Source organism: Meriones unguiculatus, chromosome 1 (genome assembly GCF_030254825.1).
Source record: "Meriones unguiculatus strain TT.TT164.6M chromosome 1, Bangor_MerUng_6.1, whole genome shotgun sequence".
Taxonomy (NCBI): Eukaryota; Metazoa; Chordata; class Mammalia; order Rodentia; family Muridae; genus Meriones; species Meriones unguiculatus.
The window spans coordinates 175,567,319-175,639,407 of NC_083349.1; the positions used below are offsets into that span (position 1 = coordinate 175,567,319).

At 38.4% G+C, this 72,089-nt stretch overlaps 4 protein-coding genes across 4 annotated transcripts; 3 read left to right on the top strand and 1 right to left on the bottom strand.

The window, feature by feature from the left end:
- The first annotated feature begins 15,882 nt into the window (after window positions 1-15,882).
- On the top strand, window positions 15,883-16,815 carry LOC110562671 (olfactory receptor 10N1). Its single transcript, XM_021659502.2, has one exon. The coding sequence runs from the start codon at window positions 15,883-15,885 to the stop codon at window positions 16,813-16,815; it is 933 nt and encodes a 310-aa protein (XP_021515177.1).
- A 7,441-nt stretch (window positions 16,816-24,256) lies between these two features.
- On the top strand, window positions 24,257-25,196 carry LOC110562670 (putative olfactory receptor 10D4). Its single transcript, XM_060377401.1, has one exon. The coding sequence runs from the start codon at window positions 24,257-24,259 to the stop codon at window positions 25,190-25,192; it is 936 nt and encodes a 311-aa protein (XP_060233384.1). The 3' UTR covers window positions 25,193-25,196.
- Window positions 25,197-44,073: 18,877 nt separating this feature from the next.
- On the top strand, window positions 44,074-45,009 carry LOC110562672 (putative olfactory receptor 10D4). The gene has a single exon (XM_060377415.1). The coding sequence runs from the start codon at window positions 44,074-44,076 to the stop codon at window positions 45,007-45,009; it is 936 nt and encodes a 311-aa protein (XP_060233398.1).
- A 17,895-nt stretch (window positions 45,010-62,904) lies between these two features.
- LOC110562677 (olfactory receptor 10N1-like) lies at window positions 62,905-63,822 on the bottom strand. Its single transcript, XM_021659508.1, has one exon. It carries the CDS (start codon window positions 63,820-63,822, stop codon window positions 62,905-62,907), a length of 918 nt encoding a protein of 305 aa, XP_021515183.1.
- Between the last annotated feature and the right edge of the window lie 8,267 nt (window positions 63,823-72,089).

Sequence of the window (72,089 nt, forward strand, 5' to 3'; positions counted from 1 at the left end):
GACTAAAGCATCTGCAGAGAAGAGGATCCCTGTTGAATTTCAAAGCTTGCTATTTACCTCTGCCTGATTTCTGCAGAGGAATGGTCAGAAGGCAGGCAAAGGCTAGCAATATGCTTTGTCAAGTGAAAATGTAAAATTACAACAACAACCAAACAGGTAGGAGAATGGAATGCTTCTGGGACAGACTTAATTCCCAATGGTTTTACTCCAGCGCTTCGAAGTTGAGGCTTCCATCTCCAGGTCCCTGGCACACACTCTCCCGCAAAGGAGGCCAGCTTCCAGTGCGTAGACACCACATCTGGTGTTACTCACTGTTGGATTATCTAACAGCAAAAGTCAGGAGCTGGCAAAGCGAGCAGAGCGCTCCCTCCAGCCTGCTGGAATGAAAGCCGAGGACTTGTCTTCCACAGAGCAGACATGGAAAACACGATTGTTAGAATCGTGGAACATTTATGGCGCAATACATACAAATACATAGGACTTTAACCATAAATCCAAACCTGATTTTAAAACAATGCATAATTTCATCTTTTCCTATTAAATGTTTAATGAATCAGTGATCAAGCCTTTAAAAACAAACTCGTCATCTTACATACATAAGTATTACACATATATATTTATGTATATATAGAAGGCACTGTTCTACGAATTTGCATTTCGGCAATAATAGAAGAGAGAAATATTACCTAATAGTACTGGCTAGTTTTTATATCAGCTTGACATAAGCTAGAGTCAGTTGGGAAGAAATCTTGATTGATAAAATAACCTCACAAAATTGGCCCTTAAACAGGCCTCTGGGACATTCCTTCTCTTTTGAAAAGAACACTCTGTTTCTATATTATATTAGACATTTGCATGCATACTTATCTTTTTCACTTTTCTTACATATGTTCATTCTCGTTTTTACCTTCTTTCTACTGTTTTTCCTGGGAGGGAAAAATAAGATGTATGTGACTGGGGTTGGAAGTGGGGGTAGGATGCAGAAGAATCAGGTGGAAAGATAGTGTTGAAGGCTGGAATGTGGGGAAAGAGAATTCTTATTGATGCACATTTGAAAAGTAATATGGAAACCTAGTGCACTTCATACACCCTAAAATATATGAAGGTGAGCCTAATGAGGTTTCCTAGTAATAGGAAAGACAGAGTCCCAACCTGCCATATCTTGGCACCAAACGAGGCTTCCAGTTCTGCGACTTGGTTGCATTCAGTTGAATCCTTTGCCAAAGTGGTCCTACAAAAAAATTCCCAAACAACCTAACACGTATTTTTAGACAATGGGTTGTTCTTTGCAGTGTGTATTTTTGGAATCTTTATCAAAAAACAGGTGTAGATAGGTCAGGGTCTTCAGTTTGATTCCATTGATCAATGTACCAATTTTTATGCCAGTGTCATGTGGATTTTGTTTGTATAGCTATGTAGTACAGCGTGAAATGAGAGATGCTGATGCCTCCAGCAGTTCTTTCATTGTTCAGGATTGGTTTAGCTTACCATTGTTTTGTTTTGTTTTGTTTTGTTTTGTTTTGTTTTGTTTTTCACATAAATTTGAGAACTGTCCTCTCATGGTCTGTAACAAAAATTGTGTTAGAATATTTATGGGGTTTTCATTGAATCTGTGGATTGATTTTTGATAGGACAGTCTTTTTACTATAGTAATCTACTGAGCCATAGGCCCGGGCGATCTTTCCATTTTCTGATATCTTCTTCAATTTCTTTCTTCAAAAATTTAAAATTTTTATTATACAAGTCCTTCACTTGATTGGTTATAGTTACCCCAAGATGTTTTATACTATTTGAGGCTATTGTGAAGGGTGTTGTTTCCTTTATTTCTTCCACAATTCATTTGTATATAGAAAGGCTACTTTCTTTTAAGTTAATATTGTATCTACCTGCTTTGCTGAAAGTATTTATCAGCTGTAGGAATTCCCTAGTAGAATTTTTAGGTTCACTTATGTATTCTATCATATAACCTGAAAATAACAATACATTGACTTCTTTTTTATTGTTCTATTTATAACTTCAAGTACTGTACTGAATAGATATGGAGTGGACAACCTTGTCATATTCCTGATTTTAGTGAAATTGCTTTGAGCTTATTTCCATTTAATTTGATGCTTTCTATAGGCTTGCTGTAAATTGTCTTTGTTATGTTGAGGTATGTTCCTTGTTTCCCTAATCTTGCCATCACTTTTGTCATGTCAGGGTGCTGGATTTTGTCAAAGGTTATTTCAGCATCCAATGAGATCATGTTTTGTTTTATTTTTTTCTTTCAGTTTATTTATATGGTGGATTACATTACTAATTTTGATATGTTAGACCATCCTTGCATCTCTGGAATGAAGCTCAATTGATAATGGTGGATAATCCTTTTGATGTGTTCTGGGTTTCAGTTTGCAAGTACTTTATTGAGTATTTTTGCATCTATGTTCATACTGGAAATTGGTCTGTAATTCCCTTTCTCTGTTGAGATTGTATGTGGTTTGAGTATCAGGGTAACTGTGGTATCATAAAATGAGTTGGACATTGATCCTTTCGTTTTTATTTTGTGAAATAATTAGAAGAATGTAAGCATAAATCTATCTTGAAAGCGTGACAGAATTCTGCACTAAAGGCATATGGCCCTGTGCTGGTTAGGTTGGTAGACTTTTTATGATGCTTCTATTTCACTAGGGGTTATACATCTATTTAAATTGATTATCTGATCTTGATTTAACTGTGGTAAGTGGTACCTATTGAGAATATTATTTATTTCCTTTAGTTTTCCAATTTGGTGGAGTATATATTATTTAAAGTATGTCCTTATGATTCTCTGTTTTCCTCAGTGTCTGTTGTTATGTCACCCTTTTCATTTCTGATTTTGTTAATTTGAATATTCTCTCTGTGCCTTTTAGTTAGTTTGGGTGTTTGTCCATCTTTTTGATTTTCTCAAGGAACCAACTCTTTGTTTTAATTTTTGTTCTTTCCATTTCTGTTTTATTGATTTCAGCCCTTAGTGTGATTATTTCTTTCAGTCTACTCCTATTGGACATCAATACCTCATTTTGTTCTATAACTTTCAGGTGTGATGTTAAATTGCTAGTATGAGATTCTCCATTTTTTATGTGGCACTTAATGCTCTAAACTTGCCTCTTATAACCACTTTCATTGTGTCCCATAAGTTTGGGTATGCTGTGTAGTCATTTTCATTGAATTCTAGAAAGTCTTTAATTATTTTTTTTTTTTAATTTCTGTCTTGGCCAATATTTGTATTCAATTGAGGTTTTTTTTTTTTTTTTTTAGCTTCTATGAGTTGCTAAGTTTCCATTGTTGTTGCTCTTCAGCTTGAATCTGTTGTGACCTGATAAACTCAGGGAGTTATTTCAGTTCTTTGTATCTGTTAAAATTTGTTTTATGTGTGCATGTATGGTCAGTTTTGGAGACTGTTCCATGAGGTGCAGGGTGGAATGTGTTTGGATGAAATGTTCCATTAAAGTGCTTTATCAACTTGCTTCTTGGGTTCATTTGCTTGGAATACCTTTTTCCAAGCCTTGCTTCTGGATTTCTTCAATATATTTGTTTATTTCCTCTTTAAGGACATTTACCCCATCCATAAAAGCTGTTTTAAGGTCTTTTTTTCTTATGCTTCAGTTATCTTGGAATATTCAGTTCCTGCTGCAGTAGGTTAAATAGGCTCTAGTGGAAATATACTGTCCTGGTTGTATTGGTTATGTGTTTAAGCTGGAGGCTGCACATCTGGGTTTTGGTTGATTAAAGATCTAGGTGCTGATTTATGACTTTGTCTTCATCGGTCGGGTGTTTTGTTTCTTGGTTTCTAGTTTCCCTTTGGATTTTCAGAGAGTGTGAATTTGGGGATTGGGAGGCAGCCATGAAGTTGGGGGATGAAGATTAGGAAGGAATGGTCTATGGGATCAACAGGAGATGTGGACAAGGGCAAGGAAGGCTACAGCTAATTTTTATTGCAACACTGGGGATGTAACTGAAGGATTGGTTCTGGAGAAATGGAGAGAGGAGAAAAATCTGTGGCCTATGATTTTTAAACAAGCGATTGATGTGGGAAGGTCTACCTCGTTGTGAGTGGTGTCACTCCTAGACAAATGATTCGAGGTATATTGGAAAGCCAGATGAATGAACAATGATGAGCTGTATTCATCATTACACTATACCCTTTGCATCTTTTCCTTCTTCATGTTTCCACACCAACTTCTCTGGATGGTAGACTGTTATCGTCTTGTTTAAGCCAAATAAGCTGTTCCTTCCAATGTTTCTTTTCATCAATGTGTTTACCATAGCATTAGACACATGGCAAAAGCACCAACTGAATCTTATATTGTAAAGGGATAAAATAAATGAAGAGACAGTGTTGGAACACAGACAAAAATAATGATGCATGGTGTACAATGCATTGAAGAACTGTGACAAATACTCCAGGGGAAAAAGCAGAGGGCCTTCACCTCAGGTGCATTTTATTCCTTGGTGCATTTTGTTCTTAGATGTGATTTTCTGTCTCCTGTAACAAACAATTACATTCAATTTATAAAACAATTTTGTTCTTATTGGATGTCAGAACATAGATATAGAACCCAATCTGGCCATTGTACCTCAAATCTGGATATGGCTTTCTGCCTTGCTTTCATAATTTCCCATATATAGTTGATAGAATGTCCCAGGAAATTGTGTTAACATTGATCTGTCCATAGACATAGAATAGTGGAAAAATGGAGTCGAATAGAAGACCCAGAAATAAACCCACCCACCTATGTATACTTGATTTTTTACAAAGAAGCCAAAACAATAAAATAGAAAAAAGACAGCATCTTCAACAAATGGTGCTGGTCCAACTGGATATCTACATGTAGAAAATGCCAATAGATCCATATTTATAACCCTGCACAAAACTAAAGTCCAAGTGGATCAAAGACTTCAACATAAAACCAGACATACTAAATGTGTTAAAAGAAAAAATAGGGAAGAGCCTTGAACTCATTGACACAGGAGACAATGTCCTGAACAGAACACCAACAGCACAGGCTCTGAGATCAACAATCAATAAATGGGAACACTTGAAACTTGAAAGCTTCTGTAAAGCAAAGGGCACTTTCGTCAGAACAAAACAACAGCCTACAGACTGGGAAAGGATCTTCACCAACCCTATATATGACAGAGGGCTAATATCCAGAATATATAAAGAACTCAAGAAGTTAAAAAGCAACAAATCAAGTAATCCAATTTTAAAAAAATGAGGTACAGAGCAAAACAGATAATTCTCTGTAGAGGAATATTGAATGGCAGAACATTTAAAGAAATGCTCAACGTCCTTAGTCATCAAGGAGATGTAAATCAATACAACCCTAAAATTTCACCTTACTCCCATCAGAATGGCTAAGATGAATAACTCAAGTGACAATATATGCTGGAGAGGATGTGAAGAAGGGGGAACCCTATTCCATTACTGGTGGGACTGTAAACTTGTACAACCACTTTGGAAATCAATCTGGTGCTTTCTCAGACAATTAGGAATAGGGCTTCCTCTAGATCCAGCTATACCACTCCTAGGCATATATCCAAAATATGCTCAACTATACAACAAGAACATTTGCTCAACCATGTTCATAGCAGCCTTGTTTGTAATAACCAGAATCTGGAAACAACCTAGATGTCCCTCCATGGAGGAATGGATACAGAAATTGTGGTACGATTACACAATGGAATACTACTTGGCTATTAAAAAGATGAAAATTATGAAATTTGCAGGCAAATAGTGAGAATTAGAAAAGATCATCCTGAGTGAGGTAACCCAGAAGCAGAAAGACATACATGGTATATACTCACTCATAAGTGGATATTAGCCATATAATATAGGATAAACATACTAAAATCTATACTCCCAAAGAAGCTAAACCACAAGGCAGACCCTAGGGAAGATGCTCAATCCTCATTCAGAAGGACAATTTTGGCAGATATCGTAAGCAGAAGACAGGGAACAGGACAGGAGCCTACCATAGACAGCCTGTGAAAGACTCTACTGATCGAGTTATCAAAGCAGAGGCTGAGACTCATAGCCAAACTTTGGGCAGAGTACAGGGAATCTTATAAAAAAAAAGGGGAAAATAGAAAGACCTTGAGGGGACAGGAATTCGAAAAGGAGACCAACAGAGCCATAAAAACTGAGCCCTGGGGTCCCTGAAGAGAATGATACCCCCACCAAGGACAATGCATAGAAAGGCCCTAAATTCCCAGCTCAGATATAGTCCATAGACTCAGTCTTCAAGTGGGCTCCCTAATAAGGGCAACAAGGACTTTTATGGCATGAAGTCAGTGACAGGCTCTCTGACCACCTCCCCCTGGGTGTGCAGCCTTGCCAGGCCACAGAGAAGGACAATGCAACCAGTCTTGATGAGACCTGATAGGCTAGGATCAAACAGAAGGGGAGGAGAACCTCCCCTATCAGTGGACTATGGGAGGGACATAGTGGGAGAAGAGAGAGGGGTAGAGTTGGGAGGAAATGAGGGATGGGGCCACAGCAGGAATACAAAGTGAATAAACTGTAATAAATATGCCACAATTTCTGTATCCATTCCTCAGCTGAGAGGCATCTGAGTTGTTTCCAGATTCTGGGGATTATGAATTAAGCTGTTACAAACATGGTTGGGCTAATGTCCTTGTTGTATAATACAATGGAATACCACTCAGCAATTAAAAACAAGGAAATCATGAAATGTGCAGACAAATAGTGAGACCTAGAAAAGATCATCTTTAGTGAGGTATCCAGAAGCAGAAAGACACACATGGTATATACTCACTTATAAGTGTATATTAGACATATAATATAGAATAAACATACTAAAATTTGTACACCTAAAGAAGCTAAGCAGGAAGGAGGACCCTGGGTAAGATGTTCAATCTTCATTCAGGAAGGCAAACATGATAGACATCAGAAGAGGGAGAAAGCAGGGAACAGAAACCTACCACAGAGGACCTCTGAAAGACTGTATTCAGCAGGGTATCGAAGCAGATGCTGAGACTCATAGCCAAACTTTGGGCAGAGTACAGGGAAAGAAGGGGGAGACAGAAAGACCTGGCGGGCATAAGAGCCCTACAAGGATAGCAGCAAAACCAAAAATATCTGGGCCCTGGGGTCTTTTCTGAGACTGATATTCCAACCAAGGACCATGCATGGAAATAACCTAGAACCCCTGCTCAGATGTAGCCCATGGCAGCTAAGTGTTCAAGGGGTTCCCTTGTAAGGGGAACAGGGACTGTCTCTGACATAAACTAAGTGGCTGGCCCTTTGATCACCTCCTCCTGAGGGTGTGGAGGGGGGAGTCTTGCCAGGCCACAGAGGAGGACAATGCAGCCAGTCCTGATGAGACCTGTTAAGGCAGGGTCAGATGGAAGGGAAGGAGGACCTTATCAGTGGACTGTTGGAGGGATATGGTAGAAGAAGTAGGGAGGGTGGGATTGGGAGGGACGAGGGAAGGGGCTACAGGTGGGATACAAAATGAATAAATTGTAATAAATTCAAAAATGTAAATTGTAATATATTAAAAAATTAAAGTTTTTAAAAAAATGAAATGCTCAAAGTCTGTAGTCATTCCCGAAATCAAAATGACCCTGAGACTCTACCTCACACCCATCAGACTTGCTAAGATCAAAACCTCAAGGGATGATGCATGCTAGAGACAATTTGTAGAAAGGGGAACCCTCTTCCAGTGTTGGTGGGAACGTAACCTTGTACATGCCCCACCATTCAATAAGGACATTTGCTTTAGCATTTTTGATTTGTATGTAAATAAAATGAGTGCAATCTAGATTGGTTACAAATGTATAAAAATATGTAAACTAGGAATAAAGTAGTTGTTACACTTTAAAACATCTTTTTATAAAATTGTATTTTCAAAACACATACATAAGTGACATTACAACAGGTGTCTCTTTTAACCAGTACAAATAGGAAACACATTGTTCTATCATTTTTCTTTTTCTAGAGCACCACTAGGTAATAGGAATTGTTTGGCTCCATAATAATTTTCTGCATCTACTTGCATAGGTGTGTTTGCTCTGGGTGTTAGTTCATAGAATTATTTTTATACTGTGAATAATTACAGTATAGAAGACTAGACTTTGAGACTACTTAAGATTCTATATCATAACCCCAAAGTCTGGCCTTACGATATATACCATTACCTAGTATTCAAAAGTAATTGATTTTTACCTTGTTGTCATACTAGTATAATTTCAGCTTGAGGTAAATATATGATTATTGAAATATAAGTAATTCCCTGCCTCCATTAAACTGGTATAACCCTGTAAATGATTTCTGACTAGTTGGTCCCCCCAAAAGTGACAAGAGATAAAAGATTAGCCAGACACTGGAGCAACTGGGGAAATGAAATCCCTAAGATCTGTGGAAAGCACCAAGGGTCAATGAAATGCTTTCCCAAGACAGAAAAAATAACACAAGACAATGCAAAGCAAACAAACAAAAAGAAAACCGTGAAGGTCTGGAGGGACTCACCCTGAGTCCTACTTCCTTTAAAAGATTATCTTTATTACTGTGAAACTCTTCACTGCATTTAATTGCCTCCTATACTCGGAGGGTTTAGGCTCCTTGAGTCTTTGGATAGATGGAGAATGAGGTTCCACTGGGATCAAGACACCATTTGAGGTCCCACAGAAGTCAGATGATTTATCTTCCGTTAACTAAGGAAATCACCCCAGGTGCCGGCAGACATACAGCACCCTCTCTGTGTGGTTCTGAATGAAAAGGAAGACAATGCAATCTGAAGGTGCAGAACAGATGCCCAATTCTACAGCTGCGGTGGAGAGTTCACCCCTGTGTAGAAGAACCTGATAACAGAAGGAGGGGTATTCTGTCTTTCTTCTCTGAGTCATTCCTGACCCTTATTTATGTGAGTGCCCACAGCTTCTCTTGCTGTTTCTCTCATTTGAGTGTTACCCTCACTCCAGGAATTTAGAGAGATAGATTTAGTGGGGAAATGACTGCAGAGGCTTCCTTCTCCTTTAGAAGAATGGCCAGGCTCCTTTTTTCCATTTTCTGTTTCACATACAGCTGCCCTTTATTATTTATAACCAATTCATTGAACATTTGTCTTGTTCCAAGAACCATAAAGTGACTTATGGATAAAAAAATTAGTTGGATGTATTTTTCACACAAAGAAAATTACATTTATGAGACAAAGATATATAAAAGACAGTTCCCAGAGTCCCCAAAGAATGGAAACAGTTCTTGTAGTATGGTTCACTTTCTCTCATCTGTTCCTACAGAGTGATTATCTAAATGATGCATTCCAGTCTTGATCCTGGCCAAACTCACTTCTCTGAATAATCTCATTTGGACTTAAATTAGCATCTACTACCTCCATGCAGGTATCTTCTTAAAATCTCTAGCACAAAGCTACCTATAATCAGTATAATCACAATAAATGATTGGTAACATCATTCTCTATATCAACCCTCTCCAAAAACGTTATTGTATGCAATCTTTACAGTGACTTTTTGAAGCAAGTGTTCTCAGTCAGAACAGAGCACAATGCAGTCCCCATTCTATACTAAGCACAATTATGAGAACATTCTAAGTGTTGAATGAGCAGTTGTGATGTCAGCTGATGAAAGACAGGAGTCTAACACACAAATGAATACTGAGAAGCAAAGGAGAATATTCTACTGGCATGGCAAGAACTTTCATATTTTTACTTTATTTTTTGTCATTATTAAAAATGTCCCCTTAATCATGTAAAGTGCCTATTTTGGAAGATAAATTTTAACTGGCAAGTTAAGTTTGAGGCTACTACTGTGAGAAATGCTTTCAGTTTATTAACTGAGTGTCAGAGATTATGAATTACTAGCTTTTAGTTCTATCAGTAGAAACCAAACCTTGAAAGTGGGTCTTCAGATCTGTATGCCAAGTTTTATGAGTGTCACATTGCTATCTTATTCCTCCATACATTTTGAATATAACTTCAATCTTCTACAAAAGCTGCATATACCTCCATTATTGGAGAAACCATATGCTATTAATTACTTGTTATTCTTGAGTCCATGCATCTAGGATGTCTACAAAAATAGCTAGTGATGGGTAGAAAAAGGTACTATGCAATCATCTTTAGGATTTCAAAAATAACATTTGCGATTATAAAAGAAATCTGTTTCTTCTTTTAACTTTTTATTATATTTGAGATATGTATTTTGAGTGTAAGTGTGTGGTGGCACATGCCTGGCACAACACTCTTGGGCAAGTCACACCACAATTTAAACAAGGCAGTTAACTCCTACCATACCGGGCCTGGGAATTTATTTCAGACCCTCAGGCTTAGTGTCAATCGTCTTGACCTACTGTGACACTTCATTGGTTCCAAGTTATCCTTAAATGTTGAAAAAATAATAATCTCAGCCTGCAATGAGATGAATTTCACGAGCCACATCTCATGTTTTTCCCTTGTTGGGAATTTTGCTCTTTCTGGGAATCTGATCTGTGCTGCTTGACGGGTCACAGCACAAGTAACAGTCTCCTTTGTACACTATGGATTGGCTGTACTGCTTAGCTCGTAAGGACTGCTTTGAGTGCTTTGGAAGAGAGCCTACGTATAGACACTAAATGCTTCAGAGAACCCTTAAACCATGGCTTCCAGTCTTTTCCACTGTATACGTTCTTTTCTTAAAAAAAAAAAAAAGTAGTCCTGATGAGTGTTCAAGAGTATGTTATAAGTTTCCGTATCTGAGTTATTTAGAGTTAATGATGCTAATGTGAATCTCAAACCAAGCGTTATAAGAATGTCCTTGATTGATGTCCTTGATTTTTATTGCTGAAGAGAGAATTTTTTCTTCTAGATGGTAGGCAAGAGCTTTAGCACTGCACTATCCTTTAGCCACACAAGAGCATTTCCACCATTGAGGGGGTAAATAGCATTCGCTCAGCATCTAAAAACCATCAGAAATCCTGCTAAAGGTCTCATTACACTATGACCTTGTTTGGTCTAATAAACAGGGAACATAGCATAATACTATCCTTCTTTCAGACATCAGAAACTGAAGGCATAAAATAGGTACAAGGTCACTAAACAGGAGCCATCCCAGCCAAAAAAAATCTTAAAAACTTAATTTCTCTTATCTCTATTCGCTTACATTCTCCTCTCCCAGAAGGTAGCAGTAGAATTCTCTATCATTCTCATGATCACTGCCATATTTAAACTTCACAGCATTGCAGGATGAGGCGATATTGTAAATTAATCAACAATAAGCATTAGTGAGGAATTGCTATACTACACACAATTAAAACAGCATCTCACAGTTTCAAGTTTACTTCCTTGTCCATTTCATCTTTTTTCTGACTGCAAAATATTACTTTTATTTATTGTTTATTTTCTCAACATTTAGAGGTAACATATAACACACCCCAAAGTTTTCTATACCACAAGTTAAATGTGTTGGCCTAGGCATCTGTTCAAACTCTAAACACTTATATAGTAGTTATTTGTTGCGCATTAGTCTCCATTAAGATTAATTGTGGTTGCTCAGAAACCTCTCGGGAGACACATAGCATGAGAGCCACCCAGTGGCCATGACCTCTTTTACACAGTTAGGAATAAATACAAGCTGGCCTCAAACTAGTGAAGTGTTCTTGGAAATAGAGGAGAGTAGGAAACAAAAAGAAAGAAAACCGGCCCCTTCCTTCCAACAACAACAAAAACAAAAACAAAACATACACACAGAAAGGACCTAGAACTTGATAGGATAAGCTGTCAATGAATATTACATTGTAGGGAAGGAAAACAATTGAGCTGATGAATTATGTCACCTTAGTCGTCCTGTGACAAAGAAACATGGTATAAACCCGGTATCTAAGGTCATATACACCATCATATATAATTCTCTACTAATGCATGTGTTTTTACACTACACATTTCACAGTTTTTGCTACAAAAATATCCAATAACCAAAACTTTTCTATTTTCCCTTTGAAAGAACACCATTTTCTTTCCTTAATTCTTTTTTCACTAATTACTTAATTTATTTACTTTACATCCCTATCACAGCTTTTCTTCCCTTCTCTCCTCCCAGTCATTCCTGCTAACCTCTCCTCCCCCTACCTCCCTTTTCCTTTCTCCTTAGAAAAGGGGAAGTCTCCCATGGATATCAACCAGCTTTGGCCTATTAAGTTAGATAGGACCAGGCCTATCTTTCTCCTACTGAGGCTAGACAAGGCAGCCCAGTTAGGGGAAAGAGACCCAAAGGCTGCAACAGAGTCAGAGACAGCCCCTGCTCCTGATGTTAGGGGTCCCAATGAAGACTAAGCAGCACATCTGTTGCATATATGTACAAGGCATGTCCGATGTGTGCTCTCTGGCTGGTGGTTCAGTCTCTTCGAGCTTCTATGTTCCCAGGTTGGTTGATTCAGTAGATTTTCTTATGGTTTTCTCTAGATCCTTCAATCCTTCCCTCTCCTCTTCCAGAAGATTCCCCAGGCTCCACCTAATGTTTAGCTGGGATCTCTGCATCTGTTTCCATCGGCTGCTGGGTGAAGCCTCTCAGATGACAGTTGTGATCGCCTCCTGTCTGCAAGTATAGCTGAATATAATAGGGTCAGGGGTGAGCTCTGTCTCATAGCATGGGTCCAAGTTGGGCCAATTATTGGTTGGCCGTTCCCTCAATTTCTGCTTCACCTTTATCCCTGAACACCTTGTACACAGGACAAATTGTGGATCTGAGGTTTTGCGGCTGGGTTAGTCCTCATCCCTCCACTGGAAGATTTGCCTGGTTAGAGGAGGTGACTGCTTCATGTTCTATATCCCCCATTGCTAGGAGTCTTAGCTAGGGTCACCCTCCTAGATTCCTGGGAGTTTCCATTGTTCTAGCTCATCCCAGAGATCCCACACATGCTGATTCCAGCCTTCTCTCCCAGATCCCTCTTCCTCTATCCTCCACACACTGATCCCTTCTGTTTTACTCCCTACTTCCTCTCCCATCCACTTCCCTCCATCCACTCCCAATATTTATTTTATTTCCCCTTCTCAGTGAGATTCAAGCATACCCCTTGGGCCCTCCTTGTTACTTAGCTTCTGTGGGTCTGGGTATTGTAGCATTGCTGTCCTGTACATTATGGCTAATATCCACACATAAGTGAATACATATCATGTTTATCTTTCTGGGTCTGGGTTTCCTCACTCATGATAGAATTAGACAGCAACAAACAAATTAAAAATGGGATACAGATTTAAACAGAGAATTCTTGCCAGAGAAATCTCTAATGGCTGAGAATCTCTTAAAAATCTTTCAACATCCTTAGTTGTCAGGGAGATGAAAATCAAAATGACTTGGAGATTTCATCTTTCACCAGTCTGAATGGGTAAGATCAAAACCTCAAGCAACAGCTCATGCTGGCCAGGATATGGAACAAAGGGAACATCCCTCCATTGCTGGTACAAGTGCAAACTTGTACGTTCACTTTGGAAATCAATTTGTCTTGTCCTCAGAAAATTAAGAATAATTCTACCTCAAGACCCAGCTATCTAGCTGGGCATAGTGGTACATGCCCATATTACATAGTGGTAATCCCACCACTCAGGGAGGCAGAGGAAGGTGGAGCTCTGTGAGTTTGAGGCCAGCCTGGTCTAAAAAAGCAAGTCAAGGACAGCCAACTCTACACAGAGGAACCCTGTCTCAAAAATAAACTGATAATAAAATAAAATAAGAAAAAAAGAGAAAGACCCAGCTATCTCACTCCAGTGCATATACCCAAAAGATGTTCCACCATACCACAAGGACACTTGGTCAACTATATTCATAGCAGCTTTATTCATGATAGCCAGAAACAGAAAACAACCTAGATGTCCCTCAACTGAAAAATGGATAAAAAGAAAATGTAGCATATATGCACAATGGAAAACTACTCAACTGTTAAAAACAATGACATTGTGAATTTTGCAGACAAATGAATGGGACTAGGAAAATTTTCCTTTTGTCTTTTTTGTTTGTTTGGTTGGTTGGTTTGGTTTGGTTTGGTTTGGTTTGGTTTTGAGACAGGGTTTTTATTTGTAGCCTTGGCTGTCCTGACCTCACTTTGTAGATCAGGCTCTCCTTGAACTCACAGAGATCTGCCTGCCTCTTCCTCCCTGAATGCTGGGATTACTCCCAACAATTTCCTTAATTTGTTACTCCAACTTATTAGTATTGAAGTTTTCTTCTTCAAGAACTTGATAATCAGTTATCAGCAATTATGGAGTTGTCATTGAGTTTACATATCTTATATATCATTATATGCAACATATATGTTACATATATATAAAATACACATATATGTATAATATATATGTGTATATATAATATATATTAATTAACATATATATACCAAGACCACCTTTGAAGATAATGAGGAATTACTCACGACTCAGTGACTTCATTTTACTGGGAATAATATAATAAGCTTATATATATATATTAAGCTTAATGCTGAGGCACCAATGACTAACAAGGACTAATTACTCTCTAAGAACATGGACTTGATTACTTAAGACCTTCTTGCGTGTACATAGAGTTGTTTTTTCTTCTAATAAATACTTAGAATACCATCCTATCAGTAATAATTAATTATATTAAAAAAAGGAAAGATCAGAGAAACCGACCAGAAATCAATGTTAGTAAGTGGGACAGCTAAAATTGGACAATTTTCATATACTTGGTAAGTCCAAACTAAAGATCATAGATGTAAAGCTGCAGATGCGAACATCGTCAGTGCTTGCATGACTCACAAGGACCTTTAAATGGGAGCACTGACAGGACAACCAATCACAAAACCCAGAGTAGATTTCTTACTCTCAGCAGCTTACTTCCGTTCCTCCACTGACAAAAAACAGCACAGAGCAGGACTGTGTTTGCCAGCAGCAGGACCAGGGGAAACTCACAATCTACAGCTCTAATGAACCTGTGATGCTCAAGTACACATTTGATAAACATGTGGGGTGAGCTCTTTGAATAACTAAAAATGTTTTGCAAAATAATCAGACACTTGTGTTTTCATGTCATGTTGTTAAACATTATTCAGGTATGCAGTTGGTTAAAGATATTTAGCATGTTTTTCTGTTTGAAACTTACTGCTTGTATTCTGAGGCAGTCCTTACTTGGCTGGGTTAAATTTTATTTAGCTTTGTGTTGGTAATCAGGAAGGAATATAGTATTTCCAAATATGGAAACATACGTATACTTTACTAATCACAAAGTGTTTCTAGAAAGTATCTAGATTCAATTTCAACACCATCTGTAATGATTAGACACTTCTAATTATAAATTATAATTATACATTTAAATTTAATTCTCTTCTAAAACAACTCGCTACATTTAGTGTATATGTGTGTATCTCTTGTGTGTGTTTCTCTCTGTGTATGTGTATGTATGTGTGTGTGTGTCTCCTTTTTAAAGTATGCAGAGATGGAACCAAGTCATAAGGATAGAGAGGCTGACATTTTCCTGGCTACCAATGGACTAATGGGTTCTTTCCCCAGTGAATATTTTAGGAAAGGCTATTTGATGCTTTTTTTTTTTCTTTAGGAAACTCTTGACCCTCTGAGACCATTTACTGCCTCCAGACTCATCAAGGAATCCTCACCAAGGAGAACACCCTAACCAGACTTGTTCTGTCTATACATGCTCCTGCAGAAATGTGAATTAATCAAGCATTAATTCTGTATGATGTATATAGTATTGTGTCCTGATGAAGGTTGTTTCATAACCATGAACAGACCAAAAGATCAATTTTAGATGTTTAGCAAAATGATGATTATTATACTAGCATTTTACTTATTATAACTAATCTACTTCCTGGATTTTGTGTTTAGTTGAACGTTATTTCTACCAAGACCACCTTTGAAGAAAATGAGGAATTACTCACTACTCAGTGACTTCATTTTACTGGGAATACCCCAGACACAAGGACTGGAAACTCTACTCTTTGTTGTGTTCTTATTCATCTACTTCTTCACCTTGCTTGGAAATTTGCTCATCTTTGCAGCAATAGTTTCTTCATCTACCCTTCACACCCCTATGTATTTCTTCTTGGGACTTTTATCCATTTTTGACATGTTGTTCCCATCAGTAACCTGCCCCAAGATGCTCCACTATCTCTCTGGCCAGAGCCCAGCTATCTCTTACAAAGGCTGTGCGGCCCAACTATTCTTCTATCACTTCTTGGGTTCTACTGAAGGCTGCCTCTATTCAGTGATGGCCTATGACCGCTATGTTGCCATCTGCCACCCACTGAGATACATGCTCATCATGAAACCTGGAGTGTGCCTGGGTTTGGTAGCAATGGCTTGGTCGGTGGGATGTCTTCATGCCACCATCCTGACCTCTCTTACCTTTCAATTAATCTACTGTGCATCCAATCAAGTGGACTACTTTTTCTGTGACCTTCCTGCAGTTTTACCCCTGGCTTGTACTGACAACACACTGGCCCGGAAGGTGGGTTCCATCAATGTTGGCTTTCTGGCTCTGATGCTTCTCTTCAGTGTTTGTATCTCCTATGCACACATTGGGATTGCTATTCTGAGAATCCGTTCAGCAGAGGGCAGGCAGAAAGCATTCTCCACCTGCAGTGCCCACCTCACTGCCATCCTCTGTGCCTATGGACCTGTGATCATTATCTATCTTCAGCGCACACCGAACCCTCTGCTTGGGGCTGTGGTGCAAATATTAAATAATATTGTCTCACCCATGCTGAACTCTTTAATCTATTCACTGAGGAACAAGGAAGTGAAGAGATCCTTGCGGAGAGTTTTCCACAGTGTAATTCTTGCTATTCAGAAATGAATTGTGGACTTAATAATAGGATGTAAAACTTTGTCTTTTAGCTTACTCCTGCAGCAGATGGGAACATACACAAAGACCCTCAGACAGGAATTAAGCAGAGAGTGAGAGACTTGGACCACTCAGACCTGAACAGGATGTCTCTGTCAAAGCCCTACCCTTAGGGCTCAGGGAACCCTAAGGATGAAGAGGCTGAAAGAGTGTAAGGGCCAAAGGGATGGGCAGCACCAAGGAAACAAGGGCCTCTAAATCAGCATGAGCAAAGTTCACATGAACATAGGGAATGAAGCAGAGAGCACAATAGCCTACACGAGTCTACAACACGGGTCTGCATATACATTATGGCTTCATGTTTAGTGTTTTTATGGAATCATGAATATGTGAACTAATGGGACTCTCTTTTCTGTGCTTTCTCTTAGGCTCTTTTCCTTGATGGTACATTTTGTCTAATTCCAAAGTGTTACTTGTTATTTTATCATACTAAATTTCATTTTATCTTGTTGTTTATTAAAGGAAAAGACCTAACATTTTTTTTTTTTGCCTCAGTAAGATGTTATAAGGTCAAACAATTTGCAGCAAATTACATTAAATTCCCTATAAATTGAAATTAAACTTGTCTTTTAGATTCCTTTGTTGTTTCAAAGAAATATAGTTATATTTTTCATTACTGAAGATAAACCCCTTAAAGTAAGTAATTATCAAAACATGTAGAAATATTAAAGGACAAAAACACTCTAAAAAACTCTCTCTCCCTATAAAGTTTTGTCTCTTCCTATAAATCATTAATTCCCAGTTTTATTTTGCTTTTTTCTTAAAGTATGGTGGTTTTATTTTATTTTTATTTTGGCTTAATTGAAACACTATTTATTTATCATAACTTATTCATTTTATATTCCAATTGTAGCCTCCTCCCTCTTCTCCTCCTGGTCCCATCCTCCCTCTGTCTTCTCCCTTACCTTCCTCCCCTAGACCACAGAAAGGGAAAGCCCTCCTCCCTTACCATCTGATCCTATTCTATCATGTCTCATCAGGACTGTCTGGATCCTCTTCCTTTGTGGTCAATTGCCAATTTTAAATAAAGAAATGAACAAATCAGCAATAAAATGGAACTTCAGAATACATGTGTTATGCCTATAACACTTTCTGTGTTCTTCTACCTCTACAATCCCTGAGTTTGCCTAGGTAAATCTATAGCCAACTACAGCATTAACTAGACCTGAATTCTGGGTGAAGAACCCAAGGAGGTAGTAATCCACACAGAGAGATGTCCTATAGCTATAATCTTCAACCCAGACATTTCTCCTGGTTGAAGTCTGGAGACAGTTGTGATCCAGTCATCCCTTCTCAGTGTCAAATTAATTTTACTCCCTACTTCAGCTTTACTTACAAAGTGGTTACTCTCATTTTCTACCTACAAACACTTCAGTTCCCCTGTTTCACAAAGAAGAATATGAGCTGTTTATAAGACATGGTATTTTCTGGTCACTGTGATGCTCTCTTCACAACTATCATCTCTATACATCTACACATTGTTCTTATGAGCTTTACCTTCTCTGTGAAAAAGCTCTCAGTATTAGAAACCTCAAAGGACAGACACAAAAATCACACATGAATGAGAATTATAGACCTGAAACACATACCTTAGTTGACTAAGAGACTCCTGTTCCTAATTACCCACCCTTGCAGGAGCTGAGCCTTACAACCTCTGTGGCAGCTTTATACACTTCATTGTGTTTACAGAGAGCTAATAAATTAATAATCTCTTCAGTAAACATCTGATAATAAGTGCTGTGAAGAGGTCTTGGATCTACACTGACCTCACTACTGACTTTGTTTTAAACTCTGTATTTCTCTATCTGTACTAAGAGCAGTTGGAATCTGGTCTCCTGCTATGATCTACTGATGGTTAAACCCAAGTCTATTGGGCCCAAATCCAATGCCTCCTCTTTTTCATATTGTGTTAACAGATAGATTCTGTCATCACCTTGAACCATAGTTTTTGTTTGTTTGTTTGTTTGTTTGTTTTCAGAGCATGACTGTTACAACCTGGAACCACAACTGAATTGATCTGTTTTCAGAAGATGACTCTTCAGGATTTCTTCCTACTTTTGCCATTTTTTAAATCATTTCCTCTATGATGATGTCATCTCAATTCTGATTGGCCTCTAGAGTAAAGCTGTTTCGAGAAAAGTCTTTGGGCTCCCCATGAAGGTCCCAGGAGTACACTGATGACTTTTTGAACTTTTCATTTGGCCAACACAGATGTGATCAATATCTCTTTGCTGGCCATCTCCCGGGGAGGCAGCTGTGCTGGCAGCCTAGTACTCTCTTCATGAATAACCAGATATCACTGAATCAGTCAATTCTCCCTTTTCAGCTGAGTGAAAGCATCACTGTATTTCCAGTCTGTGCCTAAAAATTTACAGATGACAATGTCTTTAGTCTACAGATACTTCTATGACTGTTGCTTGCCCAAAATGTCGGGGAAGAGCTCCTAATGTTTCAAGATGGTGTATAGAGCAGCATTCTTGAGCTGCAGTGCCATGTACTGGGACACTGGAGGAGAAAGAATTAGGATTGCCAAAAATCTAAGATTTGATATATGTATTTCATTGTATCTATGGACTACATCTAACTGAATGTCTTTTCTCTGAGTGTTTTGTTATAGTGACACTAGTCCATCCTTGAGTGAGTGAGAAGAGATAGATTATGGTGAAGCTCATTTGCTGCCTCATCCGATGCCAAAGGTGTTGAAGATGATGCCAACCTCATTAGCACTGATGCTCTTCCCAGCTGAGTCCCAGGTGGATCTTCCCAAAATGATTTGCTGAGGTTCACTTCTTCTGGGATTGTTTCCAGGTATATTGGCTCATCTGATTAAATATGAATAGGAGATTAGGCTTCTTGACATGATCCTTTCCATGTTCCTTGTGTGGTGGTCATGCACTTAGTCATAACTATGTCACCCATTCTGGAAGATTTCCACAATAATGAAAGACTGCTTATCCCTGACCAGTCTCCTAGGATACAGATGTAGTGCCAAGAAGTTGTAGCAGCTCCCAATCCTGCCTTCTTTGGAGCCAATGTTGCCTCCTTAAGCACATCCCTAGCATAGGCCAGCAGTTCCCCCATCTTACTCTTTAAGGGAAAAACTTTACAATCATCGTAGAAATGTCCTAATTATCATTTGTTAGCATGTTCAGCTGGTTCTTCTTCAAGCCTTGTTGACTTACATCACATCTAATAAAACTAAAAGTGAGAATCATTACACACACACACACCCTTTTCTGCAGATTCAGAGTAGCAAGCAGGACGTGTTAATTGCTGTTACAAACAAATTTTCCCACTATTATTTTCATCTGTTATTGTTGAACTAACCATTTATCCTGGCTTCTAGATCTGCCGATTTAGTGAATGTTTTCCCTTTATACACTGTCCTCGGAATTTGGTTATAGTGGTGAAAATTGAATAAAGACAGCCTTCAAATTATGACTGATCTCATATTCTGAGACTATATCTCACCAAGTTACCCTGGCTAAATGTGAATACCATGTCACTCAGGAAGATCTCAATTTTTGTTCCTACTCATCAAGACTCCTAAAAAACTGAAAATAGAGGCTCTGGCTTTCAGGCAGAGCTATTGAATTCTTTAAGCATGTTGAGCCCCTTTACATCACAGGCAGTGTATATACCAAGGCCTCTGCTGGGAAATTCCTTTGACCTTCCCTTCCCTGTCTGCTGATTTACCCTGAAGATTCCAGCTAAGAAAACATTTTCTGAGACAGTACTTCTTCTACCTTCAGAGAACTTTACCTCAGCATATAGGTCAGTATGGGATAAACTGGATTTCAGAATTATCCAATTTTATTATCTTTACTGACTAGGTTAACTGTTTAAGGGATGTGCTTGAGGTTTCGAGTGAACGTTCTTGAACACTGTCAGCCCATAAAAGTGTTCACCAAAGATACTGGAATAATCCACCAACCACAACACAATTAAACCAAAAAGTTAATGAGATGCTTCCCAATAAGACTCCTTACCCTTGAGATTAGTACCCAAAGGAAGATCACAATTATTTAAAATCTCTGTGCTGTGAATTATTGCAGTTCCTGCAACCAAACAGGAAATTGCTGCCAGGGAGTTGAAGCCCACTTATTCAATTGTGTGGCCTTCTTCCGGAAGGTGATTCAAAGGAGGAGCAATTCTCAGTTCTAATGCAGAAACTGAAGGACGGTCAGCCCAATCACTTCTCTGGAGGTAGAAAGGAAGTAGCACTCAATAGTGCCGTCACCTTGGGCTTTCTGCGGGCTCAGTAAGTGCTCAAGTGTGTCCTTTACCTTTGTCTCGGTGTTTCAACCTGTCAGTTACTACGGCCGTAATGTGGGGAGAGGATGCAGTTTTAGGTAGTAGAGTCTATGAGTTAATCTATAATTTAAGGATTGCATGGTGTTGGGAAACAGAAATAAATATGAGAATATATCAAAAAATTACAAAATATGAAAACTAGAAAGGGGATTTTCTATATCTACTCCTCTTGAACTCAAATATGGTTCCAGAATTAGACTTTACATCCTGGTTAGCTTGTTTATTCCACATGGGTAACTCCTTCTTTATTTTAAGCCAAAATCCAATTAATTAATTAACTAATTAATTAATTATAATTTATCTACTTTACATCCATGCTGTATGCCACTCCATCATCTCTTCCTAGTCCTGCCCACCCTCTCTCCTCTAACCCTATGTCATTTCCCTAGTCCTTTGATAGAGAAGGAAGTCTTTCCCTTCTATCTGACCCTAGCCTATCAGGTCTCATCAGGACTGGCTGCATCTGTCTTCCTCTGTGGCCTGGCAAGGCTGCACCCCCCATGAGGAGGTGATCAAAGAGCCTGCCACTGAGTTCACGCCAGAGACAGCTCCTGCTCCCCTTACTAGGGAACCCACTTAGAAACTGAGCATCCTATGGACTTCTGCTGAGCAGGGTATCTAGGTCCTTTCCATGTTTTGGTCCTTGGTTGGAGCATTGGTCTCTCAAGCCTCCCCGCCTGGGTCCAGGTATTTTGGCTCTGTTGGTCTCCTTGTGGAGTTCCTGTCCTCTCCAGGTCTTTCTATCTCCCTATTCTTCCGTAAGGTTTCCTGCACCCTGCACAAAGTTTGGCTATGAGTCTCAATATCTTCTTTGATATCCTGGTGGGTAGTCTTTCAGAGGTTCCCTGTGGAAGACTCCTGTCCTGTTCCTTGACTTCTCCTACTTCCCATATCTATCCTGTTTGCCCTTCTGAGTGAGGTTTCAGCCTCTTCCCTAGGGTCCTCTTTGTTGTTTAGCTTCTTTAGGACTATAGATTTTAGTATGTTTATCCTATATTATATGGGTAATATCCACTTATAAGTGAGTATAAACAATGTGTGTCTTCCTGTTTCTGAGATACCTCACTCAGGACGATCTTTTCTAGTTCCGTCCATTTGCTTGCAAATTTCATGATTTCCTTGTTTTTAATTGATGAGTAGTATTCCACTGTGTAATTTTACCACAATTTCTGTATCCATTCCTCTGTTGAAGAACATTTAGGTTGTTTCCAGAATTCTGGCTATTATAAATAAAGCTGATATGAACATAGTTGAGCAAATGTCCTTCTTGTATGTTTGAGCATCTTTTGGATATGTGTCCAGGAGTGGTATAGCTGGATCTTGAGGTAGCACTATTTCCAGTTTTCTGAGAAAGTACCATATTGATTTCCGAAGAGGTTGTACAAGGTTACACTCCCACTAACAGTGAAAAAGGATTCTCCTTTCTCCACATCCTCTCCAGCATGTGTTGTCACTTGAGTTTTTGATCTTAGTCATTCTGATGGGTGTAAGGTGAAATCTGAGGGTTGTTATGATTTGCATTTCTTGGATGACTAATGACATTGAGCATTTCTTTAAGTGTTTCTCTGCCATTCAATATTCCTCTGTCGAGAATTCTCTGTTTAGTTCTGTATCCCATTTTTAATTGGATTACTTGGTTTGTTGGTGTTTACCTTCTTAAGTTCTTTATACATTCTGCATATTAGCCCTCTTTCAGATGTAGGGTTGGTGAAGATCTTTCCCAGTCTGTAGGCTGTCATTTTATTTTGATGACAGTGTCCTTTGCTTTACAGAAGATTTTCAGTTTCATGAGTAGCTCTTTATTTTGGCCCCACATACTTAAGAAATAATCTGAAAAATCACTGTATTTACTACATGAGTGACTTAAATAATAATTATTAGAGAATTAAAGGAAGTTACTATATGATGATACATTCTTATGTTCACAAAACTGAGAAATTGGATGCAGCCTTTCTTTGTTAAGAGCAGTAAAACTTCATTCATTTTAAAATGTCTATGATTGTATTGTTTAAAGTTTGATCTTTATACAGTCGGTAAATAAAGTGCTTTTGAGAGTGCTTTGTTGAACATCTACATATCCTTACTTTAACTCTTGTGACATATACGCCAAATCGCCTTTAAAATTGTAAAGCAATATAGATAGTGAGGTTTGGACATGGGTCTGTGCATGTGTGTGTTTATTTGTGTGTTCACATGTGAACCTGTGAGATGGTTATCATGTGTGTCAGAGAGAATGAAGAAAGAATAGAGTAGGCAAAGCTTTGCTATCATACAAGAAGTGGCTCCAGAGACTTCACTCCCTATGTCATTATCAATTTTGCACTATACAAGCCACAAAATAAGCCCATGTACAATCATAAATCCTCATTTTTCAAAGAAGAGAGGGCATAAATTCATGCTGCTGACTAACAAAAAATTTAGTGTATTCATTCAGCTTCCAGTTTCAGTGATATTCACATCTAGAACTTAAAATTCTGAGGTATATCCTTTTCTGTGTATAAACACTGTAGGCTGTGATTCCTATTATCCTCAGTTCTAGAATCTAGGTGCCAATGTGATTGGAAAGATAAATTTTTATTAATTAAATTTCTTATTGGATAATATCACACGTGTGTATGATATATCCTGATTATGTTCACTCCTTTTGTTTTCCGTCCATCCCTGCCACTCTATCTTAATCACTACAATGTCATTTCTACAGTCTTTTTGTTCATTTTTAGAATCACAGTGGAGCATCTAGAATGGTGGAATGGGATCCTTTGTATAAAAGGTGAAGAAAGGATGCTAGCCTTGTAAGTTACCTTCTGGGTGAGATCTTGAAGGACACCACCTGCAATTGCCCTGGGAGTTACTTCCCAGGGGAGATTTTTAGGGAACATCATCTGCAGTTAAGAACCTAAATGAAGAAAATATACCTCATTAGCAAGAAAGGCAACTCTGCTCAGAACATCTTTCTGTAAATAGCAGAATATTTTTTCTCTTCCATTCCCATTATTTAAATTCCTTTAACCCAAACACAGAATAAACTTTACCAAGAATTTCTTTCCATAGACTCCTAGGAAAAGATTCTTTCATAAGCATGACAAACAACACAATGGTGACAGAATTCACCTTACTGGGCATCCCTGAGACAGACGGCCTGGAGGATGTCCTGCTCTTCCTGTTCTCAACGTTCTATGCCTGTGCCCTCCTGGGAAACCTGCTCATTCTTACTGCAGTCATCTCCTCCCCAAGACTCCACACGCCCATGTACTTTTTCTTGGGCAACCTCTCCATCTTTGACTTGGGTTTCTGTTCCACAACAGCTCCCAAGATGTTGTCTTATCTTTCAGGACAGGGTGGAGGGATCTCTTTCCAGGGCTGTGTTGTACAACACTTTTTCTATCATTGTCTGGGCTGCACATTGTGCTTCCTGTACACAGTGATGGCCTATGACCGCGTTGTTGCCATATGCTTCCCTCTGAGATACACAGTCATCATGAACCACAGACTGTGCTGTGCCTTGGCCACAGGGACCTGGATGAGTGGCTGTGTGCATGCCACTATCCTAACTTCCCTCACTTTCCAGTTGCCCTACTGTGGCCCCAGTGAAGTGGATTATTACTTCTGTGACATGCCTGCAGTGTTACTTCTGGCCTGTGGGGACTCCTCTGCAGCACAGAGAGTAGGCTTTACAAATGTTGGCCTTTTATCTCTCATTTGTTTCTTTCTAATTGTTGTGTCCTACACTCGGATTGGGATCTCCATCTTAAAAATCCGTTCAACAAAAGGCAGGCAGAGAGCATTCTCCACCTGCAGTGCCCACCTCACATCCATCATCTGTGTTTACGGACCTATCATCATCATTTATCTACAGCCCAGTCCCAGCCCACTGTTCAGTGCAATTATTCAGATTTTGAACAATCTTGTGACACCCACCCTCAACCCATTGATCTACAGCCTGAGAAATAAGGATGTGAAAATAGCCTTGAGGCATGTGTTTCTTAAGAGATGTCTCAGTCTGGAAAGTAAATGAAAAGATCTAAATATTTCCTGAGCAATATCTAATTCACCATTGAAAAGGACGGATTTGCATCTACAACTTATTTCATGACATCTCTATAACTTTCAAGGCATAGTAAAAGAAAATTTACATTACATCAATTTACCACTTCCTTCATTGTTTGATGATATGTATTTATTTTACACTCCCTTATGTTTTATAATGAAATATGAGTGATGAAATCTCTTAGCAAATGTTGTGTTGATTTTTATGCTGTATGGATTCTCCCCAAGTATTTTTAAGCACCTAACTCCTCAAAGAGGAAATTAGACTCATTTGTTCTTTCAAGAAAACTATCTCAGAATTTTATTTCTTTTCAAAAATGGAGAAGCCAAGCTCCAGATTTCTACCAGAACTCAGAAATCCAAACTGCTGTAAGTCATACTTAAGGCAAGTTCTTCACATCATACAGTCTTGCAGTATTTCAAAGTTGTTTCTTGTGCACATCTTTTGGGATTGTATATGTATTTCTTGTTGTGATTTTATTTCCATAAAGCACAAACATGGATTATTTCTTACTAGAAATCCACTTGGGTTTTGTAAAATTTGTCTCAAATCAGACAGAAGACCAGTTAAATTGTAAATATTCATTCACTTTAAAATCAGGAATATTAGTTTAGGTGTAATGTCTGTAAATCAGGTATTTGTAACTTTCCATGGGAAAACGTGTGCATTTCTTCTTTTTCAGACTAACATCTATAACTCATCTACCATTTGGTAATCTCCGTGCTCCAAAATGAGAAGCCAATAAAATAGATACATTTCATTCATAAAACCGAGTTACGTTTTTAGTGGATATATTCTTCCTTTTGTCTTGGTTTTAGTTTTCACTTATTTTTTTCAATCTTCAAGACTCAATGATTTTCTTAAATGATACAATTTTTTTTTCTGTCTGGAAAGAAGAAATAAATAAGTTGTGGAGAAGTAGAGAAGGCAGAAAGAAAGAAACATAGTTTTGTTGTAGAAAAAAATTGGTACTGCATAATGGAATGGTTGATGTATGTCGTTTTCATTAAGTTTATATCTATCAGCATGGGCGGATGAAGAATTCTTCCACAACTGGAAATTATAAGCCACCCCTACTAAGTGTGGGCAGCTCTGTCAGGAAATATTCAAAGCACTCCAGAGACAGTACATTCCAGGAACCAGGGGATGTGATGTACTGTCTCAGGATCTCTAAGAGGAGATACTCTAACACACAAGTGGTCAGATCTGCCTTTAAAAAAATCAAATAGGGAGCAGTGTAACTCAATAGGACATAAATCCTTTCAGATGGCCAGAATTATTTTGAAATAATAAACATACTAATATTAAAAAGTCAAAGGTAACTCACAGATTTATAGCCTCTTCAATATTCAGCATAAGCACTGAAAGTGGAATAACTACCCATTGCATCAGGAGCTTATAGTTCAAACATTCTACTACTCAGGAACCACACGGTAGTCTGTCCTATGTCACACACACACACACACACACACACACACACACACACACACACGCTTTCCTTTCTGCACTTTCCTTCTGGACAGAATGCCAAAATGGACATGTTTACAACCTTGTCTCTTTTGTCTGTTTTCTATTTTAAGTTTAGTGTGTGTGTGTGTGTGTGTGTGTGTGTGTGTGTGTGTGTGTGATGATGATGATGAAGAGGTTGAGGAGCGAGAGAACAAGCATGCCACAGTAAATTAGAGACCAGTTTTCACTTGGTTCTTCCCTTCCACATTTGTCCAGGTTATCAATCATAGACGGAAAATGTAGCAGAAAACTTGGAGTGCCTCCTCTGTTCTTTAAACACACACACACACATACCACATTCATGTTCTACTATTGTCATTATGTCATCTTGGAGTCATTTGTTGTCCCCAGTGGAGTTATTTATCATTTGTTTGATGTGTTATCTCAAAAATTACATGAACAGAAAGGTATTTTCCTCTGCACATTAAATAGGGTCTTTTCTAAGTCATTGGTATTTTGTGATTATTACAATGGTCTGTTAACCAAGTGAACAGTGAAACAAGTGTTTCACAGGCCAAAGGCAAAGTTAATATTTTGATCCATCACCGTTCAGCAGTGCCTGCCTTCCATGTGCTCAGAACATTTACTGTATCTTTAAGCTGAAGAGAATCATTCGTTTAGGGTCTGTTTTACAATAAATGCTAACGTCTCATGTATGTTCACTGATGGGCATATTTTACTCATGATTAAACTACAGACATAATATTTTAAAATGCTGGCAACACATTATCACATGTAGGGTCAGTTATTCACTGTAGCAATCTCATAGCTGAGAGCTCAGAGTGGATTACGTCACCTTGTATTGTGAGAGAACTCTACACTGCATCTCATTACCTTGTGAGAAGATAAACATTCAGACTTTGAAATGTAGCTTCAATTACCACTTTTTTAATTTTAACTTTTACTTATTCATCTTACATCTGTGTAGTAACCTGCTTCCTCCTCTCCTTCTAGTCCCACCTTCCTGTCTTGTTTTCCTTATTTTCTCCTCCCCTAATTCTCAGAAAAGGGGAGTGCCCCCCAACCACCCACCCCAGAATATCAACTTGCATCAGGACAAAGTGCATCCTCTTCTCCTATGGCCTGGCAAGGTAGACCAGCCACAGAAAAGTGATCAAAAGGCAGGCAACAGAGTCCATGTCAGAGTCAGCACCTATCCCCTTACTAGGGAACTAATATGAGGACCAAGCTGCCCATTGGCTACATCTGTATAGGGGGCCTAGGTCCAGTCCATGAATGGTTCTTGGTTGGTAATTCAGTCTCCACAGGCTCCCTGGGCCCTATTAGTTGGCTCTGTTGGACTTATTGTGGAAAGAAAACCTTTCATGAGAGAAGACCATTCCTTTCAGAAAGATGAAAAAAAAAAACATATCAAATGAAGGAGCGTCACTTGGACTAAACAGCATTTCTTTTCCCTCCTGAGTCTAAAGTGCCAACTCTAATTGTATATGGTTATCCTATACCTTTGAACTGACTCACCTGTTTGGGAAAATGAGAGTATGGATAGAAAAATGGATGACAAATGGGAAATAATAATGTAATAGATGGATACTTTTTGTTTCTTGGCATGAAATACTTATTGATTTAATAATCAAATCAAAAACAAATTTTTCTTTCCCTTGCCGTGCACCAGTTAAAGACAAATACTACTATAATTCTAGACGAGAACATTAGTTAAGTGAATAACAGAAGGCTTTAGTTTTAAGTATGTAGGAAGCAACTGACACAATTGGGTTGAATTACAGAAATGTTAGTAACAGTTTCCAAAGCAGTTCCTGGGTGCCTGAACCTAAACCTAAGCATGTGCCCACCTGAGTGAAGCTGTCCTGATAATATATAACGAGTAGGTTTCTACCTGAGCTTCTGGAACATTGTTAATTCTTGTCTGACACCATGTGACAAATACTTTCAATGTATGTACCCCTAAGACCTCAGTTTCATCAATATTATGAACACTGCAAAGTCTACAAATTACATATCACTACCAAGCTCTTCAGGTCCTGTTTCTGTTGTGACTAGTTTTCTGAACTAGGTGCTCTAAGAATATAAAAATAATCAGTTACACAGAAATCTCACCTCAAGTATCCCATTATCCATCTCTCATTTGTTCTTAGGCCACTTGCATTGCTTATCTGTGATAAAAATATCTGACAGGACAAATTAAGGAGGGCTGCAGTCTGTTTTAGCTGGTAATTATGGAGTCTTCAGCCCATGATCACTTGATTCTGTGATAAGTAAATCATGTTCCCAGAAATATATGGCAGAAGGTAGTCACTTCATGTTGGTTAGAATGTAGAGGCAGAGAAAGACAAGGCTTGTGACTATTTGCTCAAGGTACATACATATATTAAAGTTTTCATCATGAGTAATAATGTCAGCATACAGGATTACATATTCCAAAATTAACATTATCTCAATGTCTCATACCTATCCAGTAATTCAAAGATCACTTATTTTCTTACCAACCATTTTCTTTGTTTTTCTTCTCTGTTTTTATTGTGAATAGATTCTTCTCTCATAAAATATATACTGACAACAGTTTTTCTTGCACTCCTCCCAGCCCCCCACCCCCAGTTTCAAAATTGTTCAAAAGTTCAAGCCTCAGCCAGCATCTGTGTCTAGACTTTAGGAACTGAACCCCGTAAATGCAAAGAGGCAGAGTTCCAATGTACAATAACACAAGGTAAACACTCCAGTTCCCAACTGAAGAAGTGGAAGAATGATTAGACTAAAGCAAGACTGAACCTCAGAATGGCAAACACTAAATCCTGGAGAAGTCTGCTCTGCTCGGCATCCAGGTCCCTGGATGGGCATCAGCTGCACTGTGAATTTGATCTTGCCATTGTGACCCACATGGCCTCTTTCCTCAGCTAGCTTCACTTTCCATGAGAAATGTTCCATAGTCTTAACTTATCTAATATCCAGAGATCTCCATTCTTGCTTAGTTTTGACCATCAGAGCTTTATGCGTGACTTTGTCATGAACTGTTTACAAAGACCACACCCTACTGCCTGGCCTCAGTAACTTCATTTGAAGTCTGGTCAGAAGCCACCATATCTGTATAACCCTTGTATTTTGCATGCCTGCAAATTCACCTAGGTTTTAAAAAAAAAACAAAAACAAAAACAAACAAACAAACAAACAAACAGGCATGTGCCAACCCCCTACCTATTTGTTTTTTCTTTTGGCAAATTTCTATTAGGCAAAAGCTGAATAGTGTATAACTCAGTGATGTCCAGTCAACTCTCCAGTAAACAACATCTATGAAAGGAGATTTTGGTTTGGGAGAAAGGAAAGCCAAATGCACTGATTTGCAAATATGGTTCAACCTCATAATGAGAATAGAAAACTGAACATCATGACACAAATCTCAAAAGAATGAAATAGGAGATGTGTGTGTGTGTGTATTTAATTGTGAATAATTCAAAACAGTAATTGATCCCCTGTTCTATACAATAGCTAGGACCTAGCAAACATAAGTACACAAAATTAACATGAGTAGTCAAAAAAGACATAAATGGAGTTACATTTGTGCATTTTTTTTTGTTGTTGTTTTGTTTTCTTTTGCTTTTTTGTTGTTATTTTTTGTCTGCTCTTATTTGGTTACAATTTGTGGAGTTTTTGAGGGAATGTTGTCATATTTTGATTTTGGGATTTGGAGGTTTTGTTGTTGCATTGGGTTTTTGTCTGTGTTTGAGAAAGAACTTAAAGTTGGTGGACAGGGAAAGCGAAATGGATCTGGAAAGACTTCAGGAAGGGTAAGACTGTAAACAAAACACATTGAAATTTAAAATAGTTTTAAATTTAAGTAACTAAGCAACAGATTTACTTAATTTAAGTAATAAAGTAGTTATAATTATGTAATAAAATGGAGAACAAAAGAAATGTATACCAAAAGAAATAAAGGACCCTTAGGAATACCCAGATACTATGATGTCACTGTCTAATTTTCTGACTAATTCCAAAACAAGGAAAAGGGAGTACTTGAGCTTCTCTATCCATGAGAGAACGAGGTAGCTATCGTTGGCTGTTTTCCTGGGTATGGCAGAATGTAAACCATCTGAACATCTTAGTATCATATTGATTACAAAGTGAAGCCTACACCCAAATTCCTGGTTTCTGGACTCCAGGGAGCAAGGCAACCTGATGCACACCCTAACAGAGCTGACAGCACCCTGCCCTTTCCCCCAGATGCTCTCTTCCTGCATGCTAATATGCCCAAACCATGAAATTTCTCACATTTTCTTGCAGTAGTAAAATATTGTTTTTATTTTAATTTTAATATTATGAAGTGTCAGGGCATCTTTTGTATTTGTAATGCTTAGGCAATATGTGACTATTACTAAAACCATAATTTCTGCATTTGGGAAAGAGGAAATTAATTTAAAATTCCCATGCTAGAACAATGAAACTTGTAAATAAGAAAAGAGCCTCAATCTGTTCCGTAATGAATGAACCCAGAGGCTAGCAACAGGGAACCCTGATCCCGGTAAAGCAATGTCACACTAATATTAACATCATGCTAATGTCCATGTGAGTGTGCAGACAAAGCAATTTAGAACTTAAATTTCTTTATTAACCAGAGGATAATTCATAGTTATCTCTTAATTTATTTTCTAAAGCATAAGAAAAATAATATTCAGAATTGATACACTAATATCATTTAATGAAACTGGGGTGTTATGACTTGGCATATTTTACAATGATGTATTTATTTTACATTTTGCTGTATAGTGCTACAGTAAAAATTATGGCCAGACAAAATTTAATATAGTTGGAAGATGAGTTGGTTCATTGTTGGCTGTGCTTGAAACATTTACTTGATAAGCTGTTTATCTTCTTCGAAATGAAGCTCATAAGAAGGCCTGCTGTAGGACAGCTTCCTGGCTGACTCAGGAAGCTCTCCTGTGGTTGCCTGGCAACGAGTTGCTGTGGATTTTTTCCACGCCAATAGAATAGGAGCATCAGCAGAGATGCTGCTGAGAGGAAGCAGGATAAAATACTCTCTTTCATTAATAATTAACATTTATTTATAACAAGACTAATACTTCACATACTGAAGTCTATTTAAATTTATCAGTCAGAAGTAATGAAATAAGCAGAAAGATGGTTGGTTAAGCATCTCAATTTCCCCTCTTAGGATACATAATGTTCCACCAAGTAAAAGTAAATAAACTCTTCAAGGTCATTTTTTCATTAAAGCTGAAATGCATAGGATTTATACTACTTCTTCCAGAGGCTACAGTAAAAAAATATTAATACATAAACAACTGGCTGTCAGAAGAGGTTTTCAGACCAGCAAAGCAAGCTGCTTGCAATCCTTTTAGGAGCTCTGCAATGCAGCGTTCATGAGTCATCATCCAGGCTGGGAAGGGTTCTTCTGTGACTTCTGTGACGTAGCTGCATTAAGTCATCTGTCAGTGGCTGTTCATCCATCCCACTGTTAGTAATCCCCCATCAACTCCCCTTACAGGCAAGTTGGCCTTCGGTTATCTTTTGAACTAGCGTCAGGTTATGTTCTCATTAACAGTTCTTTATAGCCTGCAGATGCTGTACAACTGTTCAGTGCCCCCCGTAGAGTGAACAGACATTTGCATTATCTTCACCGCATCTGAAAACACAACCGATTTGAAAGTCTTTCTATGAATCTGCATAGGAGTGACACCAGCTGGCTTGCAGCTTCTTATCCACACCATGGTACCTTCAAATATGGTTTGAGAAGCTTCCATTTAACTCTTCTATGTATTCTCCACTTACAGTGTAGGGGTTCAGATCTGTGAGCTCTCCTTAAAGAGGTTTAGGAACACAGAAATAAAGAAGTGGTGGTTGGAGTCTCACAGTCATATCCACTGTGCATGGCACCAGCCTGTTCCTTCAAAGTCCTGGACTTGAATTTCCTCCCTTTCTGTTCCAAGCAGCAATACTTCCTTCAAGAGACTTGGTGATATCTATTAAGCTACTAAGCAACAACTGTAATGAGGTCTCACAGCACTAAAAATATTCTGGGGGGATTTTAATTCAATCTCAATTATTCCCAGCTGTGTGACAAACCAGTGATGATCTGAAAATATTAAGGATTTAGCACAAAGCCTCTACATGGTCGGTATTGAAAAAATATTCTATATACTAACTATTGAACTTTTTTAATTAATCACATCAAAATTAATTCACTACATAATTTAACTATGATGCTTAAGGAATAATCTCTCCTTTCAGAGATACAGACATTCTAAGATTACCCTGAGAGAAAAGAGATGAGCATGTAATAACTTAACAACTCAGGAACTAGTGTGATCTGAGTCTTCAATCGAAAGCAGTTTTACCTGGGAACCATTATCAAGTTTTGTCAAAGATTTAGTTATTTTATTATTAATAAATCCTGTAAGAGGAACTGACTAATCAACCTCTCCAACACACCTAATGTGGGGGAAAATTACTGGAATGAATTTTGTCTCACTGACCACCCAGACCTTTGGAAAGACTTGCCTCACCAACAGTGAAAGGAGGCACAACCTGGGGTTTTATTCAAATCGAAATGAGTGTTTGTTAAGGGAGTTTGAGTATCCTATTATGTCACTGTCTGGACTGCACATGTTTGCTAGAAACAGCATTCTGTGTTTTCAATAATGTTTAAAGGTTTTATGTACTTATTTATCAATGCATGGATATGCATTTATGGCACATGTGCCACATGGGTGCATGTGTAAACTCCAAAGGAAGGAGATAATGAGGCTTGTGAATGACAAAGATTAGGAGTCACCAAAGGATCTGATTACACTAAGACTCTGTGGCCACCCTGAAAATATGGTCTATTCTGAGGCTAAGCATTCCTTACTATAGTTTAATAATCAACACTGAGTCTTAGTGCATCCTATTAGAGGAAAAGTATGAATATTTAATTCTCATTAGATTTCCTCGACTCCCTCCAACAGGCATCCTCTGTATGTACCCAGGGAGTGAATATAAACAGGATGGAGCAACAAATGAAAATGAAAACATCTGATCCCCTGTCTTTATTCTGTCATCCTAATGGTGGTTTTATTTATTTTTATTTTTATTTAAGCTTATTTACTTTATATCCTAAGGGTGTCCCCTTCCTCCTCTCCTCTCAGTTTCCCATTGCCCTCATTCCCCCAGTCCCTCTCCCTTTCCCTCCAGAAAAAGTCCCCCCACCCCCACCCCCATTAAGCCCTCTCCAGCACATCAAGTCACATCCGGATTGAGCAAATCCTCATTGAATGAAGCCAGGCAAGGCAGCCCTGCCAGAGGGAAGTGATCTAAAAACAGGCAATAAAGTCCTTGTTAGGAGGGAGGGACTGGGAGGGAATGAGGGATCGGGACACGGCTGGGATACAGAGTTAATAAAATGTAACTGATAAAAAAAAAATAAAAATAAAAAAAAAGAAATCCTCCTTTGTGCCCCACCAGCCTCCACTAGACATGCAACCCACGTGAAGATGGAGCTGCCCTTTGGCCACATTGTTTATTTGTTTGATTTTGTTTTCTTCCTCTTCCTATCGCCTACTTTAAAAACAATCATATCCACCACTTCTGTGACACTCCTGCAGTTTTATTTCTGGCTTATACTGATAGCTGACAGGCCCAGAAGGTGGGTTCCATCAGAGTTGGGTTTCTGGCTCCAATGCTTCTCTTTATGTTTGTCTCCTATGCACACATTGGGATTGCTATTCTGAGATCCCATTCAGCAGGGGGCAGTCAGAAAGCATTCTCCACCTGTAGTGCCCACCTCTGCTTTGTGCTGTGAAAATATTAAATAATATTGTCTCGCTCATGCTTGACTCTAATCTATTTGCTGAGGAACAAGGGAGTGAAGCCATCCTTGATAAGAGTTTTCCAGAGTGTAACGCTTGCTGCTTAGAAATGCATCATGAAATTAGTAATATATTCAAAATTTGTCACTTATCACATGCCTTCAATTTCTTTATTTTAAATAAAAATTAATAAGTTCACAATAGAATAGCTGAATACATGTGATATGTTTCCACATTCTTCTGCCTCTATAATCCCTGAGTCCTCCTAAGTAATTCCACAACCAACTACAGTGTAAAATCGACCTGAATTCTGGGTAAGAAATCCAAGGGGCATAGTACACAGCAACAGAGATTTCCTACACCTTGGGCCAGACATACCTCCTGTTTGAAGACTAGAGACAGTTGTGCCTCTTTTCATTCTTTCTCGGTGTCAACTCAGTATCATTTCTTACTTTACTTAGATCAGGGTTACTCTCTCTCTTTGCCCACAGTACTTTAGTTCCCATCTTTCCCGGGAAGAACACGGGCTGTCTATAAGGCACGGTATTGCTGGTTACTGTGATGCTCCCTCACAACTATCATTTCTACAATGTAACATCATTCTTATAAAGAAAACTTTACCTTCTGTATGAAAGAGTTCTCATTATTAGAAACCTCAAATAACAGACACAAAACCACACATGAACAAACATTATGGGCCTGAAACACGTATCTTCGTTGACTAGGAGACAAAAGGCCTGCTCCTAATTGCCCACCCTGCCCGGAGCAGACTTTCATGACTTCCTTGTTGTCTTAACATACTTCATTATGTTTCCAGAGAGCTCATGAACATTAGTAAATTTCTCAGGGATGTTGAGCAGTTCTTTAAGTATTTATCTGCCATTCTATATTCCTCTACAGAGAATTCTCTATTTAGTTCTGTAGCCCATTTTTAAATTGGATTGCATGATTTGTTGCTTTTTAACTTCTTTAGTTCTTTATACATTCTGGATATTAGCCCTCTGTCAGATATAGGGTTGGTGAAGATCTTTTCCCAGTCTGTAGGCTGTTGTTTTGTTTTGATGACAGTCTCCTTTGCCTTACAGAAGCTCTTTAGTTTCATGAGGCCCCATTTATTGATTGTTGCTCTTAGAGCGTGTGCTGTTGGTGTTCTGTTCAAGAAGTTGTCTCCTGTGCCAATGAGTTCTAGGCTCTTCCCCACTTTTTCTTCTAACCAATTTAGTGTGTCTGGTTTTACTTTGAGGTCTTTGATCCACTTGGACTTTAGCTTTGTGCAGCGTGATAAATATGGATCTATTTTCATTTTTCTGCATGCAGACTTCCAGTTGGACCAGCACCGTTTGTTGAAGATGCTGTCTTTTTTTCCATTGAATGGTTTTGGCTTCTTTGTCAAAAATCAAGTATCCATAGATGTGTGGGTTTATTGCTGGATCTTCTATTCAGTTCCATTGATTCACCATTCTGTTTCTATGCCATTACCATGCCATTTTTATTACTATTGCTCTGTAGTACAGCTTGAGTTCAGGGATGGAAATACCTCCAGATGATCTGTTGCTGTGCAGGATCATTTTGGAAATTCTGGGTTGTTTTGTTTTTCCATATGAAATTGATAATTTTTCTTCCAAGGTCTGTAAAGAATTGTGTTGGCATTTTGATGGGAATTGCACTGAATCTGTAGATTGCTTTTGGCAGAATGGTCATTTTTCACTAGGAAGGGGAACAGGGACTGTCTCTGACATGAATTCAGAGGCAGGCCCTTTGACCTCCCCCACCCCAGGGAAGAGCAGCCTTGCTAGGCCACAGAGGAGGACATTGCAGCCAGTCCTGATGAGACTTGATAAACTAGGGTCAGATGGAAGAAGAGGAGGACCTCCCCTATCAGTGGACTTAGAGAGGGACAGGGAGGAGATGAGGGAGGGAAAGTGGGATTGGGAGGGAAGAAAGGAGGGGGCTACAGCTGGAAAACAAAGTAAATAACCTGTAATTAATATTAAAAATTATTAAAAGTTATATAAAAAAATTCCTTAGGGAACAACTGGTAGGAAGTGCTGTGAATAGGTCTTGGATATGCGCTGACCACACTGCTGGCTCTGTTTTAACCTCTGCATTTCTCCACCTGTATTAAGAACAGTTGGAATCTGGTCTCCTGCAATAATCTACTGATGGTTAAAGCTCACCTATGCCCAAGCCTAATGCCTGTTTTTTTTTGTATTTTGTTAGCAGCTGAATGCTGTCAATACCCAGAATAACAGTTTTGCTTGTCTGGTGGACTCTTCCAATGATCAGTGGTTAGCATGTTCAGCTGGCTTTTCCACCACACCTTGTTGTCTGGCTTCACGTCTAACGAGACTGAAAATGAAAATCATTTCAAAATGCTTTTTAGAATCTGAGAAAAAAGAATGAGGCATGGTTATTGGGGTTCCACACACATTTTCCTGCTCTTATTTTCATCTATGGTTTTTGACCTGTACATTTATCCAAGTCTCCAGATCTCTGAGTTAATTAAATGTCATTCTGTTACAAAATACTCAGTCACTAGAATTTTGTTATAACAATGAAAAATGGATAAAGATTTCTTTCAAAATATGATTGAATCTCAGAACAGAGTGTTTTAAATTGAATATATATCTATACTTACATGAAACTAGAAATATATAGATGTGCAAAAGGCAAAGCAGGAATAATCATTCATTCTTTTGACACCTTCTAAATAAATTTGTCAATGATTGTATCAAAAGCTCTAAGCATTTAAAATAACTTTCAATTATAACACCCAACATTAGAATTTTTAAAATAAATATATAGATATTAACAAATAAATACTTATTGGAATAAAAACTATTAAAATACATAGGAATAACAAGGATTGTTGTCTTTGAAAAATATACAGTTCTATGCTATTATAGCATATAATAGAGATTATATAACAAGACAATCACTATGAGCTAAAAGGGACAAGCCAGTCACCGTAAAGTGAACACAGCCATTTTAGGTTCTAGAAAAGTATAATTTATTTAAAAATGAAAGAAAATAATGGTTAGTAATGAGTGGAAATTTGGGGAGAAAATTGGGGGCAGATAAGAGGGAGTTTTGTTAAGTGATATATTTTCCTTTATTATTGAAATTAAAGTATATCATTACTCCCTTCTCTTTCTTCCCTCCAAACCTTCCATATACCTTCCTTTCTCTCCCTTTCAAACTTCTGATGTCTCTTTTCACTGATAATTCTTATACTTGTATGTAAATTGCACACAGACAAATATGTTGTGCATATATTCCTAAATAAAACCTGCACAATCTGTAATGTTCCTAATATGCATATGTTTTCAGAGCTGATTGTTTGATATTGGATATCCAATTGGTGGGTTCTTCTCTGGAGAAGACTATTTCTCCTACTCTCTGCATTTCTTTGTTGCCTGTGGTTTCTTTCAAAATTAGTTATACGTTTGTTCAAAAACTAAGGAGTTTCATTATGAAATTTCCAATATGTTTAAATTTCAATTCTGCAATATGGAAAGGTTCTGTAGTTTGTGGATCAACATGAATGCATTTCATACTGTTGAGGCACACACTAGAAAAAGCTTAAAGCAAATGGGACAGACATTGGAAGAAGAGGAAAACAGAAAACATGACAGGAGCCTGCCACAGAAGGCCTGTGAAAGACTCTATCCAGCAATGTATCAAATCAGATCTGAGACTCTTAACCAAACTTTGGGCAAAGTGCAGGGAATCTTAGGAAAGAAGGGGGAGATAGAAAGACCTGGAGGGGACAGGAGATCCACAAGGAGAGCAACATAACCAAAATATCTTGGCACAGGGGTCTTTTCTGAGACTGATACTCCAACCAAGGACCATTCATGGAGATAACCTAGAACCCCTGCACAGATGTAGCCCATGGCAGCTCAGTATCCAAGTGGGTACCCTAGTAAGGGGAACAAGAATGTCTCTTACATGAACTCATGAATGTCTCTGACATGAACTGCTCTTTGATCACCTTCCCCTGATGGGGAAGCAGCCTTGCCAGGCCAGAGAGGAGGACAATGCAACCAGTTCTGATGAGACCTGATAGGGTAGGGTCAAATGGAAGGGGAGGAGCACCTTCCCTATCAGTGGACTTAGAAAGGAGCATGGAAGGAGATGCAGGAGGGAAGGTGGGATTGGGAGTGAATGAGGGAGGAGGTTACAGCTGGAACACAAAGGGAATAAACTATAACTAATATAAAAAATAAAAATTTAATTTTAAAAAAGCGGCTGCCTTTTATCATGCCATGCAATTTTTGAGGTAGTGAGATATCTTATTTTATTATAACTACATTACTTTTGGGGAGTCTCAAACTACTATATCAGAATTCTTTTCCAATCTCAATGTCATGTGACCAGGAAGCATCTTAGTAATAGCAGGGTTCCTTTGATAACTGCTTGGAGTAATAGCTGTGAGTTTCCAGTTAGTACATCTTACTCCTTACCAGACACATGCGATTGCTCTGTGAGTGTGAACTAAGTGTGCCTACACAAGGCATGATCATTTTATATATTAAATGTTAGAATGTTTAAAGTATGCAATTTCCTTGTGAAAATAAACAGAATACTAGGTGTGATCCAAGGTGTGATAATTTCATATATCAAATGAGAGTCGGCAATGTTAGAATATTTAAAGTATACAATTTACTTGTGGAAATAAACAGGGGCCTACTTCAGATATTCATCCATCTTTGCATAATGGAGCAAATTTACTAAAACTCTAAGTCGTTGCCATACTTTTCCCCTAAAATATCTAACTCCTATATTTATCCTACCTATCTCTCTGTATTTTGGAACCTTGTTGTCACAACCTTCGTGGTTCCTTTTCTTTTTTTTTATTTCTTTTTTATTTTTATTTTATTTTATTTTTAATTACACTTTATTTACTTTGTATCCCTCCTCTAGTTCCCTCCCTCCTCCCCTCCCAATCCTTTCCTTCTTCCCCTTTCTCCACGCATGCCCCTTCCCATGTCCACTGGTAGGGGAGGGTTTCTTTTTCTTCCTTCTGATCCTAGTCTGTTAAGTGGCATCAGGAGTGGCTGCATTGTCTTCCTCTGTGGCCTGGTAAGGCTGCTCCCCCCTCAGGGGGAAGTGATCAAAGAGCAGGCCAATCAGTTCATGTCAGAAGCAGTCTCTGTTCCCATTACTATGGAACCCACTTGGACACTGAACTGTCATGGGCTACATCTGTGCAGGGGTTCTAAGGTTTCTCCATGCATGGTACTTGGTTGGAGTATGAGTCTCAGGAAAGACCCCTGTGTTCTTTGGTTTTTTTGGTTCTGTTGCTCTCCTTGTGGACCTCCTGTCGTCTCCAGATCTTACTATTCCCCCTTCTTTCAAAAGATTCCTTGCATTCTGCCCAAAGTCTGGCTGTAAGTCTCAACATCTGCTTTGATAGTCTGCAGGGCAGAGCTTTTCAGAGGCTCTCTGTGGGAGGCTCCTAACTTGTTTCCTGTTTTCTTCTTCTTCTGATGTCCATCCTCTTTGCCTCTTGGGATGGGGATTGAGCATTTTAGCCAGAGTCCTCCTTCTAGATTAGTTTCTTCAGGTGTACAGATTTTAGTAGGTTTATCCTATGTTACATGTCTATATGAGTGAGTATATACTGTGTGTGTCTTTCTGCTTCTGGGATAGCTCACTCAGTATGATCCTTTCCAGTTCCCACCATTTACCTGCAAATTTCATGATTTCCTTGTTTTTCATTGCTGAGTAATATTCCATTGTGTAGATGTACCACAATTTCTGTATCCATTCTTCAGTTGAGGGGCATCTGGGTTGTTTCCAGCTTCTGGATATTACAAATAAAGCTGCTACAAACATGGTTGAGCAAATTTCCTTACTTGTGTACTTGAGCCTCTTTTGGATATATGCCTAGGAGTGATATAGCTGGATTTTGAGGAAGCGCTATTGTTTTCAAAGCAAATGAACCCAAGAAACATGGTCCCTGTTCTTACCCGTGTTTAGTTGAAGTTTCTTCTCATTGGCTTTATTCCTATAACTTCATCTTTTGTTTTATACAAATCACTACTTCACTTTTCAATTTCTCATTAGTCTATTTCCCACCCCAACACCTTCATTTTTTCCCCCTTATAAGAAAATAAAGATCTGCTCTGGTCCCATCATGTTAGACTATTTGACTATTTTCCCACAAACACTAAAAGTAAATTTCTCTGAACTTATACCTATTCTTTTTTTTTTTTTTATTCCTGACCAAGTGTCTGAAAAGTCTCCAGTGTAAGAATCTTACTTGCCTCTTTGAACAGTCTTCTCTTCCCCAGAATTATTCTTCTCCCTGTGACTAGGATTGTCTCTTCATATTCCTTCTTATCCACTGTGTACAGAAACACTGCTGCTTACAATGGTGGCATTTTCTCTACTCCTTAACGCATAGACCGTCTGTATAAAATTACCAATGAGACCTTCAATCATCTTCTGCTGCTTTTTCCCTCTCAAGTTTTATTTTGTGTCCTTTTCCTATTACTACTACTTCCCCTTCCTTTGTATTCCTAAGAATCAAACTCTGGGGCATGCTAAACAATCAGCCTACAAGAGAGTACACTAAAGATGAGCTGTGTCTATATTCATTTTTATTTCTTATTTAAGACATTATCAAATTCCCTATGCTAACCTTGAATATAGTTCATCACGCTATTACCCAGGCAGGCCTACATTTGTGATCCTTCTCTTTTAGATTCCTAAGAAACTGAAAATAAAGCCTCCTACTTTCAAACTGATTCCTAAATTCTTTAAGTATCTTGAGTTTGTTTCTAATATAGACAGTCCATATTTATTGGTGCTGGGGAAATGGTTTGTACTTCCTGTTGGTATAATGTTCTTTTGGAATGTATACACTTTACCTTGTTCATTCAAATGCTGATTTCTCTTCCCAACTCTCTGGTTTCAATCCGGACATTGCATTGTGATACTTATTCTAAGCATTACCTGTCTCAACTTTGTGTAAACATACCAAAATAAAACAACTAGCCACAATGTTGAGCAAGGGAAAGGAAGCAGAAAGAGAGGGAGGAGTCAGAGGACAGGAAGCCATGGGAGGCAAAGAGCTGGGAGAACTGAGGCAGGAGAGAGATCTTGGAATGACGTGGACAGCTGGACTGGACCTAATATATCACTAAAAACAAGTATAATGTGGAAAATCTAAATGTTAGGAGACTATGAGGGCTTGGAGGTTTAGAATGGAGTAACTATTGCCCAGAATTGTGTTCTAGGTTAATTAAATAAATCATAGCCTCCGTGTGGTGATTTGGTTATACAGCTGTTCAGGATTAACAGCAGCTTTACCAGAAGATATATCAATAGTAAATATTAATCGATACTTACAACTTCCCCTCCTTGTTGCTGATTCATTCTGCAGATCCCAGCTAAGAGAACATTTACTGAGACTGCACTCTTTCTACCTTCAGAGAGTCCTACCTTACCATATAGGTCAGCATGTGACAAATAAGATTTCAGAATTACCAGTTTTTATCGTATTTAGGGACAGGTTATATTTCCAAGAAAAGTACTGAGGTTTCAAGTGATCACTCTTGAACACATTAGTCCATAAAGGTGTACACAAAAGATACTGAAGTAATCCCCCTACACAACACAATTAAACCAAGGAGTTAATGAGGTGTTTCTCAATAAGACTATTTCCTCCTGGGATTAATACCCAAAGGAAGATCACAATTATTTAAAATTTGTTTTGTTGTGAATTATTACAGGTCCTGGAACCAAACAGGAAATCGCTGCCAGGAAGCTGAAGCACACTTAATGGGTAGCATTCTACTGGAAAGTGTTTGAAAGGAGAAGGGATTCTCAATTTTAATTTACAGAGTGAAGGATGGTGAGCCTCCTCCTTCCTGCTGGAGGTTAAAAGGAAACAGCACTCAATAGTGCCATCACCTTGGGCTTTCTGTGGGCTCAGTAAGTGCTCAAGTGTGTCTTTCACCTTTGTGCTCAACCTCTCAGTCACTAGGGGCATAATGTGGGAGAGGATGCAGTTTTAGGCAATAAAGTCTATGAGTTAATCTGTAATTTAACGATTGCATTGTGTTGGAAAACTAAAAAAAAAAAATAATGTGAAAGTCTATTAGAAAATTTCAAAATGTGAAAACTAAAAAGGAATATTTTCTATGCCCACTCTTCTTTAATTTAAATATGGCTCAAAACTTAAACTTTGCAACCTGAGATAGAGTCAACAGTAGTATGTTTGTTCCACATAGAACGGTAAGGTCTTTCTTTGAGTAGCTTTTCATTGTTGTCCCTATGCCCAACAAAAGAATCTGGAACATTCCTGTATCTACTGAATGAGTGATTTCAATAATCAAGAATGGAGAGTTCATGGACGATACCATACTATTTTATATTCTTATATTAACAAGTACACAAAAGGATGCAGTCTTTCTTTGTTAAGGCAATAAAACTTCATACTTTTTAATATCTGTGATTTTATTGTTTAAATTCTGATCTTTATACTCCTGTTCCTTACACACAGTTGGTTAATAAAGTGCTTTTGAGGTTGGTTTTTTTGAACTTTCAAACATCTTTAGTTTAGTTCTTGTGATATATGTGACAAAAATCCTTTAAAACTTTAACACAATGTGCATGGTGAGGTTTGAACAGAAGTTTCTCTCTCTCTCTGTGTGTGTGTGTGTGTGTGTGTGTGTGTGTGTGTGTGTGCATGCCTGTGTACATACGAGATGTGTCTAAGACACAGAGATAGGCAAACTCTGCTATCATACAAAAAGTGCCTATGGAATCTTTGGTCACTATGCTAGTCTCAAGTTTCCTTCATAGAGGACGAGATTATCCTATTACGTTCACAAATTCTCATATTTCTAAAGAGAGGAGAGCACACATCTAAACTGTGGAGTAGGAAAATTTTAGTGTGTTAATTCAGCTTCCAATTTCAGTGATGGTCAGGCTTAGAGTTTAAAATCATGTCCTTTGCTCTTTGTAATTCCATTGTAAATACTCTGGATTCTGATTCTCATTACTCTTTGTCCTCTAATTTAGGTTTCAATGTAATTGGAAAGATAACTTTCTGTTAATTAAATATTTTCTTGGACAATTTCATACCTGTATGTGATGCATCCTGATTTTGCTCACACTCTTACTTAATCCTATCCCACCCCTGCCAATCGCACTTCATCACTACAAGTTCATTTCTAGAGTCTTTTTGCTCATTTTAGAATCACAGTGGAGCATCTAGAATGATGGAATTTGATCCTTTGTATAAAGAGGGGAAGAAAGGACACTAGCCTTGGAAGTTACCTTCTGGGTGAGATCTTGAAGGACACCATCTGCATTTGCCCTGGGAGTTACCTCCTGGAAGAGATTTTTAGGAAGCATCATCTCCAATTAAAAGCCTAACTGAAGAAACATACTTCATCAGCACAAAGACAACTCTAACTAAAATATCTCCTTGTAAGTATCACCATCTTTTTCTCTTGATCCCTGTGATTTGAACTCCTCTAATCCACAGACTTAATACATTTTACCAGAATTTCTGCCCGTGGACTCCCAGGAACCGATTCTTTCATAAGCATGACAAACAACACAATGGTGACAGAATTCACCTTACTGGGCATCCCTGAGTCAGACGGCCTGGAGGATGTCCTGCTCTTCCTGTTCTCAACGTTCTATGCCTGTGCCCTCCTGGGAAACCTGCTCATTCTTACTGCAGTCATCTCCTCCCCAAGACTCCACACGCCCATGTACTTTTTCTTGGGCAACCTCTCCATCTTTGACTTGGGTTTCTGTTCCACAACAGCTCCCAAGATGTTGTCTTATCTTTCAGGACAGGGTGGAGGGATCTCTTTCCAGGGCTGTGTTGTACAACTCTTTTTCTATCATTGTCTAGGTTGCACATTGTGCTTCCTATACACAGTGATGGCCTATGACCGCTTTGTCGCCATATGCTTCCCTCTGAGATACACAGCCATCATGAACCACAGACTGTGCTGTGCCTTGGCCACAGGGACCTGGATGAGTGGCTGTGTGCATGCCACTATCCTAACTTCCCTCACTTTCCAGTTGCCCTACTGTGGCCCCAGTGAAGTGGATTATTACTTCTGTGACATGCCTGCAGTGTTATCATTAGCCTGTGAAGACTCCTCTGTAGCACAGAGAGTAGGCTTCACAAATGTTGGCCTTTTATCTCTCATTTGCTTTTTTCTTATCCTTGTGTCCTACACTCGGATTGGGATCTCCATTTCAAAAATCCGTTCAACAGAAGGCAGGCAGAGAGCATTCTCCACCTGCAGTGCCCACCTCACGGCCATTGTCTGTGCTTATGGCCCGGTAATCATCATCTACCTACAGCCCTGTCCTAGCCCAACACTTGGTGCAATTATTCAGATTTTAAACAATCTTGTGACACCCACCCTCAACCCATTGATCTACAGCCTGAGAAATAAGGATGTGAAATCAGCTCTGAGGCATGTGTTTCTTAAGAGATGTCTCAGTCTGGATAATAAATGAAAGCATCTATTTCCTGAGCAATGTCTGATTCACCATTTAAAAGATCAGATTTGCATATACAGCTTATTTCATAGGACAAATGGTATCTATAATGTCCAAGGCATATTAAAATGTAATGTACAGTACATTAATTTACCACTTCCTTCATCATTTGAAGATACATATTTAATTTATATGTCCCTATGTTTTATAATGAATACAAGTGATAAAATCTCTTAGCAGATGCTGTGTTGACTTTTATGCTGTGTGTATTCTTTCCAGTTACCACTATTTTCTCATGTATTTGTTAACTAACTCTTTACAAGGATTAGGAGACATATATTCTCAAATAGACCAAGCTAGAATTTTATATCCTTTTCAAAATAGAGAAGGTAAGTGCTATTTTTTCCACTGGAAACTCATATTTTAAAACTAGTGTACTTTATATTTAAGATGATCTCTTCAGACTATACAGTCTTGGGTGACTTCAGACTTGTTCCTTTGGCACATCTTCTCTTCTGGGATTTATATGTTTCTTGTGCTATAATTTTACCCCTGAAAAGGTGTGTACATAGATAATTCTCACTAGGTGATCAAGAAATCCAAGTTGGTTTTGCAAAATTGGCTCAAATCAGATAAAAGGACCAACTAAATTCAAATACATTCATGAGTTGTTTTTTTTTTTTTTTTTTTTTTAAATAAAGAAAGATTGGCTTAGGTATGATGTGTTGAAGAACAGTTTCAACATTTCAGTGGAGACAAACTGAGTCAGGGCATAGATCCCCTGGCTGGCTGCCTGGCTTGTGACCTGGCAGACTTTTTCTTAGGATAATTTTCCAGTGCTGGAACTGATGGTTACTGACCATGGCTTCCACTGATAGTGGCAAAATGAGGGGCCAGAATTAAATTGCTGGTGGCCAGCCAGTGCTGTCAGGGGCTTACAACTACCATGTAAGCATCAGAGATAGGGATGTTGTCTCCAGAGGGGACTTACACTGACTGTGGCAAGCACCTAAAAAGAAAAGGAAAGATGGAGAAAAAATTTCACACACACACACACACACACACAATGATGAAGAAGACATATTCCAGCAGGTAAGTCCTAACAAGGCTTCTTCCTTAACCTTTTTAAATTTAGCTTCTCTTATGTGTGTCTTTTATTTTACATATACATACATACACACACACATACATACATACAGGTAGTGGGTGGATGAAGCAAACTCCAAAGAGTGAGGTCTAACCCAACCTTACATGCATACATCTTGATGGATGGAACAAACTCCAGAGAACCAGTTCCAAACTACTCTGCATACATATGTACCTTGGTGGATGGAACAAATGCCAAAGAGAACAAGTTCCAAACCACACTTTTACTCTTTTTCCAAGAGCTCATATATCAAAAAGTGGTTACATTCTATTTTTCTTTAAGTGAATGACTACAATGAGTATACATAAGAAAAACATGTTCCCCAATACCTTCACATGTTTCACGTAGTATGGATGAAAAACAAGTTAATTCAAGAACCCCATACACACTTTTAACTAATGAACCAGTTTATAGATTAACAAGGTGAGTGAGATAATTTCTCAGCCAGCTCTTCTTTACTGGCAGACTGCAGTTTGCAGTTACAAAGAAAGAAACAATTATCTTAAAAAACTAACCTTATAAAAATCTTAAAAGAATCACTAAAAACTAAACTTTCATATAAAAAACAATCAGCCATCTCTACTTAAAATCTTTAAGGTAAACATCTACTCATTAACAACTTTTAATAAATCAAAACAGGAAGTTTATGGCAAAAAGTGGGTACAAGAAATTAATCACCTTGAAGTCCAGCTTCAGTGAGAGTCACATTAACTAGTGATAATTGGGATAATGTTGTTGCTCACCAACATCAAAAAGTCTCTGGTTTTACTATTAAGGCTGTAATTTCCTGAACTTCAAACTGTTCTCAAAGATCTACACAATGGAACATTACTCAGCAATAAAAAAAAAAAAAAAAAAAACAAACAAACAAGGAAATCATGAAATTTGCAGGCAAATGGTGGGATCTGGAAAAGATAATCATGAGTGAGCTATCCCAGAATCAGAAAGATGCACACAGTATATACTGACTCATATAGACATATCATATTCGATAAACCTACTAAAATCTGTACACCTAAAGAAACTAATCAAGAGGGAGGATTCTTGTTAAAATGCTCAATCCCTATCCAGAAAGGCAAAGAGGATGGACATCAGAAGAAGAAGAAAACAGGAAACAAGTTAGGAGCTTCCCACAGAGGGCCTCTGAAAGGGTCTGCCCTGCAGACTCTCAAAACAGATGCTGAGACTCATGGCCAACTGTTGGACAGAGTGCAGGGAATCTTATGAAATAAGTGGGAAACAGTAAGATCTGGAGAGGACAGGAACTCCACAAGGAGAGCAACAGAACCAAAAATATGAGCACAGGGGTCTTTCCTGTGACTGATACTCCATCCAAGGACCATGCATGTAGATAACCTAAAACCCCTGCACAGATGTAGCCCATGACAGTTCAGTGTCCAAGTGGGTTCCACAGTAATAGGAACAGGGACTTTCTCTGACAAGAATTGATTGGCCTGCTCCTTAATTACCTTCCCCTGAGGGGGGAGCAGTATTACCAGGCCACAGAAGAAGACAATGCAGCCATTCCTGATGAGACCTAATTGACTAGGATCATAAGGAAGGAAAAGAAGACCTTCCCTTTTCAGTGGACTTGGGGCATGCGTGCGGGGGCAGGGGGGAGGGATTGGGACAGGAGGAGGGAGGGAACCATAGGGGGGATACAAAGTGAATAAAGTGTAATTATGAAGAATTAAGAAATGGAAAAAAATAAAAAAATAAAAGTAAAAGTTTAATAATAATAAAAAATATTTTCTACATTAGAGCCCCTAGCAAAAGGCATCTTTACTTAACTTTGCTAAGCAATCTGTTTTCCCTAAGATGTTCCACATCAGAGCTACTAGTAAAAACATCTTTACCCAACCTTGATAAACAAACTGTTTTTCCAAATTCTACCTAAGGGTAGTGGCCATTGCTAACAATCTACATCTGCAGGTTCTTTTTGGTACTGGTGGTTACAGCATTAATCTGCTCCAGCAACCATTCCTGAAAGAGATCAAGCATTATTTTCAATTGTAGGTGCCAGGTATACTGTTTAGTGAGAGGCTGGTAGCCCCATTAGAGTTTCCATACAACTCATATGCTATGAGAGATGTGGTGACCCTAAGGGCAATAAGCAGAGCTATGCTCCAGAACAGCATGAAGTCCTCAGGACATGTAGTTCTTGGGTTTATGTCTCTCCAAGACAAATTCATCATGACTGCTTCATTCCAAGAATTATGGAGCTGTTTTCCTGTTCTTGCCTGGCTCTCAACAGCAGTTTATCAACATCAGGCAGTCATAACTAAGGGAAAGTTACATGTGTGTTTCTTTCCTGAAATTACCTTTCTCCAGTCTCTGTGCTCCAAAATGCCAAGAAATAAGTGAATGCATTATTTACAAAACTTAGTTATTTTAATGAATATGTTCTTCTTGTTTTCCTGGTTTTTTAGTTTTCTCTTAGTTTTTGTTTTGTTTTGGTTGGTTGTTTTTCTGTTTCTTCCAGCTATTCAGCACTTTTATTGAATGCTATAACCATTCCCATTTTAAAAGATTAAATGAATGCATTATGGAGAGAAAGGAAAGAAAGAAGAAAGGAAAAATCTAGCTGTGTTGTAGAAGAGAATTATTACTGCATAATAAAGTGATTGGGTGTGCATTTTTTCATTAAGTTTCTATATATATAGTTATATATGTAACGTATTTGAGCAGTTCTGTTAGAAAATATTCTAACGGGGGTCTGTGATATGCTGTCCAAAGATCTCTGAGATGATATACTAAGGCACACAAGCATACAGTCATTTTCTGCAAGAAATCAAATAGGCATTTGTATTGCACAGGAAACCTTAGGTGCTTTCAGACGGCCACAATTCTTTTGAAATATTAAGCATAATGTTAAAGAATGAAATGTTACTCACAGTTTTATAGCCCCTTCTATATTCAGCATAAGCACTAAAAGTGAAGTAACTACCCATTGCATCAGGAGATTATAGTTTCAAACATTCTGCTATTCAGGAGCCACCACAATCTGTCCTACATCACACACACACACTTTCCTTTCTGCAATTGCCTACTGGACAGAATGCCAAAGGGACATGTTTTACAATCTTGTCTCATTTTTTCTTTTGCTTTCCCCCCACATTTATTGGAGTATGTGTGTATGTGTGTGAGAGAGAGAAAGAGATAGAAAGAGAGAGAGAGTTATGATTTGGGTTTTGTGGACTTAATAACTTGGCACTTTACAGCAAAATTCAGTAATACCACATATTTAATTTGAATGCTACAATAGAAAGTCTCATTGAATCATACCTTAAAGTTTTCCTATAATCCATAATAAACTGTATTCCTAGCTGTTGCCACCTTTCCTCTCTGTCAGTAGTTTCTTGATAAGGTTTGGAGTCTAAGAACCTGTACACCAAAATGTATTTAGTTCAGGAAATCATCAAAGCTGGATCTGGTTCTTCTACTTTGCAGCTCACCTTCCTTTCCTCACCAAATTCCAATTCCAACAGAAAATCCTGTGAGTTACTATTGCGCGATATACAATAGCTGATCATTCTCCTGACAAGTCATTATTACAAAAACATCACATGAAATCATAGCAGTTTGTTGCAAGAAAATGTCTCTATTAAAACATTACATTTTATTTTTATAAGCATAGATGATATTAAACACTGCTAAGTAAAGAGAGCATACTGCAAAATAAATATTTTTTGACTCTTGGTTCTGATGAAACCTCCATAGACTAGATAATATTAAATTTTTTTTAGTGTAGAGAAATATGGAAAGGGTAATAAAAACATGTGGACTACAAAGAATCCATAGCCCCTTCACTGAGATTCTCAAAAATATTACTATTATATTTTATTTACATTTTTCCATAATTTGCTCTGTGTGTCTGCACATGTGAACCTCTCTCTTTCTGTGTGTGTGTGTGTGTGTATGTGTGTGTGTGTCTGTGTGTGTGTGTGCATGTACAGTCATGCTTTGTTCTTGCCATTATTTCATCTCTGGAATCATTTGTTTACCACTGGCAAAATTATTTATCAGTTGTCTAATGTGTTACCTAAAAAATTACTTGATGAGAAAAGTATTTCATTTTGTATTTTTAAAATTATCTTTTTTGAAGGCAGGAATACTTAGAGATTATTTCAATAGCTTATTAGGTAGAAACATGTTCACCTGGGTCATTAACATATGCTTCTCAACCACAGATGGATACATACTCTAATATAAACCCTAGAAAACCCTAGGTCAGTGGTGACATTTATACTCTGATCTCTCACAATTCAGCTGTGACCACCTTCCATGTGCCCAGAACATTTACTATACCTTTAAGCTAAAGAGGATCATCTAGCGCCTTGTCTATTTTACAATTAAATGTTAATAGTTCAAAAATGTTTGCTGATAGACATTGTAGTCATGATAGGAGATGGAACAATGGCAGAGGGCTCAGGGTGGCTTCAATTGCCTTCTATGGTGAGACAGCATTACACTGCATCTCGCAACGTTGGGAGAAGATGAAGATTCAGACTTAGAAGTGTGGTTTCCATTGACTGTACATCCCCTTTTACATCATCAAGAAGGCAAGCAGCCTAAGTCAAATGGTTGTGAGTGGCAGACCATGTATATTATGGTCACTGAGTAATGAAACCCCAACTTAGTCATGCTTTACTTATGAACTGGGTTTCTACTACAGACTACCTTTCTCTTGAAGGGCTCACCTCCATTCTGTATATCAGCACAGCATTCTAAGAAGCTTAGTGCAGCTGAAACCTATCTTGACAGCCTGAATTATGAGAGGAAGTAGTCATAAGAAAAAAGACAAAATCATTTAGTTGAGACAGTTCAAAGATATATTAGATAAGTAGATAGATAGATAGATAGCTGATAGATAGATAGATAGATCAATAGATAGATAAATGACAAACAGACATATGAAGTTGCTACATTCTGACTTCACTCCCACCCCCTCTCATCTTTCTTCAGAAAAGGGAAGGCTGCCCATGGATATCAAGCAGCCATGGCATATCACGTTAGATTAAGACTAGACACCTCTTCTCCTATTACGGAGAAATGAGACAGCCCAGTAGGACAAAAGGACACCAAAGGCAGGCAAGAGAGTTAGAGACAGCCTGTGCTCCCACTGTTCATAGTCCCACAAGGAGACCAAGCTACACAACTATAACATATGTGCAGAGGTCCTAGGTTAGTCCTATGCAGGCTCCTTGGTTATTCAGTCCCTGGGACCCCCTATGAGCCCAGATTAGTTGTGCGGGTTTTCTTGTACTGTCTTGACCTTTGGCTCCTACAATCGCCCTTCCTCTTCAGCAAGATTTCCCAAGCTTCCTAACTTCCTAACATTTCCTAATGTTTGACTGTGGGGCCCTGCATCTGTTTCCATCAATTGCTGGGTGAAGCCTCTCTGATGACAATTGAGCTAGGCACCAATCTGAGTGGAACAGAATACCATTAGAAATCATTTTCTAACCTAAGTCTCTGAATTCTCCAGCTTCTGGATCCTGGCCCTCCTGGCAGGGGCAGGGTTAGGCTCCCTCTCATGGCATCAGTCTCAAGCTGGACCAGTCATTGGCTGGCCACTCCAACAAGTTCTGTGCCATCTTTACCCTAGCAAAATTTGCAGTCAGGACATATTACAGGTTGAAGGTTTTGTGGATAGGTTGGTGTCTCAGTCCCACCACTGGAAGTCTTAGCTGGTTACAGGAGATGGCAAGTTAAGGCTCTGTGCCCCCCATTGTTGGAGTTTTTTTTCTTTTTTTTTTCCCTCCCTTTTATATTAATTACACTTTATTCACTTTGTATCCCCCCTATGGTTCCCTCCCTCTTTCTGTTCCAATCCCTCCCTTCCTCCCTCCCTCTACACGCATGCCCCTCCCCAAGTCGACTGATACAGAGGTCTTCTGTTCTTTCCTTCTGATCTTAGTCTGTTAGGTTTCATCAGGAGTGTCTGCAGTGTCTTCTTTTGTGGCCTGGTAATGCTGCTTCCCCCTCAGGGGGAGGTGATCAAAGAGCAGGCCAATCAGTTCATGTCAGAGACAGTCCCTGTTCCCATTACTATGGAACCCACTAGGAGACTGAACTGTCATGTCATAATGTGCAGGGGTTCTGGGTTATCTCCATGCATGGTACTTGGTTGGACTATCAGTCTCAGGGAAGACCCCTGTGCTCAGAATTTTTGGTTCTGTTGCTCTCCTTGTGGAGCTCCTATCCCTTCCAGGTCTTACTAACTCCCACTTCTTTCATAAGATTCCCTGCAATCTCCTCAAAGTTCGGCCATAAGTCTCAGCATCTGCTTTGATAGTCTGCAGGGCAGAGCCTTGAAATTTGCAGGTAAATGGTAGGAACTGGAAAAGATAATCATGAGTGAGCTATCCCAGAAGCAGAAAGACACACACGGTATATACTGACTCATATAGACATATAATGTAGGATAAACCTACTAAAATCTGTACACCTAAAGAAACTAATCAAGAGGGAGGACTCTTGTTAAAATGCTCAATCCCCATCCAGAAAGGCAAAGAGGATGGAGATCAGAAAAAGGAGAAAACAGGGAACAAGTTAGGAGCCTGCCACAGAGGGCCTCTGAAAGGGTCTGCCCTGCAGACTATCAAAGCAGATGCTGAGACTTATGACCAACCATTGTTGGAGTTTTAACCAGACAGAGAGACAAATTTTCAACGAGTTGAAAACTATATCAAATGAAGAAGCTTCTGTTAGACTAGACAGCATTTATTTTCTCTCCCAAGTCTAAAATACCAATTCCCATTGTATACGGGTGTATTATAACTTTGTACTGATTCATCTGTTTGGGAAAATGAGAATATGGATAGCAAAATGGATGGCAAATGGGAAATAATAATGGGAGAGAGGAATGCTTTTGTTCCCACCCCCCCAGCATAAAGTCCTTGTTAACAATCAAATCAAAAACATTTTTTCTTCCACTTGCCTGGTACCAGTTAGAGACAAATAGTTAGACAAGACAAGAACACAGCTTAAGTGAATAGCAGGATTTTCTAGTTTTAAATAAGTTTGAGATGAGGAACAAAATAGGGGTAAGTTACAGAAAAATCAATGACAGTTTCAAAGGCAGACGTTACTGGGTTCCTGAACCTGAACAAGAACATTTTTTGCAGAGCTGTTCTGATAATATAAGAATGAGTAGGTTCATATCAGAGTCTCTGAAACACTGTTAATTCTTATCCAACTGACACTAGTGACAAATAATTCCTATGTATGTGCCACTAATGGCCTCAGTCTCATCAATATGGACACTATAAGGAATACAACTCACAGGATTAACAAGTTTTATACATTGCTTCCAAACTCTTTATTGTCCCATTTCTACTGTAACTATTTTTTTCTAACTAGGTGCTCTGAATACAAAAACTCAGTTACCCAGAGTTTCCAGAGGCTCACCTCAAGTATCCTATCATCCATCTTTCCCTTTATATATGTTCTCATGCCACTTGCATTGCTTGTCTTTCCATGTCTGCGATCAAAACAAGTTTAAAGGGGTTCAGTTTGTTTTAACTTGAGTTATGGAATCTGACACCCATCCTCACTTGATTCTGTGTGTCTGGGTATATAATGTAACAGATAAATTATGTTCGCAGAAATGTATGGTAGACCGTATTCATTTTACAATGGGTAGAAAGCAGAGGCAGTGAATGACAGGACTTGTGACAGGATACAAGCTTTAAAGGCATGCACTGCTTCCTCCAAAGAGCTGCATACGTATATTAAAGTTTCCATCATTAGTAATAATGTTAACATATCCCAACATATATTCTAAAACTAACATTACTTCTAAATTGTTCAGTGTCTCATACCGATCTAATAATTTAAAGATGACTTATTTTCTCGCCAATAATTTTTCTTTTCTCTTTGCTCATTACTTTCCTTTCTTTCATTTAATGAAAATAGATTCCTCACTCAACTATAACACACCAACAAGTTTTCCTTCCCTCCATCTCTCCCAACTTTTTTTCCAATTTCTACCTTGATCAAAATTACAAGCCCAAGCTAGGAATAAGATCCTGTAAATCAGGAAAGGTAGAGTTCCAGTTTACAGTAGCACAAGGTAAACACCCCAGTTCCCAAATGAAGAAATGGATGAACATGAAGGAATGATTAGGCTGATGTAAGACTGAACCTCAGAATGGCAAACACTAAGTCCTGTAGGTGAATGCTTGGCATATAGGGCTCGCAGACTGTGATTTAAGTTCCAACGGGCTTCAACTGCACTGCAAATTTGATCTTGCCAGTTATGACTCACATGCCCTATTTCTTAAGCCGGCTTCACTAGTTCCTTCTACTTTCCCTGAGAAATGTTTTCTATTCTTAACTTTTCTAATATCCAGAGATATCTCTTCTTGCTTAGCTTTGACTATCAGCACTTTATGTATCACCCAGATCACCTCCCCGTGGGGGGAGCAGCCTTACCAGGCCATAGTAGAGGACAATGCAGCCACTTTTGATGTGAACTGATAGACTAAGATCAGAAAGGAGAGGAGAACCTCCCCTATCAGTGGACTTGGGGAGTGGCATGCAAGCAGAGGGAGGAGGGAGGGTGGGATTGAGAGGGGAGGAGGGAGGGGCTTATGGGGGGATGCAGAATGAATAAAGTGTAATTGATGAAAAATTTTAAAAAAAAGGGGAAAAATAATTTAAGAACCTTAAATGACTTTCAAAAGTGGAGGAAAACATGGAGTTAATCAATTGGCATGGAGCACATCTCGCCCCTGGGGGCAATTGTCTCCTGAACCTACTCAGACCTCGGACACCACCACTGCTAGTTCTAGAACTGATGCAGGATGTTCCAACAAGGGGGTTAAGGCTTCTCATAATATTTCCTATAAGCCCACACCTGTTTGTCTATATCCCCCATTTTTATTCATTATTAGCCAGATAGAGCCAAGTAATTGTGGTAATGATACTTGCTTTTTTGCCCAATGCTGGAATGCTAGTAAATTTAGGTATGCCCTGGTTACTCGCATGCCTCACTGGGTGCCTGTGCCAGTTGATGCCCCTCACGCTATGACTCTCTTCGGACAGAAAAGGGATCTTGGAACTACAGCCACCATTGTTACTGCCATCTCATTGGCGGCTGTTGGAGCTACCACCGGGGCATTAGCCATGAGTCATACTGGGCAGACTGCTCAGACCCTGAATAATCATTTAGCCAATGTAGCTCATGCCTTAGTTGTACATAAAGGAATTAATGCTCAAGTAAAAGGAAGATTGATGGTGTTCAATCAGAGGATTGACCTCGTGCAGGAGCAAATTGATACCCTATGGCAAATCGCTCATCTTGGCTGTCAACGAAAATATGCTGGACTTTGAGTCACTAGCATATAACATGAGAATTTTTCCTGTGCTGCAAATCTGTCTAAACAATTGTCTAGCTATATTTTAGGTAATTGGACTGGAGAATTTGATACTACAATGGAGCAACTGAGAGTAGCCATTGTCACAGTAAATTCTACCAGAGTGGACGCAGGACTAGCCACAGGATTATCATCATGGATTGCTGCAGCCATGAATCATCTGAAGGAATGGGTGGGCATGGGAGCGTTAGCAGGCCTTCTGGTGTTGGTCTCCTTGGTTTGCCTGTGGTATATATGCAAGATTAGAGTCTCACAACAGCGTAATGCAGCCATGACCATTCAGGCCTTTACAGCCATAGAAGCAGGACAGTCTCCCCAAGCATGGTTGGCTACCATAAAAAGCTAAAATGTTACGCTCAGGATGCGAGGCTAAGCACTGCACTCAGGGTCAGCCGCTTTCGAACCAGAGAAGAGCATGTCTGATTGCATGCAGGTTGATGCCCCAGGTCCCGCCTCTGAGAAAAAGGTACCGGTCGGGTCTGATGCTCTTTGGGTGGATGACACCTAAATGAACATCAGTACAAAGTCCCAATTTATTTCTAATATCAGAGATCAGACCTCTACTCTTGCCTGATGCATCTAAAACAAAAAGGGGGAACTGTAGAGAGCTTCGGAATGCTGTGCCTTAAAGATGGAGCTGGTTTCTGCCTTCCACCTTCCCGATGGTGAGTGCTCTCTGTCACGAACAATTCCACATTTGGCTAAGGCTGAGGATCTGGCTTGCTTCCATGTATGTGGACCTATCTGCATTGCCCATGTGGCACGCTGGGGTTGGCTACCTAGAGGTTATTTAAGCTGTGGGCTGGCTTTCCCCAGAGTCAGATGATTGTTCAAGGTTCCTGAATAAACCGCATTGAAAAAAAAAAAAGAAGAAGAAGAAAAAAAAAACAGGAAACAACTAGGAACCTGCTACAGAGGGCTTCTGAAAGCCAGAAGAAGAAAACAGGAAACAACCTAGGAACCTGCCACAGAGGGCCTCTGAAAGCCTCTGCCCTGCAGACTATCAAAGCAGATGCTGAGCCTGATGGCCAACTGTTGGGCAGAGTGAATGGAATTTTATGTAAGAAGTGGGAAATAGTAAGAGCTGGAGAGGACAAGGTTTCCACAAGGAGAGCAACAGAACAAGAAAATTTGAACACAGGGAACTTCCCAGAGACTCATACTCCAACCAAGGACTATTCATGGAGATAACCTAGAACCTCTGCACAGATGTAGCCCATGGCAGTTCAGTGTCCAAGTGGGTTACATAGTAATGGGAAGAGGGACTGCCTCTGACATAATCTGATTGGCCTGCTCTTTGACCACCTCCCCCTGAGGGGGAAGCAGCCTTACCAGGCCACAGAAGATGGCAATGCAGCCACTTTTGATGAGAACTGATAGACTAAGATCAGAAAGGAGAGGAGAACCTCCCCTATCAGTGGACTTGGGGAGGGGCATACGTGCAGAAAGGGGAGGGAGGGTGGGATCGGGAGGATAGGAGGGAGGGGCTTATGGGGGGATACAAAATGAATAAAGTGTAATTAATAAATTTTAAAAAAAAATTAAACCCATTTCCTGGCCTCAGTGACTTCCTTTGAGGTCTGGTCAGGAGCTGCGACATCTCCATAACCCTTGAATTTTACATGACTACAAATTCACTTAGGTTTTTAAGAAACAGGCTAGTGCCAAACCCTTATGTGTTTTAGTACATTTCTATTGGACAAAAGCTGAGTAGTATGTGACTCTGTGATATCCAGTCAGGTGTAGAGTAAACAACCACCACCGAAGATTTTGGCTTGGAGGAATGCAAAGCCAAATGCACTGATTACAACTGTGGTTCCACCTCATTATGAGATGAAATAAACGAACTTTACTCTTAATTTATAAGCCAATGACGCAAGTCTCAAAAGAACAGAAGTTAACAATTTACATATACATAGTGGACTGTGAATAATTCAAATTATTTATTCATCATCTACCCCATACAATAGTTAGGATCTAGGAAACTCAAGTGCAAAACCATGAGTGTAAGTAACTGACAAATATATCATGAATTCTGCAGTGTTGTTTTCTATTCTTACTTGGTTACAAATTGGTGGTTTTAGTGGGCGATTTTTTTTTTTTGTTGTTGTTGTTTTTGAGGTTTTGTTGTTCCATAGGACAATTTTTTTTGTGTTTGAGAAGGAACTTAAAGTTTTGTGGGTAGGAAGGAGAGAGGCTCTGGAAGTACTTGAGGAAGTGGAAGAATGTGATCAATATATAATTGAATTTAAAACACTGTTTTAAACAATAAAAAGAAAAAAGAAATACACACCAAAAGAAACAATGACCCTTAAGGAAAACCCATACCCTATGATGTCATTGTTTAATTTTCTGACTAATTAAAAAACAAAGAAAAATGAGTATTTGGATGTCTTTCTTCATGAAAGAATGAAGTAGCTATCTTTGGGTTCTTTCCTGGGTATGGCAGCCACATGAACCAGCTGAACCTCTTAGTACAATATTGATTACAGGTGATCTCTAAAGCCGTATTCCTGCTTTCTGTGCTCCAGAAAGCCATGCAATGTAATATGTATTCTGATAGAACCCATACCACCATCAGTTTTTCCTTCTGCGATCTCTGCCTGAATGTCAATACACCCAAGCCATGAGATTTCCCAAAGGTTTTTTGCAGTGGCAAAATATAGTCATTATGTGAATTGGAATATTAATAAATCTCTGGTTATTGCTAGGCCCAGGGGCCTTTAGAAACCGATACTCCAACCAAAGCCCATGCATGGAGAGGACCTAGACCCGCTGCTCAGAGAAGCCCATTGGCTGCTCAGTTTGCAAGTGGGTTCCCTAGTAAGGGGGGGAACAGAGGCTGTCTCTGACATAAACTCAGTGGCCAGCTCTTTGATCTCCTCCCCCTGGGTGGTGCAGCCTTGTCAGGCCACAGAGGAAGATGATGCAACCAGCCCTGATGAGGTCTGATAGACTAAGGCCAGATAGAAGGGGAGGAGGTCCTCACCTATCAGTGGACTAGGGATGGGGCATAAGGGGAAAAGAGTGGGTGGGTGGGTTTGGGAAGAGATAAGGGAGGGGGCTGCAGCCAAGATACAAAGTGAATAAATTGTAATAAATAAATACCAAAAACTGTTTGGTTATCTTTTGTTTTTGTAATGCTTAGGTGGTATGTAGATATTATGAAATCCATATTTTGCATTTTGGGAAAGTGGAAATAAATCTGAAGTCCTCAGCAATGGAATAATTTTGCTACTTAAAGTAGGAAAAGAGCCTCTCTCTCTTTCATAATGAATGAGACTAGCAACAGAGAGCCATGATCCAGGAAGGACTTGTCAACATCATATTAAGGCCAGTGTGAGATTTTAGAGGAAGGAACTTTGGACTTAAATATTAAAACAAATAACCAGTGGATAATTCATATTTACCAATTAATTTCTTTTCTAAAGCATAAAATAATTAATATTCAGAATTGATACACTCATAGCTAAATGAAATTGGCATAATATGCCTTGACATATTTTACAAAGTATTTATTTTTGCAGTTTGTATAGTGCTGCAGTAAATGTCATGGCAAGACATAATTTAATATAGTTGAAAGATGAGATGATTCATTGTTGGCGGTGAGTGAAGCATTTACTTGATAATCTGTTTATCTTCTGTTTTGAAATGAAGCCAATCAGATGACCTGTAGGACAGGCTGGCTCATTCAGGAAGTTGGCCTGTGGTTGCCTGGCAACAAGCTGCATCAGCTGAGATGCTGCTGAGAGGAAACAGAATAAAATATTCTCTCTTACTCGTAATCAGCCTTTATTTTTAACAAGACTAGTATTTTATTATTTAACTCAGCATTCAGATACTGAAGTCTTTTAAATTTAGCAGTCAGAGGTAAGGAAATAAGCAGAAAGATGGTTGGTTAAGCCCCTCAGTTTTTCCCTTAGAATACATACCGTTCCACCAAGTAAAAGTAAATAGACTCTTCAAGATCATCTTCCATGAAAGCTTAAATGCATAGAATTTATACTACTTCTTCCAGAGGCTGCATGGAACTGGCTATGACAACAGCACCTCTGACCACCACATCAAGCTGATTACAAGTTTCTCTGAGAGCTCTGCAGTGCAGTTTTCATGAGTCATCGCCCAGGCTTGGATGGTGTGTGTGTGTGTGTGTGTGTGTGTGTGTGTGTGTGTGTGATACAGCTGCCTTGAAGTCATCCGTGCCTTTGTCAGTGACTGCTCATCCATCCCACTGTTGTTAATCCACATCAACTCATTGGACAGGCAAGGCAGCCTTCAGTTACCTTTTCTACTAGCATCAGGTTATGTCCTCACTAGCTGTTCCTTGTGGCCTTCAAATGCTGGACAACTGTTCAGTGTCTGCTCTGGAGTAAAGAGACTTTAGCATTGTCCTCACAGCATGTGTATAGACAACAGCTCTTAGTTTTTTCATGAACATGTATAGGAGTGAAACCAACCTACTTGTGTTATCTTAGCTACACTATTCTACCTTCATTTAACTCTTCTATGTATTCTCCCATGCAGTGTGTATGTTCCTCCGAGTTGCTGAGCTCCCCCTTCAAGAGATTTAGAAAAGGTCTCACAGTCATATTCACTGTGTGTGGCACTGGCTTATTCCTTCAATTTCCTGGGCTTTCTGTTTCATCCCTTTCTAATCTGAGTAGCAATGTCTTCTTCCTGTGGAAATGGATGGATTTGGAGATATCTATTAATCTATTAAACAACAGTTGTAATGATGGCTCACAAAACTAAAGTGGTATTTGAGAGATTTTTATATTATCCCAGTCATTGTCAGCTATATTATCAAATCAGTTGTAATCTGAAAATGTTAAGCATTTGGCACAATATCGTCACAGGTGCATATTATAGAACTATTCAGTATGTTATTAAACTTTGTCTTTAATTGACAGCATCGTTAATTCACAACATTGATTAACTATAATTCGCAAGAAATTAATCTCTTTTTTTCAGAGATATAGATACCCTAAGATTGTCCCAAGACAAAATAAATGAACATAGGCTAAGTAAATAGTTCAGGAACTAGTTTTCTCAGTCTTCAACTGAACTAATTTTCTCAGGAATCATTATCAGGTTTTGTCAAAGATTTAGTTATTTTATCATTGACAAATATTGTAAGAAGAACTGACTAATCGACCTCTACATCACACAGGTGAATGTGGAAGGAAATTACTGGGAGGAAGTTTTTAAACTAAATACTGAGATATTTGGAAAAGTTTGCCTCACCTACAGTGAAAGGAGGCAGAACCCAGGGTTTTTCCAAGTCAAAATGAGTTGTTTGGTGAAGAAAGTCTCTGTTTGGGGTATCTTAACACGTAACTTTCTGGATAACACATGTTTTTTTTTTTTAATGGTATTCTGTGTTCTCAATAATATTTAAAGGTTCTATCTATCTATCTACCTACCTCTCTATCATCTATCTACCTATCAATCTATCTATTTTTGTGCATATAAATAACCATGGGGGAGCATTGCCATGTGGGGGTATTTATAAAGCACTTCAAAGAAAGGAGACTGAGAACCCTGTGAGACACAAAGTTTAGGAGTCACCAAAGCATATGACTTTGAAAATATGGTCTATTATGAAGTTGAGGAAACCCTCTCATAGTTTAATCAACATCAAGTTTTATACCTCAGACTAACAGGAATATATGAAGAGTTAATGGTAGGTATATTTGAAAGCATAGTTATGATAAGCAGACAAACATTCGCAGGCAAATATACATCTCAGACTAGACAAGTTTCAAACAGTCAAGAACCAAGTGTCAAGACGGGAGGTCTGAGAAATCTGCTGACAATGTTTATAGTAGAGGCTTTTTTAGACTAACCTGATAAGATCAAAAAGGCCTTCATTCTTCTTCTTTAATGCTCTGTATTTGTATGCACTCTTGAAACTCATAACTCAATTCTCATTAGTAGTATTAGTTCCCCCCACCATCCATGAAGCAGGATAGTGCACTGTGAATTATATGTCAAATCCCAGGCTCCAGGGAGACACCTCCTCCAACACGGCAACACCTCCTAATCCTTCCCAAACAGTTCCACCAACAAGGGTCAATGCTCAAATATATGAGCCTACGGGGCTTATTCTCATTCAAATCACCACAAATATCCTTGTTTCTTCCTTGGATTCTGTTACTTTTAATTGAGAAATAATTCTCACCTCCAGAGCAGGTGGAGGCTCAGTTAGAAAAATACTGCTTGGAGAGGAAATAAAATGAGCATAATAATTGAACAAATAATGATACATTCCTACTGGGTAGGAAGCCTGTCCATTGATTTAGGCTGAGAGTAATGAAGACACTGACAGAAGATTGCAGGGATAAAGGCATGGCAGATGATTCTTTAAGAGTACTTGAGCCAAGTCTAGTTTTACTGTCACTGGATACAGCACAGCAAAACACTATACTCTACCTAACAGGTGAAGACAAAAGTAGAGCAGAATGAATGGTGAGGACAGAGTCAGTATACCAAAAGACCTGTCTGTGATCAGTACCAGTTTTTTGTTGTTGTTTGTTTGTTTGTTTGTTTTTTCTGACCTGCTCCTTTCTGTCATAAGCTCTCTTGAGTGATTGGCTCATTGTCAATCAGGTGATTCAAGGAAGCTTTATTCCTGAAAACCCAACAGGGCCGTGTGTGTGTGTGTGTGTGTGTGTGTGTGTTTAAATTTTAATTTTGTTTATTCATTTATCCGTATACTTGAGTGGATAAAAGTGTGGAGTTCAAAAATATGACCCAATAGGTAAAGTACTTGTTATCAATCATCAATAATTTTGAAGCAAACTATATTTGAACTAAAGACCTGGTTACTGAATTATAAACCAAACTGATTGGGTTTTTGAGGACCTTATCTTTAAAGCCCTTACCATAGAAAAATTAAATAAGATGGTATAGGTGAAAAAGTTCATCTCAGTGTCTGAAGAATAATTAATGCTCTAAAAATATGAGTTAAGAATCTAAAAAAATAGGAGACAGGAAATGTTAGTAGGCAGAAAGCATAAGTGTATTCCCAGTGCAAAGGAAGTTGTGGTAAGGCCAGACTTGACACAGAAAGAAGTAAAAGAAGGGTCAAAGGTATTTTCTATATTTAATCACAAAAAAGAAACTTCACTTAGACAAGAAAACTTATTTCAGCTATTTTTTTAATGAGGCTACAGATTACTTGCCCAGGAAAAGCATGGGCAATAAGAATAGTTATAGAATTAATTATGAGACACTGGTGATTGTTGAGGCAAAACAAAACAGAACATGCTGTAAATAAGTTTCTCTGTTGTGTGCTGTTTTGTTTAAGACAATGAAACCAGAGATTAATGATAAGGGATAATAATTTTTAAAAGTCCATTATAAACTCCAAAATCTAAACATCTAAGCTAAAGTGTGAAACACCCTTCTCAAGGATCTCTTCACTTCCTTGTTCCTCAGTGAATAGATTAAAGAGTTCAGCATGGGCGAGACAATATTATTTAATATTTGCACCACAGCCCCAAGCAGAGGGTTCGGTGTGCGCTGAAGATAGATAATGATCACAGGTCCATAGGCACAGAGGATGGCACTGAGGTGGGCACTGCAGGTGGAGAATGCTTTCTGCCTGCCCTCTGCTGAACGGATTCTCAGAATAGCAATCCCAATGTGTGCATAGGAGATACAAACACTGAAGAGAAGCATCAGAGCCAGAAAGCCAACATTGATGGAACCCACCTTCCGGGCCAGTGTGTTATCAGTACAAGCCAGGGGTAAAACTGCAGGAAGGTCACAGAAGAAATGATGGACATGATTGGGTCCACAGTAGGTTAACTGAAAGGTAAAGAATGTCAGAATGCTCGACTGAAGACATCCTATCACCCAGGATACTATGACCAAGCCCAGGCACACTCCTGGTTTCATGATGAGCATGTATCTCAGTGGGTGGCAGATGGCAACATAGCGGTCATAGGCCATCACTGAGTAGAGGCAGCCTTCAGTAGCACCCAGGAAGTGATAGAAGAATAGTTGGGCCGCACAGCCTTTGTAAGAGATAGCTGGGCTCTGGCCAGAGAGATAGTGGAGCATCTTGGGGCAGGTTACTGATGGGAACAACATGTCAAAGATGGATAGAAGTCCCAAGAAGAAATACATAGGGGTGTGAAGGGTAGATGAAGAAACTATTGCTGCAAAGATGAGCAAATTTCCAAGCAAGGTGAAAAAGTAGATGAATAAGAACACAACAAAAAGTAGAGTTTCCAGACCTTGTGTCTGGGGTAGTCCCAGTAGAATAAATTCTTCCAGCAATGTGTGATTTCCCATGGCTCAGGAAGTCTGTTTTACATTATTCTAAACATAAAAATATGAATGTGGAGGTTAATAAAAGTAAAGTGCTTCCTGTTATAAATTTTTATTAATTTTTTTGTCCTTAGTAATAACAATGAGAATCATTTCAAGGTTATCTGTGTGCTATATAAGCATAATATGAATACAGACTTCATATCTAAAGATATATTTCCTCTACAGCATGAATGAGAACAGAGCAAAAGCTTAACATGCCAAAATAACAGGTAAACTAAGATGACAGAGTTCAAAGTACCAAGCAATGACATGGTTTAGCTAATTCCCCTAATCCATCATTTAAAACACATAATGATAATCCAACCTGGAAGATTGTTCCTTTTCATTCCATTTGGAGAATTTTAAATCACTTGATAATATTAACTAGCACGCCAAGATATTCATCAAAGTTGAACTTGGGGTCCTTCACCTCTAATTTGAAGGATGGGTCATCATAAAGAGCAATTTAGGGTTTTTACACTATTCCAATATATATACACACACACACACACACACACATATCTGTGTATAAATGTAGATAGATCCACACATGCATATATATGTATATACATATATTCCTTGGTTAGAACATTTTCTCATATGACAATGTTCATTTACATAAAAATGAACTGACAGTAAAAATTTTCATATTATTTTAGATTTAAAATTCCTTAGAATTGAGCAGCCATGTTTCATTTTGTTGGTTTTATATTTTAATGGAGTTACATGCTATGTAAAGAAATGAATATCATATAAACATTGTACAATATATGATATTCATTTCTTCACATAATAACCATTATATATTGAATTTTGACTGATTAGAACATTGAAACAAATCAAACCTGGACTTCTTGGATGCTTAATATTTGCAAAGATTTTATTGACCAAAAATTTAAGGTAAATATGTTTCACTTTATCCAATGTTCTCAATAGATATTAGCACATACCTGGATATTACTAAAAATGGAAGAATGTTCCACAGCAGACATACAGATGTATTCTTTTGCTACATACATCCTCATGCATTGTGATTTGCATATGTCCATGCCATATTTTGCTTTGTTTCATTTGAATGAAAATAGGCAACTGAGTTTGCGAAGAACCCAAAAGTACCTCTGGGTGAGTGGGATAAGAAGTCTGTTGAAATACTTGCATTTCAAGGTTCTTGGGACTCAACCATGAGCAGACTGTTTTTCACATAGCATTTTTATTTTATCCATTTTCTTGGGATTCAAATTATACAGGAATCCTTCAGTCAACATTGCTCTGATGTCTAATGTTGAATTCATAGTCCTTTTCTCTAATCTCTTAAAATTGGTAATTCCTGTGTTAAAAAAAAATACCTTCTAAAACAGTGGAAGTGATAAGTCCTTACCATCAATGTCCAAACATGATGTTCTAGAGAGAAAGAGTCCAGAAAATACTAAGTTCAAGGTCCCTAAAATAAAGACTGTGATTTATAATCTAAATCTAATCTAGCATAGTGTGTATTAAAGAGCTGGAATTAAAACATTTGTTCAGTGGATGCATCCCTAAATGACAAGTTGGAAATTACTTTATGAACATGATTGAACTATGTGCTCCAAGAAGAGACCATGTCATTGATAGTAATTACTCTATCTCTATAACATCATATTTGAGATGTTCCATGATTGTGTTGACACAAATTGAAGGTTCAAAAATGGTTACTTTCAATCTGGAACCTTATTTAGGACTTTGAAACAATGAACTCCAAAGCCACAATGTTCATCTTTTCTTTCCAGATTCCATACCTACTGGAGAACATTTAGATACTGTTTACATTATGAAACATTTGATTCTTGAGGAAGGACAGAGGCGGGCTAAATGCCAAGCATCTCCATAATAACTGGCACTTAGTCATTTTACATTGGTGAAGGATGAAATATGAAAATAGTAAGTTGCATGAAAAGCAAAGAAAAGGAAATGGAATTTCCTGAGGAAAACCACATGAAACCATCACTGTTACTGAAAAATTACACTATTACTGAAAATTACATAGCAATATGAAAGAATATGAATAGGAATTAGTTAAAAGTATCTGAAGTAGAATAAAATCTTTTCAAACAACCAGAATGCTTAAGATGCATTTAGATTGATCATCTTAGTTCTTGTGATAATCGCATATAGTAAATTATTAAAATAATTTATTTTCATTATTGTATGAAGTTTATAATGGAAGTTTATTGCATTGAAGTCATTAAGTCTTGGATAGTTTGGGTTCTTGTTAGAAGAAAGCTAATATTCTTCCACTTATTCCTAAAATGTTTCACAATTTCTCATGGAAAATCATCTGGACTTTAATTTGACTTTTCTGTGTGCAGCATTGTAGGTCATGGTTACTGGTCGTTCCAGAGTTATAGAAACACATCTTTAGAGTTTTCAGGACAATTTAATTTAGTCTTGATGAGCAGAGAGAGTCATTGCAAATCAGGATAAAATGGAAAAAATACTGTTGGAAACTTGTAGTGTTTCTCTCTATAGGTGTAGTTAATGTGTAATGAACATTCAGGTATGCTTATTATTAGCTAGCTCAGATAATATTTTTCTTCTGAAACTCCTGTTAATAAATGAACATATGATTTAGCTTGGATCTGTTCCTGGCAGAAGGATGAGGGATAGTAATTAGAAAAGATGAGACTTTTAAGAGGGACAGATTTGTTTTAAATGTTAACTGCTTCTAGTTATTTGTGGAGAAGAAGAGTTGAGAAATGTTATTCACATCTTCACTTAAAGCAAAGGGAGGAAAACAGTGATTTAAGGTTGGCATGAACGCCATGAAGTATGAATGTCTCTTTTGGAAATACCCTTTGTTCCACATAGAGATAGCTGAATTTTGTTAGAAAATATGCAAGTGATAAAAAAAATGGGGACACACCCTTTAGTGCTTATATAACCCCATACAGTTCTCATGTGAAAACATTCCAACAGAGTGCAATAGAAATGACACTAATGGCTGGCCTCTGTGATGTGCATGGGTAGCAATAAGTCATGCCGCAGCTGATCCTAAAGCAGTTTATACAAGACACATACTATGATAACAATTCAAACCGAAGTAGACTCATGAGAAATGCCTTATGAAAAAAGTAATATTGCAGACTGAGATATTGTTTGCTACCATTTTATAACATTTCCCCTACAAACTCAGGTGTCATTTTAAAAAAGAAGTAAAATTCTATTCTCGCCAATTATATACTCAATACTAGGCAAGTTCATAGGAATCACAGATACACAGAAACAGAATGATAATTCAAATAGCAACTTAAGATGGCTCAGTATTAAAGTTTGTAAAGTATGGTTTTCCAAAAGACAGAACTCAAAATTAAAGCATTTTCTAGGAAAGGTAAAACATGGTCTATTCAGAGTAACTCAAACAGAACTGTAAAAACTAATTTGAGAATTTGTGTGTGTGTGTGTGTGTGTGTGTGTGTGTGTGTGTGTGTCTGTGTGGTATATTTGTATGTATGCAGATGTGTAGTGTACATTTGGAGGCCAAGGATCAGTTTCAGATATCTTGTGTATGATCCTCTACCTTAACTGAGACAAGATCTCTCACTGACTCAACAGCTTGGTGTTTTGGTTAGATTGGATGGTCTTCAAGTCCTCAGAACAACCTGTCAGCATGCCCCACCCACTGTTGCTGGGCTTGCAGATACGCATTATCATACCCAATTTTCATATGGATGTGGATTATCCGAACCGGTCTACTTCTGATTTTTGATGGTATAACGACAGATCCATAGTTTATAACTTTTAAGCTTGGCTTCCCATCTTAAGCAAGGATAAAATTGTGCACCAGACCTCCCCTATCGGTGGACTAGGGGAGGGGCATATGGAGGGAAAGTGGTGTTGGGAGGAGACGAGGGAGGGGGCCACAGCTGGGATACAAATTGAATAAATTGTAACAAATGATAATAAAATAATTTTAAAAAATTGTGCACCAGAAACATCAAGCCAATGCCCCCAGTTAAATTTGCCATTTCAAGCAGATTTGGGAGAGTAAAATGTAATGCTATTATTATTATTTTTTTTTCAATGCAGTTTATTCAGGAACCTTGAACAATCCTCGGACCCTGGGGAAAGCCAGCCCACAGCTTAAATAGCCTCTGGGTAGCCAACCCAGGCGTGCCACGGGGGCAATGCAGATAGGTCCACATACATGGAAGCAAGCCAGATCCTCAGCCTTAGCCAAATATTGTTCGTGACAGAGAGCACTCACCATCGGAAAGGTGGAAGGCGGAAACCAGCTCCATCTTTAAGGCATAGCATTCCGCAGCTCTCTACAGTTCCCCCTTTTATCTCAGTGTAGTTATCTTCCTAAATGCTTTAGGAAGAATCTCCCTCAATGTCCATGAAACTAGGAGCTCACTATGCAAATAAAACAGTTCAAGAACATCATAATAATGCTATTATTATTAAAAACAGTGCCAGAAGGGTAAGAAGGAAATTTTATGCCAGACCATTGAATTCCCATTGCTTTCTCCTCATTTGTTTCCCATTTGTGTCACGTGATACTGGTTTTGGCATGTGCAACTATAATGTGCTTTGTGCCTGCATGTTATCGTGAACACGCTGCATGCTGTTGTAAATCATATCTTGTTTATAGCAGACATCCATTGAAAGTGCTCCGATAAACTGAAATTAAATTCACTTCACAGAGTTGCTGCAAAAATTTAATGATATGATGTTCTTGAACTGTTTTATTTGCATAGTGAGCCCCTAGTTTCATGGACATTGAGGGAGATTCTTCCTAAAGCATTTAGGAAGATAACTACACTGAGATAAAAGTGAATATGGCAAGTCTGAGTAAATTACTTGAGGAGAAAGAATAATGCCTGAAGGTATATGACTAGAGGACAAACCTTTGAAAATACTATATTTTAGGTAATTTTTGAACATATTTATAAATGCATTTATTTCAAAGTCCAGTGACTTGTAAATATTTTGTACAGTTATTGGATCTTTCCATTAGTTTTGTAATGAAACTTCCATGTGAATTCTCACTCGACTGAATTAGATTCCATTGTCCAGAACCCCACTTAATGGCAGACCTGTGTCTTTTACTTAGGTAAAAGCTCCATTATTCAGATGTGACTAGTTTTCCTGTATCTCAGTCTCACTCCATTTGTGGAGCGTATTTCTGCATTTTGCAGCAGCTCATGCTCTTTGAAACTTCTCACTTATTTCAGTTGAGCATGCTTTATTTTATCTAACTCATATCCTTCTCAGTGTACTGCAGCTTTTCTATTACCTATATAATGAAAATTTAGCCCCTGACTGTACCCCATCACACGTACAATTTTGTGTCAACTAAGATTTAAAATTATTTTTGTAAGGGATTTCACAGCCACCTGAGACACTGTAAAAATACCTATGTGAACAACCCACTTGGAGGAGTGAGAGGGCTTTGTAGACATGATGCTGCATTTCAGAGGGCCTCTGAAAGGCTCTGCCCTGCAGACTACCAATGAAGATGCTGAGACTCATGGCCAACTGTTGGGCAGAGTGCATGGAATCTTATGAAAGAAGTGGGAAACATTAAGATCTGGAGAGGACAGGAACTCCACTAAGAGAGCAACAGAACCAAAAATCTGAGCACAGGGGTCTTCCCTGAGACTGATACTCCATCCAAGGACCATGCATGTAGATAACCTAAGACCCCTGCACAGATATAGGCCATGGAAATTCAGTGTCCAAGTGGGTTCCATAGTAATAGGAACAGGGACGGTCTCTGACATGAACTGATTGGCCTGTTCCTTAATTACGTCCCCCTGAGGGGGGAAGCAGTATTACCAGGCCACAGAAGAAGACAATGCAGCCACTCCTGATGAGACCTAATTGACTAGGATCAGAAGGAAGGAAATGAAGTCCTCCCCTATCAGTGGACTTGGGGAGGGGCATGCATGCAGAGGGGAGAGGAAGGGAAGGATTGGAATGGGAGGAGGGAGGGAACCATAGGGGGGAGGCATACAAAGTGAATAAAGTGTAATTAATAAAAAATAAAAAAATGGAAAAAATATTTTAAAGAATGGTATACTCCCATGTTAATGTTACCCTCAGTCATGTTGAGAAATGAAGGAAGAGAGGTGTGCACGTTGTTTTGTTTTGATTTGATTTTCTGTTGATGGAAACTGAGACCTGGGCTTTGTCCATGCTGTCACCTAAAAGGGCATATTTTTAAACATAAAAAGAAGTTTTTTTTGGTAAGATCTCAACATTTTGGGGTTCAAACATGTAGGTTTGAAATATTCCTATAATATATTAAAGTTATTATGTATTATGCTTTATAGCTATAGTAGTAACCTAGATTATTAACTAAAGTAAAATGATAACTGGAAAAGAGAACATAAGAGTTATGTTTATGTCTCAAGAATACTGAAGCTGGAAAGTATTTTAGGTAATTTTAAAAGGGCAGAAACTTAATGAATGAATGCATTCCTTTTACGGAGAATAAGAAAACAATCCAGATAATTTGTCTTGTGCATCTTTGATAAAGATCAGTATTTTCTCCCTTTGAAGAAAAATATTTAACTAAATTCTATAACTGCATTATTTTATTACAAAATTTGTTATGAGACTTTTAACAAGAGATGATTAACTAACAATGAATAATGATGCAATAAAGGTCTATATTCTTCCATGCTCTGGATTGACTGACAACAAGGACACTGGCCATCACATTGGTAGAAGAGGAAGGCTGAGTTTAGGATTTCTATAAATCTTTGCACCCTAGTTCTTCAAAGGTTTGAAAAACAAAACATAAGAAAGAAGGGAAGCAGACATGAGAACTTACTTGGTCACAGATAGTTGCAGTTCAATGAGGGAAGTCATCTTTACTTTCTTCAAAAGGTGATGGGGCTGCACCCCCCCAAAAAAAATGTTTCCCATCCCATAAGGACAGCATTGGGGTTGAGGTTTTGTTTTGCTTTGTTTTTTAGGTTAGATATCACAAGTGGCCACTTTTTCTTTCAGGATCATGCATAGGACAGTGTATTATATCCCAGGTGACAGGATGGTATGTTGTTAGTGGAAGTGAAAGGACCTTCTGCATTTGTGGAATTTTAAATGATGTCATGGTCCCTCTAGAACCTCATTTATGTTATAAGACTCAAGAGTAGAAGTCTTCTGAGCCCAGGGAATATTAAGTAATTATTACAAAACAAACTGCAGTTAGGAAGACAAGCAATTGACAGAGTGTCTGAATCCCTCCTGACCACTCCACTTTCTCTTCAGGGTAAATGTCTCATTGGACCATCTATACACTGGAAGCTATCTGTACCATGTCAAACTACTGTGTTTCCAACTTACATCATCCCCTTATCTCTTGTAGTCTCTCATTACCGGTTGATTTTAACTTCTTATCAAGATCATAGCAGTTCTAGGAAAGGCTAGTAAATACTGAGATGGACTTGGCTCCATTTGGGATTTCTTTCAGAATAATGATTCATCCTGAAAGCATACAGAAAAGTAGTCTTATGCAGAATAAGCAGGTTGTATCAATGTATGTAGAGGTATATTAATATACATATGCATACATTTGTGTACATGTAATAACAGTGAAAAAGAGGTCATGAATTTGAAAGTGAGCAAAGAGAAGTATACGGGAGGATTGGTGTAGACAAAAGGAAAAAGACAAGTTAGCTAATTATAGTCTCGAAAACCAAAATAATAAAAAATGCAGGTGAACATCCATATTGGAGCATGCTTGGGCACACTAAATCATAAGTCGAAACATTTAAATGGCAATAACTAGTGTGAAATAATTTGTTTCCGTCATTCTACATAAAACGTGCACCACACAGGTCGTTCATTCTAAAAGCAACGAGTACAACACCTCTATAATATAGTTTCAGAGAACTACCACGAAACAAAACTTTCTATTGCCTAAGGATGCCCTAGCTTACAGCAATGTTGATATAAATGAGCCCACTGCACCACTTGCTCTGTTTTAGCAATAATGCTGATGGTTTATAAATTTACTATTCCATACTTTCTGTCAGTGTCTTAAGGTGTACTTCTTTTATTTTTTTAAGAAAAAAACTTCCTATAAAACAATATACCGTGTTATATCCGGAGTAGCTTAATTCATCCTGTGTTATAAATATCCTGATTGCATCCATGTGAGAGGGGAATAGCTGTACCATCTGTAACTATGTTCCACACTATGAAAAAACTGATAACATATATTTTAGAATGTGTTACTTGTTGCAGTGTCTTATTTTCTTTAG

Coding starts and splice junctions, on each gene's coding strand:
- LOC110562671 (XM_021659502.2), top strand. CDS start 15,883: ATGAGGAATTACTCACTACTCAGTGACTTCATTTTACTGGGAATACCC.
- LOC110562672 (XM_060377415.1), top strand. CDS start 44,074: ATGACAAACAACACAATGGTGACAGAATTCACCTTACTGGGCATCCCT.
- LOC110562670 (XM_060377401.1), top strand. CDS start 24,257: ATGACAAACAACACAATGGTGACAGAATTCACCTTACTGGGCATCCCT.
- LOC110562677 (XM_021659508.1), bottom strand. CDS start 63,822: ATGGGAAATCACACATTGCTGGAAGAATTTATTCTACTGGGACTACCC.